Consider the following 64,698-nt stretch of genomic DNA (forward strand, 5'->3'; position numbering starts at 1 on the left):
TGCTCTCCCCGAGAGGCCCTCCTGGAAAAGGGCCTCCTCAGAAGAGCAGGATGTCAGGGAATGGGGCCTCACATTTATTCTCCGGCTCCAGCTCCTGCAACTCCTTACAGGACTCAAGTTCAGACTGGAGCACCGTGGACTTCTCCACCGACAGCTCACACCTGAGGATGCACAGGGCAGGGGAGGGGATGATGTCTACTCGGGGCGCCAGTTGTCCCCAGTATCTAGTGTAAGACCATCTGCCCAAGCCCAGCTTCCCACCCCAGGTGCCCAGAGTCCAGAGCCCCTCTCCTGGTCCGGGTGCTTCCCTGCCATCACCTGAAGAGCTGCTCATCAGTGGCTGAGTCCCGGCACCAGCCCTCCTGGCGGCCTGCGAACAAGAATGGGTAGTAGAAGGGGACCATCATGAGGGCAGGAGAGGGATGAAAGTGCTGCCTCGAGGGGGAGAGGTAGAGGCTGTGTCACCTTTTAAAAGCACACACTCCTTTTGGGCATCGCCTGCTGTCCAAATGACACGAAATGTATGCTGGGGCAACTGGTCATTGAGGGAGGCAGCGGGCAAGTCACAGAGCTGGAAGCACCGGGTTAAGGAAACGCTTGAGCCTCACCACTTCTCTGTCCCACTCCATCCCCGCCCCAGCCCCCTACTCTGTCCCACTGGTCCTGGGATACCCAGACGTGGCTGGGCCGGGTCCTGCCATCTGGGGTCCTCCACTCCACAGCCAGGGGTGACTCGTCCACCATGAGCAGCAAGGTCTCTGTCCCAGACCCCACCTGGCCCAGGGGACAAAGACAGACCCGTCAGCCCCAATGGCACGAGGCCCACATCCATGATGCTCTCCGGCAAAAGCTGCAGGACTCACTAGGATGGGCCGAGAGAAGGAGACAGTCAGACAGGCCTCATCTCGGCTCACATGCAGGCAGCGCAGGGCATCCTGAGGGTCAGCTGGGGGGAGACACACCCTCAGGTCTCCTTAAATCCTCTTCCATTCCTTCCAAGCCCAAAATGCCCAGCCTCTTTCCGCCCTGCTCACCTCGTCCCAGGAGCCAGCGGTGATAGAACCAGGCGCTCTGATCATTTGGGTCAGTGAAGAAGGCATTCTGTACCAGCTCCAGTTCTGCAAGGGGCCAAGGAGGCATGGGCTATGGCCAGGACCCTGGGGGGGCCCCTGGCCATCCCAGCATCCCACCTTCGCCCTGGAGTACCGCCACCTCTTGGTTCCATTCATCTGTTGGCCCTACACAATGGCTGCATCTTTCCCACTGGACACTCGAGTCCGCTGTAGCCAGGGGTTGACTCTTAGGTGCCCCCAAAGCCAGGCACAAAGTAAGGGCTCAATGAGCCCAAGGAGCAGGTTCAGGAACAGGGTTCGGTAACAGGGCTGGAAAGGCAACACCACAGAGTCTTGCCCAGCACCTCTGACCCTGCTGACCTTTGAGGAGCACATCCTCGGGGAGGCGTCCCTGGGATCCAGAGTCTGGCTGGGGGTGCAGCTGGGGCAAGAGACAGGAGCGGTAATGCCAGGAGGAGTAGTTGGAGAAGTTTCGGGTGATGAGGCTGTCGGTGAAGGCTAGCTCCTCTGCAGGGGGCACAGCTGCCTGTGTGGCCACAAAGCGCCGGTAGTCCCAGCAGTGAACTAAGGGAGGAGAGACAGCACATCTCAGAAGTAGGGCAAGGGGAGCCGCACAGCTAGAACCCCTGGAGTTTCCGTGGAAGCCCTCAGAAACACATATGTGTGCTGTATGGGGGATGCGTTTGGCTCCTTTACCCCTTTTGCCATCAGCTCTGTGGGCCTGTCCTAGCCATCCCTCCCAACCCTGGGCCTTACTGAGGCCCCAGGGACCCAGGGCGTGGGGCACAATCGGCAGGCAGGCACGTACAGTTCCGCTCATCGACCTCGAGGAAGCGGGCACATAACTCCAGTTCCCGGGCCCAGTTGGGCTCTGGCAGGCGGCTGAGCAGCCAGCAGCGGTGATGCCAGGTACCATAGGACTTGGGGTTCACCCGCAGGCAGCTTTCCAGGAAGCCCAGTTCTGTCTTCACCAGAGCTGCCAACTCCTCAGGGGACCTGTACTCAGAGGGAAATGGGACTCAGGGCCCTCCAACACGAAACCTCAGCTCAGCTCGCCCTTCACTTTCTACACCCAGCCCTCAGCTCCCCTCTACCTATGTCCCTGGCTGCCCCATTCTTCCTTTGCGCCTGGACTCAGGCAGGACAAGGCCAGGGCCAGCTTCCTGGGGCCCTGAACTCCTACGCACTTTTGGGCCTCCAGCTGCTGAAGCACCTCGCGACGACAGTTCCAGAGGGTGGCAAAGTCGGGGTTGGCTCCCAGAATCTGGCTTGTCAGTTCCAGCACTGATTCATCCAGCTCACCAGCCTGGCGCTTAGAAGATAGGTAGCAGGGTCAGATATCATTATCAGTCTCCCACTGCAAGGCTAAATAAGATAAGCAGAGCTACTGAAAATTCTGTAAACCCCACGCTACACAATAGGTACCATGCAGAGAGCTTCAGGGTTTACGGGTATCCTCTGGTTGAACGTTCACAACAACCTTATGCAGTAAGGCCCATTTTATGGAAGAGCAAACTGAAACTTAAAGGGATTCAGTAACTTGCCCAAGGTCACACAGCTTGTTAAGCGATGGAATGCAAATATGGATCCAAGCAATCTGACACTAAGGCCCAGCTGTTGGTCTCTGTGATATAGTAAGAGGGCCACCTGGAGAAGGGGCTACCTCTGAGGGCCCCACCTTCTGGAAGACCGTCTGGGTGGCTGACTGGTATAGCTTCAGCTTCTGCTCCCGCTCTAGCCTTTTGGCCTCCGCCTGCTCTTCTGATGTCTTCACCTTCAGGCGCCCGTGCTACAGGGATGGGGGAGTTGGAAGGGTGCAGGCTGCCTTGCAGGAGCAAACCCACCGAACTCCCCCAACTGCGGAGCCCCAGGTTTATAGATGGCAACGGAGGTAAAGCCACGAGGGCCAGGGGCATGCGGAGGTGAGGGGTCTCACCATGGTGCCAGCTCAGGGCTCAGGACAGGGGAGGGGGTCCAGTGGAAGACCGAGAAACCTGGGGAAAGAAGCGTCAATCACGGGAGCCCCGCCCCCAGTAGCCCCGCCCCCAGCGCGTCCCCGGAAGCCGCACGGGAGTCTTGGCGGAGACCCCCGGGACGTGAAAGGGTCTTGAGACAAGCGGCGCTAGTCCTAGAGAAGGCGCCCACCCAGACCGGGACTCGTACCCGTGTCGCCTCGCCCACAGCCGATCCTCTCCGGGGCCGGACCCAAGCCGGGGCACGTGAGAATGGAGACCACTCCGCGCCTGGAGACTACCGCTACCCGCCCACCCCACGGATCCCAGACACTCCCGCCCCCCCGCGGGCGGACCCACCTGCGCTGAGGGGAGGCGTGGGCACTGTGAGCTGCGGCTCCCGCCACCGAGCCCGGGCGCAGGGTAGAGCGGCGCCACGCTCCGTCTCGCCGAGACGCAGCGCCCTCTGCAGGCCTGGGGAGGGGCCGGCGGCGGAGTAGGCGGGCTCGGGAGGCGCGTGCGCCGATCCTCTCCCGAAAGGCCAAATCACTGTAATTATCCCTCTGGTGCCTATGAGTGCGCATGCGCGACGGTGTGCTGCGCGTGAAAGCCGTGGGGGGTTGCAATTTCAGTCCCCTGCTCAAACTGCAGTGTTTTCAACAGCCGGGGACTCACGCAGTCACCATCCCACTGACCTCACTCACTCTGCTTGCGAGGGACGCCTCCTAGTTGCCACATCTTACGGGTGGAGTCTCCTGTCGTTATCTCCACTGACCGTAGTAGCTTTGATGCACCGACTTCCTTCCGCTTGATAACCTTTCCTGGCTTCTGCGCCTTTGCCCCTCTCCTCTCATCTGTTCACCTTCTTCTCCCCTAAATGTTAGTGATCTACAGGGCCCTTTCCTCACCCCCTTTCACATCACACACTATTCCTGGAAGAAGATTCACAAATCCAAGGCTTCTCCTGCTTGGAGTTGGAACTCCCCACAACTCTCTCCTGGACCCACAGATTTCTGGCCCCACACTTTCTCTAGGTGATTTCATCCACATTCATGGTTTTAATTACTACTTGTGAGCTGGTAACACTCAAACTCGTGTCTCCAGCCCAGATGTCTTGTGAGCTGTAAAAATGAACTGAAAAACACATATATTTGAGCTGGGGGGTGGGGGGACCGGGAAATACATGTATACACACACACACACACACACACACACACATACACACACATATTCAAAAGTCTATTGGATATGACCTGGGTGTTCCAGAGACATCTGAAGCCCCAAAACTAAAAAGATACCACATCCCATCCATTCTTAAACCTTCGGCTTTATGCATCCTATTGTAGAGAATGGCACTATTCTCATCTCACTTTTCCTTAGTAGCTCTTAAATACTCTCTCCATTCCCATTGCACTAAAAATTAAATTCCTTTCTTCCTTGATTGTTGAAAGTCCTTTCAATGTTCCCTCATCTCCACTCTGTCCTGTGCATTATGAGTTCATCGTCTGTGCTTCTGGATCAACTTTACTAAAAATTCAGTTTTGATCATGTCACGTCTCTGCCTAAAAGCCTTCTATGGCTCCTGGACCATCTCAGGAAGGTTTCTTGGTGAGCCTTCTTGGGGTTCAAGATGGCCAGTGAGTGTGTATGCGTGAGTGAGCATAAATGATGTATTTGTGAGAAGTGTGTGTCCCTGTGGCATGTGTTTATAGCTCACATTTAAGAAAGTATTTCTTTATATTTTTTTAAATTCTTTATATTCCTTCCACATCTTTCTCAGGTCCTGGAAATGTATATAAAGTGCCCACTATCGGGGCACCTGGGTGGCTCAGTGGGTTAAAGCCTCTGCCTTCGGCTCAGGTCACGATCCCAGAGTCCTGGGATGGAGCCCTGAGTCGGGCTCTCTGCTCAGCAGGGAGCCCGCTTCCCCCTCTCTCTGCCTGTCTCTCTGCCTACTTGTGATCTCACTCTCTGTCAAATAAATAAATAAAATATTTAAAAAAAAAAGTGCCCACTATCTAGTCTGTCTTTCCTAGGCCTTGCAACAAATTACAGAGGAAAAGAGACACTTTTCCTGGCATTGTATACTTGTGGTCCTAGTGAGGAAAGATAACCACTTATTGGTTATCTTTGTGTCAGGCACTGTGACGGGAGTTTTGTGTGCACATAGGATTATCTGTGGAGGCAGTAAGAGTATGTGTGAATATGGACTCTTGGGCACCTGGGCGCAGATCCTGGTTTTGCCACTTAATAGCTGTGAGATCTGCGGAAAGGGACTTAACCTCGGTGTTGTTTCCTTTGTGTCTCAGTTTCTTCAACAGTAACATAGAATAAGTATTACCTACCTGGGAGAGTTGAAGTGGGGATTAAATGAAAGAATCTTTGTGAAGTGCTTAGTTGAGAACAGTGCCTATACCAAGTAAGGGCTCAATAAATAGTAATGGTAGTGATAGTATTATTGTTTCTCATCTTCATGAAAAATATACAGGACATTGAGGCTTGGAAAAATTAAGTAACTTGCTAAGGGCCATCCATGTAGTAAGTGGCCAAATGGGACCTCCGTCTGGTCTGGTCCAGCTCTCCCACCTCACCAACTTCCTTTTTTTTCTTCCTTCCTTCCTTTCTTTTTTGTTTTGTTTTGTTTTGGTCACTACCTGCTATTGCTTCCTGCTCTATACACACTCACATATACAACCAGATACCTGGGAAAACAGATTATATCTTAATCACTAAGGGAGGGGCAAAGGGGCTGGTTGAAGGCCAAAGTAGGCATGAAATGATTTTTAGTGATTAGCAATCTTGAAACTGGAAAGGTAGAATCAAGTAGGCCTAAGAGAGGAAGTGAATCTCAGGAAAGAATCTGCATCTGGGAAGATAGGGCCCAGTTTAGAAAAGAGAGGGCGGGAAGGGCATTTCAGGTATGTACTGGGACACGAATGTGGGGGAGAGAACAGACCTGGCTGGCTGGCAGATACCAGGTAACTTTGTAGGTAAGAACAATGGAATGAATGACAAGTGTCTTGCTTTAAGGCAAAGGGTGCTATCAGGAGTTATATTTGGTTTCCTGTGTGGGAGAAGTGGGAACCACACAGGTGTCTGAGGGCTGTGATCTGAATGATGTTTAAGGAAAAGCTCTTACTGCCCTCTATGTGGACAAAGGAACAAGCAATAATTGAGTACCAACAGAACCCCACACATCTTTTTTTTAAAAAATATTTTATTTTTTTATTTGACAGACAGAGATCACAAGTAGGCAGAGAGGCAGACAGAGAGAGCCTAGGAAGCAGGCTCCCTGCTGAGCAGAGAGCCCTATGCGGGGCTCGATTCCAGGACCCTGGCATCATGACCTGAGCCAAAGGCAGAGGCTTTAACCCACTGAGCCACCCAGGCGCCCCCACACATCTTCTTTAATGTACTTACTACCTATATCAAGTTGTTATTTTTATCCATATTTAAAATGAGGAAACAATGCATATAGTGGCTTCACAGAAGTTAAGTGGCTTCCCAAGGTCATACAGCAGGGAGGAAACACAACCAGAATTCGAACCAAAGTCTGGGTGGCTGCCTACCACATAGGTGGGAGCAGCAATTGCTAGAGGCTCAAATTTGAGCTTCTTGAGGCCTGGAACCCTTGTTCCCTTCATGCTGACCACCCGTTCCCCTGCCAGTTATCTCTCTGCAACCACTCCCCAACACACACACACACACACACACACACACACACACACAAACACACACACACACACACACACACACACACATTCACAATGTTCCAAGAACCCTGAGCCAGTCATGGACCAGAGATGGTTTAGAGGGAGCAAGGAGACCATGAGCCCTGGTTCACAGTCCCAGTCAAACTTGGCTAGAAGCCATGATCTGAAGGTGGGGAGAGTAAGGGGGAGGTGGGTCCCATCACCAGTGCTGGGCCTTGTGCAGAGTGTGGCAGCATATGAAATATGTTGATATTTGTTTAGTACCAGAGCTGGGTTTGAGAGTGTTCTGGGTGCCAGGGATACAGTGCAGGACCAGAAAGACTTGGTCTCTGTCTTCCTGGAGCTAGACTTAATGCAGTGCTATGCTAGACTAGAACTTTTTGCAGTGTGGAAATGTTCAATGTCTGTGCCATCCACTGTAGTCACCACTGGCCTCGTGTGGCTTTTGAGCACCTTAAATGTGCCCAGTGCAATGAATCTAATCTAATCTAATTTTAATTTATTTACGTTTGAACAGCTACATGGGGCTAGTAGCTAGTATTGGACAGAACAGTCTCATGGGTGAGACAGACATGTCAGCATGTAAGCTGGAGCAGGGCAGGGGCCCATGGAGAAGGGGCACTGACCCAGACTGAGGTCAAAAGGAGTTTGTTCTAGATCTAGTGATATATAATAGTTTAGTGTTTCTTTTCTTAAAACTCCTAATGTTTCATGGCACCTGGGTGGCTCAATGGGTTAAGACTCTGCCTTCAGCTCAGGTCATGATCCCAGGATCCTGGGATCAAGCCTCACATCAGGCTCTCTGTTCAGCAGGGAACTGAATAAATAAATAAAATTTATTTTTTAATAAATAAAAAATAAATCTCTGTCGAATAAATAAATAAAATATTAAAGAAAAAAACACTCCTAATGTTTCCTTTTTCTTTCTGTAAAACTTGTCAATGAAGAGCAACATATACACTGAAAGTATACAGCTTTGATCCTCCTACTTTAAACTCCCCAACCACAAGTATGGGGAAGGGGGCTATTGTCTTCTAGAAATACAGGGAGTAGAGAGCAATGTGAGGAGGGGGGCCAGTGAGTGGATATAGACCCACTATGAGGTAAGACTTTCTAATAATTAAAGCTGTCTAAAGATGGAATGAGGGGCGCCTGGGTGGCTCAGTTGGTTGGACGACTGCCTTCGGCTCAGGTCATGATCCTGGAGTCCCAGGATCGAGTCCCACATCAGGCTCCCAGCATCATGGGAAGTCTGCTTCTCCCTCTGACCTTCTCCTCACTCATGTTCTCTCTCACTATCTCTCTCTCAAATAAATAAATAAAATCTTTAAAAAAAAATTAAGATGGAATGAGTGAGTTGTGAGCTTACCATCATGGGAGGTCATCAGGCATGTGTTGTTTAACTGCTTTTTGACAATGTGGTCAAGGACATTGAAGGACCCACCCCAGAGTTCTGAAAGGTTCTGATCCTTGGGTGGACCAGGGGACCAGAATGACTCAAAGTCCAAGAAGATCCTCTATATCACCCATTCCCCCAGCTCCTGGAATTCCTTGGGTGTTTGGTCTGAGTGCTTGGATTTTTTTCTCTTCTCCCTGCTCCCCGGTTTCTTCTGCCAGGCTGGGAAAATCCCTCGATGGCCGTGATGCCACCATATGCCCACAGCACACTTCCTGACTAGGGAAAAGGAAGGAACGGGCTCGATGATGATATGGGGAGGACAGATTCAAAAGACAGGAGGACCCCAAAGGGAAAGTTCCCACAACAGTGCATGGTATTTCACCCAGGGCACAGTGGGTGCTGACTCATGCCAGCATTTCTGGGGGAAGAGATGCAGGAAGAGCATCCAGGAAATGGGACTGAGAAGCTGGAAAAACTCCCTGAGCCAGAAGTGGAGCCTCTGTTATGGGACCAGGCACTGCACGGAGCGAGTGGTGATCTTGACAGCATTGCCTTACAATTGCTCAGAGTAAGGTACAGAAGCTGAAGGGACTCCAGCTTAGAAAGGCTCCACTTCTGCTGTTTCTCTGGTAGGCCTCATTCACACATGCTCTGTATTTCCCCTTGCGTCTGAGTATAAGAAGTCCTCCTTTGCTCCCGCTCTAAGAGGAAGGCAAGAAAGTGAATCATTCTCTGCGTTTCATCCCAGGCCCCCATACACCTGATAACATCTAGAGATCCTGAGCATGTTCTAGAACGTTCGCTTTGAACAAATTGTGGCCGGCATCGGTGTCCATACCCCTTAACTTCAGTGATTTATGGAGTAACACTGACACCTGGCTTGGATCGGACCCTACTCCAGATGCCTGGAGGAATATGTGCGCTGGACCCCTTTCCAGAATAAACCCCCTAGCCCCCAGCAATGGAGAAACTCACTCCTTTTCTGAGTGTCCCCGACCCTCTGTCTCCTACACTCTAGCACTTATGTTATTCAGTAAACTCTGCTCTCACCTCCTCCTGGCTTGAGTTTGAATTCTATCCTATGTGAAGCCAAGGATCCTCTTGGCTGGTCCTGTGGCACCCCCTCTAGGTCTTTGGACCCAGCCTGCCCACATCAAGAGCACTGGTAGAGGTGGGAATGTGGCCAAGAAGCTCACTGCCTGGCAGAGCCTGAGTGGCAAACACCCCTGAACAACTCCAGGGGTGCTTTGGGTTCAGGGCATATGAAATGTGAGTAGTGCCAGGAGGCAGTACCCTCAGGCTCTGCGCCCATGTGAAAAACAGAAGCCTTGGAACAAGGTGAGAATGTGGGTGTCTGGAGCAGAAAGGGGTAGATGCTCTGGTTGGTAGATGAATATGGGGGACAAACAACTAGTCCCAGAAAGGAGGCACTACTTCCTTGCGGGTAGACCCAGCCCTGACCCCTTCCCTGTCCCCTTCATTCATTCAACAGATAGCAACTAGGTGTCCTCTGTGCTGGACACAGTGACAGGCATGGGAGCCATTGTAGTGAGGAAAACACAGATATAGCCCCTGCCCTCATGGAGCTTCTGGCCTAGAGTAGGCCTGTCCAATAGAACTTTCTGGATGAGGGAAATAGTGTAAAGAGGCAGCCAAATAACTGTACACACAAGTGTAAGGTTATGGTCATGCCCTTACAGAGAGGGGTGTCCTGCCGTGCTGGGTGTGTCCTATGGGTCGGGGAGGAGCTGCCCTCTGGGGGAAGGGGGAGATTTCCCAGGGTAGTGAGCTTAGAGCTGCGGCTGTCGACTGGAGGCTGGCTCCACACCTCCTCTGTGCTGCTCCAGTAATGGGGCCTGTGGGGCCTGCATTCTAGCCCATTCGGTGGGGTACAGCATCCCCATTTCCACTCTCACTGTGAACTACCCAAGGAGGTTCATTTGACCACCTCAGTTCCCTCAGCCCCTCACCTAGCCTCACCACTGAGCCACAGTGGTTCCTCAACAAACATTTACACAATTTAGCCAGTCATCAGGCAACAATCAGTGAGCCCCAGAACAGCCCCTACTGTCATTGAGCATATACTTGAGTCGGGGAGACACACCCTGTAGAAACAAATACATACAAAAGTTGATTTTAGCCAGTCATAAGTGCCCCAAGGAAAATTAAAGAAAAGACTGACACGGAGCTGGCAGGGGTGGTAAGAGTCCTGGGGAAGAATGGATGAGTGAAGGAATGAATGGTGAGCAGTTAAGGTCAGAGCATGCGCACTGCACCCCCACTGGGCTGGGGCAGGGATTAGGAGGGGAGCCAAGACTCTCAGATCCCAGGGCAGGGAGCTTGGAGCAAGGTAGGGAGGGGTGGTCAGGGGTGGCTGCACTCCAGGCCTCATGGGCAGGGCTGAGTGCTGGGGGAGGAAATGGACAGGGAGTGCTGTGGAAACTCAAAATTCCGAGTAAGGAAGGAGTACACCGGAAGTGCTGACAGGAACGGAACTGTGTGCTGGTCCCCCTGTGCCTCCATTCATGACTCAGGTTTGAGCTCAGAGGAGAAAGGTGGGGCAGGGAGGGCCTGGCATTGAGGTTCAGGGAACCTGCCTTGGGTTGGCTAGCCTCACCCCCTGCCCCCTGCAGAGGTGGGGGGGAGGGGTCACCCAGCTGGCAGCCTTACTGGTCAGTCTTCTCCTGGGCCCATGGAGGCTGAGATGTATGTGGTGAGACGGACTGAGACTAAGGACTGAGGAATAGCTGAAAGCGGCAGTCTGGGGAGGGTCAGACTGTGGAGGCCAAGAAAAACAAGGCTGTACCCACCTCAAGTCTAGCCCAATTTCCAGAGACAACTCAGTTCCTTAAGCCCTAATGTCACCCTCCCCTCCATAAATAAAACTGAAGGAGGCTGAGGTAGAAGGAAAAGTAAATAAAGTTGAATTTCTTCTAAACCCAAATCTCACTAACAAGCAAGAATGTGACATTCCACCAGGAAACTACCAATTGTCTTCATGCTAGTGCCTCATTAAAGGGAAAAATGGCCTTCAAAATCCTGACAGTCTTCTTTACCCTGATAGCCCTTCTGAACACCCCCTTTGTCCTCACCCACCGCCGAGTCCACCCCTACTCTGCTTTTAAAAACTCTGAGTGTAATCTGGCTCAGGGTCCAAGTCCCTACCTCGCTGTGTCGGGTATACTTGGGCCCAGGCTTAAGCTTGTCAAATAAACCTTCGTGTGATTGCATTGGTGCTTGGCTCCTTGGTGGTCTCTCGGACGCAAAAACTCGGACATAACACAGACCTGGGCACATAAGCTGACCCAGCCCGTCGGACCGTCCGGTAGGGAAGTGGGACCCTTTCCAGGAGCTCCCATTGGGCTTGGGAGCCCAGCCACGCTCTGAGTAGTATGGATACTCCAGGCACTGTGCTCTTCTGTCTGCAGGATTTAAAGTTTCTGTGAATGTGGGGAGTGTGTGTGTGTGTGTGCGCGCGCTCGCTTGTGTGTGTAAGGGGGAAGGTCCAAGGCCTAACCTCTGACCTGGGGGGCTTGTCAACCTTAACTAGGGGATAAGGTGAGGAGGACATCTATGGCTCCCATACTAGTCAAGAGCCAAGCGAATGTCAGAGGTTCCCCAGAAAGGGTACAGGAGCAATGGAAGGAGACAAAAGCTTCTAGGACGTTGAGATGGGTCTTGTGAGAACAATTCTGGCAAGTAGAAATGGGACTGGGGTTGGGAGGGGGTGGCACCTCAGGAAACAGAATAGCTGGAGCAAAGCCACAGAAGGGAGTGTGGTCAAGTTGAGGGAAGAGCAAGTCTGAATTTGGCCAGGGCACCCTTGGGTTGAATGACCTTGGGAACACTTTTCACCATCCTGCCCAATTGCCAACCCCAAGATCCTCCCAAACCAAAACCAAACAACCCCGTTCCTCCAAAACCAATCAGCAGAGGCAGGAGGGTGCTTGGCAAAGAACCCATGCTCTGGAGTCACACATTGTGAAAGGGTCCGTAGACAAAAGGATGAGACTGATACAAAGCGAAAGTTAAGCAGGGCTTTATTTCTCGCCAAGCATCGAGAATCAAACTGACCGGCCAGGGCCGTCTCTTGCAAAGAGGCGACCCCTCCCAGCCTCACAGACTAACTTTTATAGAGTAAAGGCCATGTGGTTGAGCCTGGCCACACACAGGTGGCCAACTGAATTACATTCTACCCCATGATAGTCATCTAATTCAGCCTATGACCTTGGCTAGAATTGGCGCCTTTGTCTGGCATCCAAAAGGCGGGGGCTCACACTTTCTGGCAGGTAATACGTGCGCTTTGATTGGACATCTCCACCTGGCCGAACACATCCTTGGCGGGTAGGGAGGTAATACGTGTGCTTTCACTGATTGGACATTTCCACCTGGCCGGACACATCCCTGTATCTGGACTCCGTTATTTTTGCCCAGCCTGACATGTCCTGGTATCTGTGCTCCGTTATTGGGGCTATTTGGCCGTATTTCTCCAGTTCTGTTTCTAAGCGTTTTCCTCTTGGGGGAAGGGGTAGGTTCAATCTAAGTTCACTGCATAAACAACAAAATGGCTTGCTCTGGCTAAGTAGGCCCTTACAGTTGAAGCTAGACTCTTGCTGTAAAGACTTGCAGCTTGGACAAGGACTTCAACTTTTCTGAGCCTCAGTTTTCAGAGCTGTAAGAGAGTACTTACCTCATGTGGCTGATGTGAAAAGATTAAGTAAGACCTCGGAGGACTGCTCAGGTCATTGCAGGTGCTCGATAGATACTAATTCCCTCAGCTTTTACCATAATACAAGTCTCTGGCTGGCTCAGCTGTGTTCAAGTGAGGTCGTAGTCCAACGCCGAGTCACCTTTGTTCCCTCCTGTACGAGCCCCTCTGGGGATGCCAGGCATTGTCTGTTTGTGGAGTTCAGGCTTTGTTTATTTCTTCTGGAACCACCTCTGCAAGGAGTGGGGAGCCAAGATCTGCTCGCTGGAGAACAGGTGCATATGTGTCTGTACCTGCTAACAGAGATTACACCAAGCTGACCCTTTATCCTTCCTCTGCCTCTTTCCTAGCATATCTCACAGGCTCCTCCATTTCCAAGGGCCTAGAAAGGGGTTCTTTCCCCTCCTAGTTTCTCTTATTACCGAGTTAAGCACCAGCAGCTTCCAGTTCCTCTGGTCTTCCGGCACACAAGCCCAGGCAGGCCCTGGACCCCTTGACCTTGCTGCAAGCAAGCCGGCCCACTTCTAAGCTCCCTGAGGCACCTCAGCACAGAGGGCTGTGGCATCCACCCTGAGAAGGTCCAGCCTGTGTCTGTCCTTCGCTCCTGCTCGGGGCGGGTTCTGTCTCTGCAGCTCAGCGTGAGCTCAGCGTGGGCCAGGTCGGCCTGGTCAAACAGGAAGCCCCAGGGCTCTGTGAATGGTCCCTGGGCAGGGGCACCCATGGTTGAGTGTGGGGTGGGGTGGCCAGCCAAGGCGTGTGTCAGGGAGGGATCAGGACAGACCGAGAAGAGCAAGAACTGGACCAAAGCGTGTAGATTCTAAATTTCAGGACAGGTCACAGAGGAGGATTTCCTATAAGTTCCTGAAGTCCACTTTGGGTGTTGTGAGCGGGGAGATCCAGGCAAAGGTAAAGAAAAGCCCACATGAGGGCCCCACATGAGCCCAAGCCCAGTGAGCAAATCAAGATGAGGTGGTTGAGCCCAGGCCTATCTTTTTTCCTTTCTCATTCTGGTTCCTACCCATCCACAGTCCTCAGAGGTCTTGACTTCCTCTGAGATCTTTTCGGAGGCCCCTCCTACAACTTGATCTTCCCATCCCTGGGCACAGTCCCCATAGTGACCTCAGAAGTCACTTTGCTATCGCCTCCCCCCATCCCATCTGTCCCCTGGTCTTCACCACCTCGGTTGGTCCACCTCTCCACAAAGCCCCTCTTTCTGGACCCTTCTGCCTATGCCCTCTCAGGCCTCTCATCCTTCCTCCTGGCCCCACAGCCCATCCTCCCCTGCCCTTTTCCTGGCCCCGGTGCTGAATATTCCCCCTGCCCTTCTGTCTCCCAGTCAGCTGACATCGGTGGCAGCTTCCTCCGTGCCCAGCCCTGGGCATGGAAAGGTGGATGGGTGAAGAAAGGCCTCAGGAAACAAAGGTCTGGCTCTCGATGTGCTTTCAGTTATCATCATGAGACAATTAGACAACCATGAGGAGACCCAGGGTGGGGACTCAAAGAAGCAGGAGGGGTCAGGGTAGCCAGGCTGCCTCCCGGGTCGCATACAATTCTTGCTCCTTTTGGGTTTCACTTTCCTGGGTGTGTCACAGCATTCTCATCCCTGCCTTTCCCTGCAAAACCTCATCTCCATCTCAGTTTCTACCTCCAGGCATCCAGGGGCACCCTTGCTCATCTTGGTCTGTCCTGATCCCTCCCTGACACACGCCTCGGCTGGCCACCCCACCCCACACTCAACCATGGGTGCCCCTGCCCAGGGACCATTCACAGAGCCCTGGGGCTTCCTGTTTGACCAGGCCGACCTGGCCCACGCTGAGCTCACGCTGAGCTGCAGAGACAGAACCCGCCCCGAGCAGGAGCGAAGGACAGACACAGGCTGGACCTTCTCAGGGTGGATGCCACAGCCCTCTGTGCTGAGGTGCCTCAGGGAGCTTAGAAGTGGGCCGGCTTGCTTGCAGCAAGGTCAAGGGGTCCAGGGCCTGCCTGGGCTTGTGTGCCGGAAGACCAGAGGAATTGGAAGCTGCTTGTGCTTAACTCGGTAATGAGGAAAACTAGGAGGGAAAAGGACCCCTTTTGTGCCTCAGGATGTGCCCTTTATTATTTTTTTAAGATTTTATTTATTTATTTGACAAAGAGTGAGAGATCACAACAAGCAGAGAGGCAGGCAGAGAGAGAGAGAGGGGGAAGCAGGCTCCCCGCTGAGCAGAGAACCCACCACAGGGCTCGATCCCAGGACCCTGGGATCATGACCTGAGCCGAAAGTAGAGGCCTAACCCACTGAGCCACCCAGGTGCCCCTGCCCTTTCTTAATTAGAAATAATTAAACCTTCCCACTCCTCCTCTCTCCCTATTTTTTAAGTCTTTGACCAGTTCTCTAATGAAGCTAGTTGCTCCCACCTGTATTCTCAGAGTACTCTGTGTAAACTTGGCTATGGCACCCATCTCACAAACGTTAACTAGTCTTCCTCGGGCCTGACATGGTGCTGTGTGTAGGCATAAACATACATTTTTTGGGGATGAATTTTGGAATCGATCCCCTGGACCAAAGTCCTGTGACTCTGCTATTGGGCTTCTCAGATCTTGATTCTCTTCCACCTCCAATCAAAACTCACTGTCCATGTTTCATTCCCTCTGAGCTGTTACTCTATTGCTTGTTCTGAAGAGTGACTGACCTTGTTTGAGGGAAGCAACGTGGGGTGCTGGGAAGAACACTGCCCCTCTGGTTTCTTGGGATACCAGTACTGAGGTCTCTCTCCATGTCCTGTGGACCCTGGGGGCCTCAGTTCACACCCTTCCTCATCAGCGGAAAGTCAAGATGGCTTCCAAGTTCTTCCAGGGCTGAAGTGTAAACCCTCTGTGGGCCAGGGCCTGGTTTGTCTTGTGTTTTGTGTTCCAAAAGCCGAGAATGGTGACTGGTACAGGGCATATTCTTAAATATTTGTCAGGAGAAGGAACTGACAGCTTCGAAGGCTGCATATCGCCTGGGGTTTTATACATGTTACTTCATTTCATTCTCAAAGTGTTGGAGCCAAAATTTTTATGTAGATTTGCATGAATCTGAAACCCACATTCTTCCAAATCTTCCTTGTGGCCTTTAGGCAGCAATGCCATCACGCAAGGATTTGTTCTAATGACGGCTGTGGAAGGCTGCAGGTTGAGAGGTCCTTATTGGTATTGTAGCATATAGGCAATGCTTCTGCCCCTCGCCAACCTTAGGAAATAACAGGAACTGAGAGGGGGTGAGTGAGATGGGGCGAGACAGTGCTGAGGACATCTGATCACTGCGATCTACATGGGGCGTTTGGCCAAAAAGTGGATTTAGGTATATGGCTCCAATCACATGCTAAGCCCGCTATAAATAAATAAATAAATAAATAAATAAATAAATAAAAGTCCTGATTAGTAGCTTTTCTTGGTTTTTGTGGCATGCATACCATCGCTGAGGCTAAAGTCAAGCCTCAGATGTTGAAGTCACCATGAACTGCAGAGGTAGAAGAGCACAGTCAGTGCTCATGAGCCAGGGAGCTGCCCTCGCGCACATTGCTGGCACGAAAAGCGGTGGGTAAGCAGTGCTGTCCCCAGAAGCCACAGGAAGCCCAGTTTCTGCTCAGGCTATGGCAGCTTTGAGAAGCCTTAGCTCTCACTCTGCCTTTTGCAAAGAGGAGACATGGTCTTTGTGCCTCTGATGGACAGTGGCCGTCCCATTACGTTGATGGCCATCTAGGCTGTTGCTAGGCAGGCTCCCTCACAGTGGCCCAGGGCTCCCCTTGGCCACACACCCCAGGTGGCCTTGCCTCAGGCTGGGACAGCTCTCAGAGCAGGCCAGGCAGCGCTACAGGCCTCTTGCTGCCAATTCCTCGGGAAGCAATTCGGGTAGTATTATCCCGAGAGGAAAGTGTCTGCAGCTCTTCCTTCGCCTCTCGCTACAATATGGACAGTACTTTCCCCCCAAATACCAGGAAATCATAAAACCAAGGAATCTGCCCTTGGCGCCCTGAGATCAGACCCAGCTAGAAGGCAGCGGGCATCCCTGAGGAGATGGTGGACTGTGGGGGTGGGAAAGGACTGCAAGACAGGGATGTGCCTGCTTCTGGTTGCAAAGGGACCCTGTTCCCCAGGGAGGCGTGGAAACAGGCCTTGTGGCCTGAGATGGGCAGCTCTACAGGAAAGAGCAGGAACACATCTGGAGGAAAGGGGCTTTGTCCTGGCAAAGGACCTTGGAGTTTTTCTCTCAAGCTCTTAACACTTTGCTGAGCACACAATCAATAGTCAAAACTTGCTGAAAGAGAAATGAGACTTTTTTTTTTTTAAGATTTTATTTATTTATTTGACACAGAGAGAGAGAGAGAGATCAATCACAAGTAGGCAGAGAGGCAGGCAGAGAGAGACTGCTGAGCAGAGAGCCCTATGTGGGGCTTGATTCCAGGACCCTGAGATCATGACCTGAGCTGAAGGCAGAGGCTTAACCCATGAGCCATCCAGGCACCCCAAGAAATGAGACTTATTAGTCCCCAGAGTGTTTTCCAATACTAAGGCAAGAAGTAATATGTAGGAGCAGGTAAAATTAAGGCATAAAGGAGGATCCATAAAGTCCCCAGGGTTCACGCAAGACACACAGAGGAGGCCTTCTCTCCCTAGCAAGGGTATGAGGTAGGCAGGAGGGGCTGCCTTGTTACACCAAGAGGCCCTACCGCGTAGCCGAGGGAGAGCAGAGTTATGACGTCAGGCCAGGAGGTTTAGAACTTGCTAGCGTAGAGGGTCATAATCCATTTAGGCATACGGAGGAAGCCCGGCAAGTAGGAGGCCAGCCAGCCCAGGCTGGAGCCATGGGAGAGGACGGACCTCAAAGACAAATAGTCTTGTACGGGGCGGCCTGTGGACCACAGGAAGAAGAGGAGGGTTAGATCCTCATTTCCCACTCCTTAGACACCTCCGCCTTGGCTGAAACCCTGAGTGGGATGTGAGGGAAGAAGGAACTGGAAGAGAGTGTGGGAGGAGGAGTGAGCAGGCAACAGAGGATGGGAGGCCTGAGCTCTTACCATCCACATCCTGAAGGCTGTAGCGTCGTGCAAGGTCACAAGATGGCAGCACCTTCCCACTCAGGCTCAGGATATTCGGATCTGTGAGCACAGATACAGCTGAGGAGGCATGGAAGTGACGCAGTGTGACAAGGTTTGGGCCCAATGGGACAGGGCACCACTGAAACAGGCTGAGGTGCCCAGAATTGTTTCGGTTCCTAGGAAGGTTCTTAGACCTCTGGCTCCTGGCTACACTTCCTGTAAGCCAGTTTCTGAGGTTCCCAAAACCTCAGACTGGGCTGTTTTGGGTCTCCAGAAGCCAGAGAAAAGAAGGGCCTGTTCCTCTACCACCTCCTGAGCCAGGACTCAGGACTGGATACCAGCTCCCTGCAGATTCTCCAGGCCTGCCCTCCTCCCTTCCTTCCTTCCTTTCTTCTAGGTTTATTTGAGAGAGAGAGAAAGAGAGAGAGAGCACACAGAAGGAGAGGGAGAAACAGTTTCCCCCTGAGCAGGGAGCCCGATGCTGGCTCAATCCCAGGACCCTGGGATCACAACCAGAGCTGAAGGCAGGCACTTAACCGACTGAGCCTCATGAGTGTCCCATCTCCAGCCCCCTCCTTGTTACCACCTGCCCCAACCTCTTTACCTGTTGCCAGAGCCACCACACATTTGCCACTCATTTCGGTGGTCTCCGCGGAGGAGAAATTAGATCTGAGCTGAAACACAGGGGCAGAGAAGGAAAGGGCTAATCTCCAAGAGAACTGCCCACATTTCTTCCCCACTTTCAGCTCCTATTCCAGGAGACACAGGCCCTCATCACTGCACCTGCAGGACTCAGAATCCCGGAAGGTGCTGGAGCAACTCTTCCCTACATCCAGGTGAAGCCTGGACCCACTGCCTCTCCTAAGTGAAAGCATCTTGGGATGCCAACTACGTCTGGACCACCTAGGCTAGTTCAGTGCAGGGGTCAAGAGCATGGGCTTCAGGGCACGAAGCCTTTCCACTTATGGTATGCACGACCTTGAGCAAGTTTCTAACATTTTGGTTTTGCCATCTGGAAAATGGAGATAGTATCTCCCTTACAGGATGAAAGGGCATAACGTGTGTCCAGTGCTCAGCCCTGCTCCTGCCACAGTAGGCACCAGGAGATTGGCTGTTGGTGTTACTGTCTTATCACTGGGGATGGAGAGGCTGAGTCCTCTGCCTCCTCTGCCTCCCTCGCCCTCCCCTTGCCTACCTCCTTCAACAGGGGGTCATCAGTATCATCGTTTTTCATCACGACCTCCTTCACTAGTTCTGTCTGCACCAACCCTGGCCACAGAGACACGTAGCTGACCCCATGGCGCCGCAGCTCCCGGGCACAGTCCGTAGCCAGCCTGTCGCACTGTAGGACAGAAGGCAGGGTAAGAGCCAGGGCATGGGGCTACATCCCCTTCCTCCCCTGCCTTCCCTGCTTCTGCTGGGGACGCCCAGCCCCCTTACCCTTCCCAGAGCCCTGTCTCAGCTATCTACCTCCCCAGTGTGCTGCCTATTCTGGCCACGTAGGAGGAGCCCGGGCAGAGGAGCTGTCTATGGAGGGGCATGGGGTGGAGGAGAGGGCCAGTCGGCCTTACTACTCTGACCACTGGGACTTGTAGCTCCTGAGCTAGAGGTACCGTCACAGTCCGAGGCTTCCCTAATCCCCGTGTATTGGATCCTCACCGCAGCTTTGCCCACGCCATAGGGGACATTGAAGAGATACTGTAGCCCCCCAAGGGAGGAGATGACCACGATGAGCCCCCGGCCAGCTGGAACCATGAGCCGCGCTCCGTACACCGAGCACAAGTAGTGGCCTCTGGGGGGGGGGGGCAAGGAAGGAGAAGGAATAAATGATGTCCACCCCTGGCCTGGCTGCAGTAGCCCTGGCAGCTTCCTCTGCCCTCTAGTGGCTATGACAGCTGACAGAAGGCCACATCGGGCAGCCACGGACCTGGGGAATCGGGGGCTAGAGGCCACTTTCTGAGACGAACACTGGTAAAACGAACCACCAATGGATGAGTGTAGAGAAAAAACTTAGTTTTCTACTTTTCTATGTAGGGAAAACCCAGTGCACACATACTTGGTAACCAGAAAAACATTTCATTTGCATGGAAAACAGGTCCCTCCAAGTGGAAACAAAAAGAGAGAATTATAGTTTCAAAAGGAAAGCCCAATGTAAGATAATACAAAGGAAAGGCACGATCAATGTGTACATGAATGTGTGTGTGGGGGTGGTGAGGACATGTTGCTGGGCTTCAAGAAGCTCACCAAATGGCCTTTATTTTGGAAAATTCATCAGGGCTCAGGGGCCAAGGTCTGGACCTCTCTGCCTTATAGGCTCATAACCCTGACTCAAAAAAGATGAGAGTGTGGAGGGCCTTTCCCTTTGGAGGGCTAAGCATGCAGGCATTGCCAGTACCAGTCTTTGGGTTTTCTTTTCTTGCCTCTTAGCTGACCACCCCTCCCTGTCCTCATCATCTTTCTTCTACCTTGGAAATCACAACTGGATTCTAATCCTGCTTCCCTGGGATTGCCACTAGTAGCTGTGAATGTTCCTAAATGCCTTAGTCACAGATTTTCAGATAATCTCTTAGTTACTCCCACAGGTGGCTGATCACGCCCACGGAGAGCAGTTTCCAAAAGGGCACCATCGTTCCAATACTAAAAAAAGAGACACAACTGGTGTATCACGCTAGGGGAACTCTGCTTGCTGTGTTTCATCTTGCTCCCATGCCAGAAGTATGTGTAACTTTGACGTGAGAGTGCCCCTGCCTGTGGATCTGGAGTGAAGATATGGAGGCTAAAACAGCAGGCACTCACTCTCAATGACTGTCTCTTGATCTAAAACAAAAGAACTTCTTCCTATAAGCATTTTTGTCAAGATCAACTACAGGTTGTGTGCCTGACTGAGGAAAGGAGGCTCCCTTCTGGGCCATGCATTTGGATGTGCAGAATAAGGCAGGAGAGAGGCCAAGAGAAGTTCAGATGAAATTACTGACAGAAACAAGGTAAAACTCAATGTTCCCAGGTACAGAGCCACCTGGATGGAAATCCTCCAGGGGTATAAAATGAGTGGGACAAGGAGAAGAGATGGGGAGGTCAGAAGGACAAGGAGAGGGCACATAGGGAGAGGTCCAGGCACACAGCCCTTGTGGCGGGAGAAAGGGAACACTCACCTGAGTCCAACATTGTTGATATCATCCCAGATGGAGGCAGGGGCTTCCCAGAATGGCTTCTTAATGTTCTTCATAAGTGCCTGGAAGGCACAGGAGATGTGGTGAGTTGGACAATCTGAAGGCAGGAAAGCATGAGGGGCTGGATAATGAAAGGGACGGTGAGTGGGAATGAGCATTCCAGGGTCAGAGGGGGAGGTTAGGAATGTGGAGCTGGAATCTAAGTTTAAAGAGTACTGGGACTCCGGCATAGGCGTTGTTGACCAGCACGTCCAGACGCCCTTGCTGTTCCCGATCGACTTGCTCAAACAAGCTTTGCACTTCACTCTCCTGGCTTGAATCACACACCACAGGAACACACTGGCCCCCTCGAGATTGTGCCTGGTGAGGGACAGAGGGGATATGAGTTTATAGTTGCACATGAATGTGTGACATGAGGCAACTCTCTTCAACTCCCAGCTTGGGGGACAGAGAGGGCAAGAGGAGGAATCAAAGCTAGCACTGAGGGAAGACAATGAGCAATATCGCCCTCTGGTGTCTGTTTGAGGAGCTTCAGGAATGCTAGGTCCTTTTCCTACAGACCCCAAAGTACTGGGATTTCAGGTTTAAAATCTACATTTACTGAGGCCTACCACCGGCAAGGCATTGTACTCTGCTAGAGGAAGGCAAGGCACAAATAAGGCAGGGGGGCTGCTCCTGAGAAAGGAGTATTTCTCTCTCTCTTTTTAAAGATTTTATTTATTTATTTATTTGACAGAGAGAGATCACAAGTAGGCAGAGAAGCAGGGGGCGGGAAGCAGGTTCCCTGCTGAGCAGAGAGCCCAATGTGGGGCTCAATCCCAGGACCCTGGGATCACAACCTGAGCCAAAGGCAGAGGCTTAACCCACTGAGCCACTCAGGTGCCCCGGAGTATTTCTCTTTTTCCTTCTTCTCAGTCATTCCCATCTCTCCTGCTCTGAGCTCCCACCCTTCACCACTCACTTGCAACCCCTACTCAGTCCCCCCTCTCTGACAGTCACCTCACCAGTGCTCCCACCTAGCAACTGAAAAACCAAAACTCTCAGCTATGAACTATTTCTACCTTCCGTTCTATCTTACCTTCCATAAATGTGTCCCAATCCTCCAACTTCACAGGAAGAAAAACACCTTATTCAAGATCAATCCTATTCTCCTGATCCATGCTCTGGGTCCCACCCTCTTACCTCTTTGCTTCCTAACTGCTCGCCCAAGCTCCCAGAGCATTCTGTGCCTCTGATTTCCTGCTAAGGCCTTATCTTTTAAAAGTAGAAGTGACATCTCACTAGTCTTGGTTAACCTCAGTGCTTCACGCAATGTCTGGCAAACCAAATATTTACTTAACCGAAATCCAGTAGAAAAGTCAAGTGAAAGTGCACAGCTCAATAAAGTCTTGCCTAAAACAGGGGCGCCTGGGTGGCTCAGTGGGTTAAGCCGCTGCCTTCGGCTCAGGTCATGATCTCAGGGTCCTGGGATCGAGTCCCACATCGGGCTCCCTGCTCAGCAGGGAGCCTGCTTCCTCCTCTCTCTCTCTCTGCCTGCCTCTCTGCCTGCTTGTGATTTCTCTCTGTCAAATAAATAAATAAAATCTTAAAAAAAAAAAAAAAAGTCTTGCCTAAAATAAAGGAAACCACAGGTCCACAACCCTTCAGTTGCAATTCCTAAAGGTCTTAAACAGAAAGTTTCTTCATAAAACTCAGTGGCAAACTTTGACCTGATCTGAAGTTATTTATCAGCTTTATTTATTCTAATTTGAATAAATATTGACACTGTGTTGAGGAATATTATGGCTTCAGGTAAGGGATTAGTGGACAGAGTGATTAATGGGAAGGGCTTCCTCAGTGGTTTCTGCTCCTGTGGTCCCAGGGGAAGCACCCACCTCCTCAGCAGTGGCCCGTAGGGTGTCCATATGGCGGCCAGTGATGTAAACTGTGGCACCTGCTTGGCAGAGTTGCAAGGCGATGCCACGGCCAATACCCCTGGAAGCACCGGTCACCACGCACACTTGGCCTTTCATAGGAGCTGCCATGACTCAGAAGCAAAAGGGGGAAATCTGTGGAAGCGAAGACTTGTTCTAGGGAGGCCTGCAAACTGTGAATGCGCAAGGGTGATCCTGATAGTGGTAGGAGGGAGAGGCAAGGTTAGAATCCTTTGAGCAGAGAGAAGTTTCAGAGCGGGACAACAGTGCAGGCTACAGGGCAAGACTGTTAGTCCTTTCTGGGAGGTGAACGAGTTGGCCTTTGCCGCTGGCTAGGAGCCGTCAAGGCACTATATGACCCCAGGGGCTGAGTAGGACTGTCCAGGGCTAGACACCTACCGGGACTCTGAAAGTAGCTGACAAGGTGAGGTTCTGGCGCAGCTGCCCCTCACTGCGGGTCCACGCAGGCTGCTGGGCTATCAGGAGCTCTGGGCTCTGGCCTGGCCCTGTCAGGCCTAGCATGGAGGCGCGGCTTCCAGGCCCGGGGTAAGCGCAAAGCCCAGGGACCCTGAGTCCTAAGTAGTGGGAGCTCGCACTCCTTACCTGTACTGGTGCGGTCTTGGAGTCTCGGCGCCGTCTGGCTCGCAGAGTCCTTGGTCTTCGAGAACTTCAGTTCCAGCCGCGGAGGTAGGAAGGGGTGACTGAAACCGAGTCACAGTATGAGGCTGGGGAGCCAGTTTGCGTTCCGGTCGAGTATCAGCTGGGGGCGTGGAGGAGAGGGTGGGTCTGGGCTGATTCTCAGGAGGGACAGGGCTGGACGAACGGAGGCGGGGCGACCTGGGAGCACGCCCACTGCCGCCGGGGAAGGGGCTGTCGCGGGACTATGACGTATACGCGGCTCCCTGAGCGCGACCGCGTTTCTAAACTCCGTGCGCTCCAGTGCCTGCACGCGCCTGGCTGCTTGAGGGCCCCTTTTCCGCTGGGAAAGCTTTGGCGGACGGACACTGGCTTTAGCAGCCATGGGGCTGGGTCCGCGCTCCCCCAACAAGGCGGGGCGCCGGTTCCCAGCAGGTGGCAAACGAGGGCGCGGGGCCAAGGGGTCGGGGCGCCCCCGACCAGGCCGCCAGCGGCCATCCTGTTCGCCTCCGGACGGGAGCTCGGAGCCGGCACTCGATGCGCACTCTCACCTGAGTTCCGAAGCTCTCGGGTATTTCCGCCGGGCGCTGTCCGCGCTGAAAGAAGCTCCCGAGACCGGAGAAGAACGAGGTGGGGAGCAACCGCAGGGTGGGACTAGGAGGGATTCGTTGGGCATAAATTCCAGAACTGGAAGGGAAATTTTCATGGGTCCCCAGGGCGAAGGGACTTAGTCTCACCTCCCATACCCTCTTTAGCGCTCCCCCCTCTCTCCCTCACTCGGTTAACTGATGGAACATAAACTCTTTTCCTCTCAGTCTCTAAAATATTTCTTTTCTTGTCTATCCAGAACTGATGGTGCACAATGTTTTGAAGGAAGTGGAGGCTCAGGCCCTAGCCTTGGCCACAAACAGGACTGGCAGTGAGATTATGCAGGAACTGTTGGGATTCAGTCCCCTGAAACCGCTCTGTCGAGTCTGGGCTGCTTTGCGCTCCAGCTTGCGCTCTGTGGCTTGTCATCGATGCGGGGTGCATGTATTGCAGAGTGCTTTGCTGCAGCTGCCTCGATTGCTGGGGAGCCCGGCACAGGAGGAGGAGGAGGACTTGGAGGAGGAGGAGAATGGCAAGGATGGTCCCTTGGAGACCCTGGAGGAGCTGGTTTTGGGACTAGCCTCTGAAGTGTGTGATGATTTTCCTTTTTACTGTGGAGACATACATGCCAGCTTCGTGGTTAGAACTCTGCTGCAGGTGTTGGGAGGGACTCTTCTGGAGTCTGAGAGAACCAGACACCGTGGCTCTCAGTCACCTGGTAAGTATTACAAGAGAGGAGAGTGGACCTAGAGGAGAGTTTAGGAAGTCCAAAAGGAGAGAGTAAGCAGAGGAGTAATTCCTCATGACTTTGAAGAATTAGCAGAGAAATGAGAACAAAGCTTAACAAACCAAAAATTAGTGTGAACAAAGGCCCAGAGGTGAGGCTGCATCTGTGTGTTTGAGGGACAGCTAGTGGAATGGGGTAATTCATTCGGGCAATGGATGTCAATTTCTTTTTAACCACAACTTATGTAATTTTTTTTAAAAACATCACCGAACTGCCTATGTGTATGTATATAGATACTGGACTCAAACCAGAACTTTGAGAAACAATATTATTAATTGATATTTTTCCTCTGGTTTTATTTATTTATTTGATAGAGACGCAGCAAGAGAGGGAACACGAGCAGGGTCAGAGGGAGAGGGAGAAGCAGGCTTCCCGCCAACCAGGGAGCCCATTGCATGGCTCAGTCCTAGGAACCTGGGATCATGACCTGAGTTGAAGGCAGGCAGACACTTAATGACTGAACCACCCAGGCGCCCCTTCTCTGTTTTATTTTATTTTGTTCTGTTCCATTGAAAAAGACCTGGTTAAGATCCACTAAAGTGATTTCATGATGCAGTCATAGGCAGTGCCCTACATTTTAAAAAACTCTGGGAAATAAGGTTAGAGTTTAAAGGAGGCCTGATTTCTGAACAGCTTGAATTCCTGATTGAGAATTTGGCCTATCTTTTGTGGACCACTGGAGAGCTGGTTGAAATTTAGAAAAATTAAAACAGAAACATGGTCTCAGTTCAGTCATCCAGATGAGAAGACAGATTCATACATATGCTGCATCTCCAAGCCGAATCTTTGATCATCTATGGACTCATTCTCCCTCCTGTTGGTCCTTTTTGATCCCAGAACTGCATAGGTTTTTGTTCTTCTTTCAGATGCACAAAGGGCCCCGGCTCGGGAATGTAAGCCAACTGATTTTGAGGTCCCTGAAACTTTCTTGAATTGCCTTCAGGACCTGAGCTCTTGCTTTCTGAAGGACATTGCTGGTAAGGAGGCTAAGAGAAGGAGGGTCTAGGACCCATTTTTCTGGAGGTGATTGTCATCATGCAAAGCCCTAACTTAGATCAGTCATATTTCTCTTCGAATCTGATCTGGTTTATATTGCAGACTTTGTATAGAGCCTTTATGTCCATAGTCCCTGGTACCTTACTGCTTGAGGTTTGAGATTGTACACGTTGTCTGGATTTTGGAAGAGCTGTTTTGATTATTTCTGCTCTCTCCATAGTATTTATCACTGACAAGATCTCCAGCTTCTGCCTTCAAGTGGCCTTACAAGTCTTACACCGCAAACTGCCCCAGTTTTGTGCTCATGTCTGCAGTGCTGTGATCAGCTATCTGAGTAGCCGCAACCCCTCAGCAGATGGCAGGTATGCTCAGACTGTGTGAAGTGAATGGAGTCACGCGGGTATTTTAGGTGAAGTAGAGTAAGGCTGCCTGATCACCTTCTCCTTGTCCCTAGCCCCCTGCTGCTATTTCTGCGGGATCAGACAAGCTCCAGACTCCTGGAGCAGGTCCTGCTGGTATTGGAGCCCCTGAGGCTCCAGAGCCTCTTTGAAGATCACTTCCAAGGGCAGCTACAGGCCCTGGCTGCACACCCAATTGCCAACTTCCCTTTGCAGCGTTTACTGGATGCTGTTACTACCCCTGAGCTGGTGAGTTGAGAATGGGGCTGGATCTCTTTCTGTACCCTGTTGTTTCTGCTAGTTCTTGTTCATTGGGCTTTATTTTATCGTGTGCCTACCTCGGTGTCTCTGACTGTGTGCTGGCCGTTCCCTTGGAAAGTTTATTCCTGGGGTTTTCTCAGAGCTTAGGACAAACGTACCTTCTTCCCAGAAAGGATTTGCGTTAGCTTCTCAGGTGCCTGGCAGGAGACTGGCTTAATCCAGATTTGCAGCTTGAGGTTCCATGGTCCATTCAGACCCTGGCTACTTAGCGACAGATCTGTATGAGTGCTGGAGCTGTGGCCACAGCTTCTTTTTGCTTTTGCTGCTTAACACCAATGCATGCTTGCCTGTGACCTCATGGGTTGGGAGTTGGAATAAGAAGGGCATATTTATTTTTTTTTTATTTTTTTTTTTAAAGATTTTATTTATTTATTTGACAGAGAGAAATCACAAGTAGTCGGAGAGGCAGGCAGAGAGAGAGAGAGGGAAGCAGGCTCCCTGCTGAGCAGAGAGCCCGATGCGGGACTCGATCCCAGGACCCTGAGATCATGACCTGAGCCGAAGGCAGCGGCTTAACCCACTGAGCCACCCAGGCGCCCAGAAGGGCATATTTAATTCCACTATTCTCTTATCTTGAGAGGGTGGCTATTTAAAGTACCCTGCTCCCCCCAAGTGAGGGGGTACCTCGAAGACTGCACCCTGGTCCTGGACTTTGTGTGACCAAACCAAAACGCTGCTATTGGCAATGTTTATCTAATGTTTTTAGTTTTCAATAGGATTTCTCTGAATAACTTAGTCCACTGGTACAAAATGCCAAATATTCTTCTTTCTGTGTCTCTCCTCAGCTGTCACCTGTGTTTGAGGAGCTGAGCCCTGTCCTGGAAGCTGTGCTGGCTCAAGGTCACCCAGGGGTGGTCATTGCCCTTGTGGGGGCCTGCCGCAGAGTTGGGGCCCACCAAGCCCAGGTCCTGCAGCTGTTGCTGGAGGTGATGTTACTCCCCACCTGTTTATGCCCTCCATTCAAATTCTTATCTTTGGTGGTTGTATCGCTGGTCTCAGAAGGTCTCATTCCCGAGGAGTTCACAGATATGGAGCAAAATGAAGCCAAACCCATCTCATAGCCATGGCATGAAAATTGTCTCCTAGGACTAAGCAACTTAAGGACTAAATGTTTGTTCAGCCTTGCCATGTGCATAGAGGCTGGGGATACAGCAAGGCAGATGAGATCCTGCCCTCTCCCACAGTTTACACTCCTACGTCTCTTGAATGCTTTCCCCTGTCTACAGAGTCGGGCCTAGGGATGGAGTTGTTCTCAGATTCATCATGTTTTGTCTTCCCCTCTAGGCCTTCCACTGTGCAGAGCCCTCTTCCCGGCAAGTGGCCTGTGTGCCTCTCTTCGCCACTCTGATGGCTTATGAGGTGTACTATGGACTGCTGGAGGAGGAGGGGGCGGTGCCTGCAGAGCACCAGGTGAGGTAGGAGCGGGGCCAAGCCAGTGACTAACTGGGGGCCAGGGTTTAAAAAGTCCTTCACCCTTGTGGTGAGGGTGGTGAGGTCTCTGGCTTCATCCAGGCAGAGATGGCAGTTCAGTGGCTGTCTCCTAATGCCCTCTCTCTGTCCTTCCAGGTGGACGTGGCCACAGCCAGGGCCCTGGGGGACGTGACAGTCCTGGGGTCCCTCCTGCTCCAGCATCTGTTGCATTTCTCTAGTCCTGGTATCATACTTCAAAGTCTGTGTGCCTTGACGGGACCACAGCTTCTGACTCTAGCCCAGAGCCCTGCTGGCTCACACGTGCTCGATGCTGTCTTGAGCAGCCCCTCTGTGACGCGCAAGCAGCGCCGCCGTGTGCTGAAGACCCTAAAGGTTCTGTGCCCCCACCAGCATCCATTTATGAGAACATGAGCTTGCCCCAGTACTGTCCTTCAGAGTCAGAGAGAGAATATGTAGTTCTCAGATTCTCTTGACTCTACCTGTAGACTTCGGAAACTTCACTTCCCCCTTGCCCTCCCCAGCACACCTTTGTGGACTGCCCTAAGGGGACCTACCTTGCTTGTCTCACTGCAGGGACAATATGTGGCTCTGGCCTGTAGTCGCCATGGCAGCCGTGTACTAGATGCCATCTGGAGTGGAGCAGCTTTGGGAGCCCGGAAGGAAATTGCTACTGAGCTGGGTGAGTACTGGCCCCTTTCTCTGACCCTTCCAAACTTTCTTACTAAAGATAGCTGGGTAGCTAGAGAAGGGACTTAAATTTAGCAAAGACTTTATTTCTAAAGGGTGATGATGGCCATGAGTTCTTAGCAGTTTGCTCTCCTCCCCTTCTCCTCTGTTGATTATGCAGCCCTGTGCACCCATGCCTCCCCTGGCTTCTCTTTAGAGAGTGAGATATTAGTTATCCTGAGACCATCCCAGGGCCTAGGAAACGTGGAGGGGCCTTCACTCAGGGAGAGTCCCTTTGAACATGGTGGGTGATGGCATGACGATACTGAACACGAGTGGTTCCATTTGCAGGTGAGCGGAACCAGGAGCTGATGAGAGACCCTTTTGGCCACCATGTGGCTCGAAATGTAGCCCTGACTACTTTCCTGAAGCGCCGAGAGGCTTGGGAACAGCAGCAGGGGGCAGTGGCCAAGCGGAGGCGGGCTTTGAACTCAATACTTGAAGACTGAGGCCTTTGGATATCGGACTGAGTGGTAATGGGGGAGTGGTAAAGGGCATATCTGTCCTGTCCCCTTTGTAGTTTAAGTTGGAGTCAAAAGCCTTTATAATAAATACTTTTTTATATTTTTATTGGAACTGTTTTGTTATTTGGGAAAGAAGGGTATAAAGAAATCAAGGTCTCAGAGGCAGAGAGAGCTGAATTCAGTGCATTGGGAAGCTGAGGGGCAGGAGGAGGTGCAAAGAATCGAGATGTAGCAATGATCAGGGTGGAATCGAAATGCATGCCGATGGGCCTTTGGTCCTTCAGGGTAAGTGGGAGGCCTGAAAGATGGCTAGGAAGGAAAGAGCATTCTTCAGGACAGGGTATAGGCTAGGACTGGAAGGCCTTAACAATGGTATGCCATAACAATGGGCTTAGAAGACAGCGGGGAAATCAGGTGAGTCATCTCATCTGCACTGTCCTCACATCTCCAAAGCCAATGCTGTCACAGTCCTCACAGTGTGTCTCTTGGAACGAGTCTAGGGGTAGAAAGCTCAGAGCCTCTTCTCAATAGGGATGGAGGCGACCCTGCCGCTGCCAGTGCCACTGCTCTGTCCCTTCTACTACATGGCGGAGGCTGGAGGCAATTCCCAGCAACATATGGCCCAGGCCTTGCAGCAGTGCAGAGGTCCAACGGAGGAGCTCCCTGAAGGGCAGAGACAAGATGGAGTCAGATGGGTGGGAGGAGGCCATTGAGGGGGTTTTCCACGAGGGAGAGCTAATGGGGTAGGTGAGTGCAGAAGGAATTAGGGGGCTGCAACTGTAGGGGGATGGGGAGACTTGACCTGTTGGTCTCTGACCTGAGTACTTTCTTTGGGCCGAGTCCTTGAAAGTCACAGCTCATGGAGTAGAGCCCATAGAATGTGGCTTTGATATTGAGGCTGCCAAAGAGGTCTCGAGGGTTTTGCTTGTATACGTCGAAGGTGATGCGGGCGATGTCCTTGCTGTGCTTGGGCTTCTCCCGGCCCAGGCCATATGACCGCATCCCACTCTGTAGGGCACCTCCATCAGTGCAATGCACCCCCCACACAGGGAGCCACCACTATGCCCCAGCAGCACTGGGTCAGACCCACCCTTGCCTGGACTGTTTGTCCCCTATAAGGGGTCGTTGGCAAACTCCTTGCCTCTCCCAGTGCCTCTGCCCAAGATCATGGTTGGGCTAGAGAAGCTAGGAGAGAGCCAGAAAGGACTGGTGGCCAACAACAGCCCCACTGTGGGCTTCTCACCCTGCTGGGGCTCCAGTTCTGCCCACACTCCAGCACCATCAGGCATGTGTCATCCTCTAAAAGCTGGAAGAAGTCTTCACTCTCCACAGCGGTCCCATCCTCCTCCAGCACCAGTGTTAGCATCCCGCTCAGGAGCAGGGCCTCCAATGCCTGCCCGGCCACCGGAAGCAGGAGGGAAAGGGCAGAGCTTAGTCATGCCCTTCCCCCTCCAGTGACCCTGCATCCATTGGTTGGTCCTAGATACTGGCTGATATGCCAACTCTACTTCCAGGAAAACTGCTATCCCTTCAAATGTCTCCCACGCTCAGTGTTCTCGGTGTTGCTGGTGGGCCCTCACTAAGGGTTGACTTCTTTTCCTAATTGTTCCTATGTCATTCTCCACGCCATTGTCTTCTCCTGCTCCTCCCCTCTGAGCCATTCCTACTGGCTTGGAATTGAGAAAGCTCGCTTGCTTCTGTTGAGGTCCATCCTTCGGTCTTATCTCCAGTGTCCTACCTCACTGTCCCGAACCCCTCAGAGAGCCCTCCAGAGCTGTTTTCAATAATAATGACCTTTAACCTTTTTGAGTCTTAGTGTCACACATCTATGTAGCACTTTACATACATTGTCCTCTTTGACTCCTTTCAGTAACTCTCTAGAAGGAAGGTGTATCCTTATTTCCTTTTTGTAGATGAAGAAACTGAAGTTTTGATAGATTGAACAACTTCCTACAGTTTGACATTAGCAAACCAGCCAGTCCCGGAATCACAAATCAGTGATTTGTCATACAAATCACTCCACACTGATTTCTGAATGCCCTCCCTTTCTACTTCTTCCTCTACCCCCTGGAAAAGAAATGAATTGATCCAAGTACAGCATTGGTCATTGGGCTGACCCTCTCCCCCCACCCCCTTTTAGTCCTCAGAGGGAGGGGCAGCCTTTCTGCTCACTCCAAGTTCTTACTCTTCTCTAGCCCTCTGGCTGCCGCTGCAATAGAAACTTCGGGATTTGGCTCACTTACCTTGTCTAGCAGCTCCTGGCGGGTGGCAGCTGTTAGACCTTTCCGCGTGGTCCGCTTGTGATCACAGACTCGGAAAGGTCGCTGGGGTGGTGAAGCTGAAGTCCAGACTTTCCGGCCGAACTCAGAGCCCATACTGGATACCGACCTGGTAGTTGGGAAGAAAGGTCTAGAACGAGGAGTTCTGCAGTGGGGATGATTGGGGGTGGGAGAGAGCCAGAAAGGACTGGTGGCCAACACCAGTTACGGAGGGATCTAGGTTTGGAGATCAGAGCAGCCTAGGGAGAGAGGGAGAGACCATGGAGTGGGGGTGGTGAGTGGTGGTTCCATAGCTGGACAAGCCCGCTGTGGAAAGTGGTGGGGAGGGGAGACGGGAAGGGGTACATGAGTCTCTGAGTCTCCTAGGGGCTGTATGGAATTTGGTTGCCAAGCACTATCCTCAGAATTGGAGGGTAGAGAGGAGGGTTAGAAATTACCTGAGCAGGCCGCTGGGGTTCAGGGCTGAAAGGTACTCCATGGTGGAGGGAAGGAGCAGGAGTGTTGCCTCTCCCAGTGACTTCTGGGCTCCGTGGTTCTTTGCTGTGCTGGGGCTGAAGTGGTGGTGTTTTCTGTTAGATCTCAGCCCCAGTGAGATGGAGGATGAGTCACCCCGGACTCTGGCCTCCCCTGCTAGGCCAGTAATAAGGGCAAAGTCTAGGGGAGGGAAAGGGGAGGGAGAAAAGAAGGACGTTCCTGGCGTTCCTCGTGGAGGAGGGATTGAGGCCCAGAGTTGCCTGCAAAAGTCACTGAAGCTTGTGTGTGTGTGTGTGTGTGTGTGTGTGTGTGTGTGTGTGTGTGTTGGCAGCGTGTGCTGAGGATAAATGGGAATGATGTAAGAGGACAGGAAATGATCTCTGGTCTTTTTCTTTCTATGGAGAGAATTTCTAGGGATTGTCTGGCTCCCAGCCCTCAGTGGTGTTCTGTGATTTGTGCTGGACTTGCTGCCACCTACTGTGAGAGCCACAAACTGCAGCTTTGTTGGAAAAGGGAGGCCCGGCCGAGGGTGGGATGGTGGGCAGGGCTTGGGCACTGGTGTCCTGGCTCCTTGGGAGCCCCCAGTTCCAGCTGTTGACTGGGCAGGTATCTTCCGCCTTACTTCCATTTTTATCAGTGTACCAGGTCCGCCTGAATTTTCTGCATTTCCAGGCTTTGCCTGACCTCTTCACCCAGAGAAGTTTCTTGTCGGCATGGTTCTACCAATGCACCATTTCTTTTCTTCCTAGCTTGTATCCTGGTGGAACCTGGTAGCAGGGTGTCTTGGAGGTTGTATGTTGTAATTCCTCAAGGAGGTTATAAGCCCCTCCATGAGTCCTCCAGAACTCAGCACCATGACTGGAAGTTGTCACTGATAGCCCAGTGAGAGACCCCGGTGCGGCCTGGGGGAGGACAGGAGCAGGGCCTGAGGTTAGAGATGAGAGGAGTAGGTAGGAAACTGAGGAAAAACGAGGGCTCAGCAGGATCAGAAGTCTGGAAATGGGCCAAGACAGAGCAGCCAGGGGAATGAGTAATCTGGGTCACCTTTTCTGCTAAGTGCAGGCCCGGGAAGGCTGAGAGCATGTAACAGGCGGGCAGCAGGACTGGGAAAACTGGGGCCAGAAGTGGGGGAGGAATGAATGCAGAGGCAGGACCCCAACTCAGGACTCATCAGTGTCCCTACTCACCTACATGATCTGGGAACTTAATCTGTACCCTGCAGCTTATCCTGTTTCCTAGGGAGGCGGACTCTCACACGCCTGGACGTGTTAGTGATGGGAAAGAGGAGAGTGCCGGAGGGGCCCCAGTGAGAGGCCGGAGAAGAGCTCCACCTTGTCCCTCCCCATTCTCATCTCACAGGGCAAACCTGACAGGCGTCGGACAGGAGCAGGCACATCACCCACTGTGGCTGTGCCTTTCAGCTTCCCCAGGCTCCTCATGTGCCCAGGATCCTACTAGCTCCCGACTGGGTAAGTCGATCTGCTCATGCACTTGGGACTTCCCACCACTCACCTTCGCTGAGGTAGAAGGAATGGGGCTGGGCAAAGAAGGGCCCAGCTACAAGGGTGGAGGTGGAGGTAGTGAGAGCCGGGGAATCAGACTGGGAGGTGGGGGGTGGTCAGCAGACTGACAGCAGGGATTTGGGTTCCAAGAAGCAGTGTTTGAGCTGGGCCTAGGGTCCACCAGGAAGTAAAGTCAAGGCTCCTAGACGGAAGACAGGGAGGGCGGGGGAGACACAGTCCCTTCTCCCCTGGCAGAAGGGGCCTTTGCCCCACCCCCTCAATGCCTTCTATGGCCCTTTCCGTGCCCACCCCCCCCAGGCGTGGAACAATGCTGGCCTGCTACCGACCCCCAGGGAATGAGACGCTGCTGAGCTGGAAGGCCTCGAGGGTCACGGGCACGGCCCTCCTGCTGCTGGCGGCGCTGCTGGGGCTGCCCGGCAACGGCTTCGTCGTGTGGAGCTTGGTGGGCTGGCGGCCCGCACGGGGGCGACCGCTGGCGGCCACGCTCGTGCTGCACCTGGCGCTGGCCGACGGCGCGGTGCTGCTGCTCACGCCTCTCTTCGTGGCCTTCCTGGCGGGCCAGGCGTGGCCGCTGGGCCAGGCGGGCTGCAAGGCCGTGTACTACGCGTGCGCGCTCAGCATGTACGCCAGCGTGCTGCTCACCAGCCTGCTCAGCCTGCAACGCTGCCTGGCCGTCACCCGGCCGTTCCTGGCGCCCCGGCTGCGCAGCCCAGCCCTGGCCCGCCGCCTGCTCCTGGCCGTCTGGCTGGCCGCGCTGCTGCTCGCCGCGCCGGCCGCCGTCTACCGCCACCTGTGGGGAGACCGCGTGTGCCAGCTGTGCCACCCGTCGCCGGCCCATGCCGCCGCCCACCTGAGCCTGGAGACGCTCACGGCCTTCGTGCTCCCCTTCGGGCTGGTGCTCGGTTGCTACGGCCTGACGCTGGCGCGGCTGCGGGGCGCCCGCTGGGGCGCTGGGCGGCATGGGACTCGGGTGGGCCGGCTGGTAGGGGCCATAGTGCTCGCCTTCGGCTTGCTGTGGGCCCCCTACCACGCCGTCAACCTCCTGCAGGTGGCGGCCGCGCTGGCTCCGCCCGGAGGGGCCCTTGCGAGACTGGGCGGGGCGGGCCAGGCGGCGCGAGCCGGGACTACCGCTCTGGCCTTCTTCAGTTCCAGCATCAACCCTGTGCTCTACGTCTTCACCGCCGGCGATCTGCTGCCCCGGGCCGGCCCCCGCTTCCTCACGCGGCTCTTTGAGGGCTCGGGAGAGGCTCGAGGGGGCGGCCACTCTAGGGAGGGGACCATGGAGCTCCGAGCTACCCCTCGGCTTAAAGTGGTGGAGCAGGGCCGGGGCGATGGAGACCCCTGGGACAGAGTGGAAAGGGACAGTCAGGGATGGGATCCTTGATACCAAAGCCCATGACCTGGCCTGCCTCTTCCCTGTCCCCTTCCATCACCCCTCCCCCAGAACTCAAGGAACCACTCTGGAGGGTTTGGGGACCCTTCTCTGGCCACAGTTTGGATCTTTCTGGACAGGCCCAGCTCCCTCCAAACAGAGTGACTGCAAGTGGTGATGGTGTTGCCTGCTTGCAGGTTGTCCTGGGCCTCTGTGCCAAAGCTGCTGACTTGCTGCCAAAAGCTACTGTGAAATAAAGGGGGGGGGGCATCACGTGATGGTGTAAGCATGCCCCCACTGGTGGTTCATCATGCCTGACTTGTACCCAAGCCACCTGGTTCTCTGCTGGGTCAGCCCAAGGCTGGGCACTGCCAGCCTTCAGTGGCATCTTGACTTGTCCTCCCCAGCCCAGGTGGTCTAGTTCCCCCAGGCCAACCCATTGAACCACTCTGGAAATAAAGGAAGAAAAAAAGGAAAGCTATGGGTAGTTGAATGACACATGGGGACGGCATCCATTCTCTGGGATCTGAAAGAGTTGAGGGGAGAAAAACCTGGCTCTGGAAGAAGAAAGACCATCCGTGGGGCTTGGAAGGAAAGTTTTCCCGTCTTGTGGCTAATACAGTGGGGAAGGAGCCCTGGGTGTCATATTTGTCTTCCCCTCTGAATCTGATTCTTCCCCCAAAGGTCACCTGACTCAAAAAGGACCCCAGGAGCCTACACATGCTCACCCTGGGGACGTTTGGGGCCTGGGGCTGAGCAGGTATGGGGAATGGTGTGGATGGCTGGAGGACAGGAAGAATTTTTCAAGGAGGCACCCCCCTCCTTTGTCTCCTTTTTCTCTCTGCTAAATCTTGACTCCCCCAAGAACTCAGCACTCTCCAATACTTCTTGGACCCCATCTTTGGGAGTCTTTCCATCTCTAGGTCCTGAAGCTATTTTGGATCCAGACGCTTTGGGGTTTGGGGAGGTAGGATAGGATTCATTTTTAGAGGGTGTCCACGTGCACACACATGTGGTCACTAGATTGACCATCTCATCTGGTTAGCCCAAGACTTTCCCAGTTTTAGTGTTGAAAGCCTCTTGTCCCAGTCCCCTCAGTCCCTGGCAAACATCACTGGCTGGTTACCTAAGTGCTGCCTCGGACCGTCACCCCAGGTTCTGCTTTAGTGACTGTTTACACCACCCAGGCAGAGGCCAAGAAATAGCTAAGGAAATTCAGTCCTCAGGGTCATGCCAGGGCCACTCAAACTGGGGCGGCGTGGAGCTCTGGATTTGGGGGTCAGGAAGTGCGCTTAGAAAAACTAGTCTGGGGTGGAGAAAGAAAGGCCATTGAGAGACATGGAGGTGGGGAGTAATGTGGGACAGGAAGCAAAGACAGCCCAGCTTCTATCAGATGGAGCCTCTGGTTGACCCTGGAGCCCTGAGTCAGAACCTCCCCAGACACAGACAGCAGGGGCTTCTTCTGGCTCTCATGTGCGGAGGCAGAGGCTCCCTAACTTCCTCTCTTCCAAAGTCCCCGTCTCACAACTGTGGTCAGAAGGCCCTTCCTCAACCCTGCCTTCCTGCTGCGGTTTCAGCCCATTTCTTTGCATCACATCCTCTGCCTCACAGCTACTGGGTCGGCTCTGCACCGGGCTTTCCTCAAAGCAGAGAAAGTGGGCATGCTGCGAAGGGTAAGGACCTCCATGACCACCATCACAGGCCGCATCTTTCCTGACAAGTGACAGAGTTGGCAGGGAAGCAGGAAGTCTCACAGTCAGATTGAAGGAAAGATGTTTCGGATATTAGCCCCTGCAGGAGAGGTCAAAGCGGGAGACTGCTTTCCCTCCAGGAAGGGAGAAGAGTTACTATTTGGGGGGGCTTTTCTTCCTTGCACATTCCTGGTTTCCCGTCCTGGCAGGGCAGGTATGAGGCATCACTGCCGCTACCTCCTCTCCTTGTGCTCAGCCTCTACTTTTTCTGTGTGTCTAAGGTGGGACCTGACAGCCAACTATGGGAAGGTAGGAAAGAGGTGCTGCTGACCTCTTTGACCAGTGCCCAGATCTTAAATCCAGATTCATGTGGCAGGGAAGCCACATGGGCAAGTGCAAGGCAAGTGGCTGGGGAAGGAGGCAGAAACTGAAATTCTGTGGGATACTAAGGAGATCCTTTGGACTTCAGCTTTTGCCAAAGGGAAGGGAGAACTGACTGACCTAGAGCTGAAGCAACCGCTTTAAATGAGGGAATAGATGCAGGTGCTGGAGGAGGGCCCTCCCCCTCCAACTTGAACCCAAGCCAAAGACAGGATGCCGTCCTCTTTAAGCCCTGATGTTACCTAAACCCTAACCCATAACTTAGCCACAGGTCTAACCTACACTTCCTATTAATCTAAAAATCTACATTATTTACACAGTGGTATAAAGATACCCATAGGGGCACCTGGGTGGCTCAGTGGGTTAAAACCTCTGCCTTCAGCTCAGGTCATGGTCTCAGGGTCCTGGATCAAGCCCCACATCAGGCTCTCTGCTCAGCGGGGAGCCTGCTTCCTCCTGCCTGCCTCTCTGACTACTTGTAATCTCTACCAAATAAATAAATAAAATCTTTAATAAATAAATAAATAAAGATAACCATATTCTGGCCTCTCAATCTGAGCCCATTTCCCTTCTTTGGCGTCCCTCCCTCCTTCTCCTGTATGACAGTTTAGTACTCTATCCAACTCTCCAGTCTAGACCTGCATCTGAGGCCACACCCCAGCCTACTCACTCCCCTCACTCCTTTCCTCTCACTGCACCTTCCTGGGCTCTTCTCATCTGGTCCCACCCCTGAGGAGTCTTCCTCCCTGCTAGGCTCTTCTGGAACACAAAGACTATTCTCCCCCACCCCAGAGTGAAGGGAGGGCTAGGACTTTCAGCCCCACCCTCAGCATGATGTGTCTTCCCCCTCCTCTGCTTCTTGGTACTTCCTCTCTGGCGGACTTAGACGACAGCAACCAGACCTGGGGCTCGGGACCCTGGAACAGGGGCAGGTCTGGGAATAGACTACACCACTCTGCCCTGGTCTTGAGACTGGCACCAGCTTCCCACCGGTACCCGGCAAAGCCTGGAAGTAAGTATCCTAGGAGTAGGGGAGTTATGAGGCAGGATACAACCGTGAGAGAAGGTGCAAAGGAATTTCCAAAGAAGGCCTGAGCAGTGGTTAAAAGGACGGGGGAGGACTTGTTCTTGTCTTGTAGCCTCAGACTCCTCCCCATCCTTGTTCTTCCTGGTGGGCCCTGGGCAGCTCCGGAGAGAGCTGGTCAGTGACTGGAGGAAGTCAGTGGGACTGAGGGGGCTAAGGGCCTGGCACGTGACAGAGAAATTAGGCTTTTGAGGGGTGCAGCTTTGGTAAGGAAGGTCCCCCTCCCCCATGTGGTTCTGGGTCTCGGAAAGGAAGGAGGCAGAAAGGGTATGAAAGTACTGCTGCTGCTGTTGCTCCATATTTTGCAATTGGGTCTGTGGGCAGGAAGGAGCCCCATGATCCAGTTAGAAAACCAGTCTTTGTGCTCTGCCAGGTCCCCTGAAGACAGGTCCACTGATGAAGTGCTGAAGGCAATATATCGCAGAGGTGCATCTGCCAATGCTGATCTTGGAGATGGACTAGAGTACTCAGGCTAGGCGTCAGGAAACGTTGGTCCCCTACCCTCATGCCTGTGTTCACCCTCACCCTCCAGGTCCTCGCAGTGGCCACAGACCCTACATCTTGGGCAGTACCTCCTCACTAGGGGTCATGTTCATCATTCCGTTGACTATCATCCTACTGTCAGTGGCGCTGGCTGTGGGGCTTCCCGGCAACAGCTTTGTGGTGTGGAGCATCCTGGTAAAGATGCGGAAGCGCTCTGTCACTGCCTTGTTGGTGCTGAACCTGGCCTTGGCAGACTTGGCTGTATTGCTTACCGCCCCCTTTTTCCTCTACTCTGTGGCCCAGGGCGCCTGGGGTTTTGGACTGTTTGGCTGCCGCCTGTTTCACTATACCTGTGGAGTCAGCATGTACGCCAGCGTCCTGCTGATCACGGCTATGAGTCTGGACCGCTCGCTGGCAGTCGCCCTCCCCTTCGTGTCCCAGAAATTTCGTACCAAGGCCGTTGCCTGGTGGGTGCTAGCAAGCATCTGGGTGATGTCCTTTCTGCTGGCCATACCTGTCATCATGTACCGCAACGTGGACTTGAGACAGGACAACCAGACCGGCTGCCTCCTAACGTACTCCAGCAAGCGAGCCAAAGCATTCCATCTGCTCTTTGAGGCCCTCACCGGCTTCCTGCTGCCCTTCCTGGTGGTGGTGGCCAGCTATTCGGACATCAGGCGCCGGCTGCAGGCCCGGCGCTTCCGCCGCAGCCGCCGCACCGGCCGCCTGGTGGTGCTCATCATCCTGGCCTTCGCCGCCTTCTGGCTGCCCTACCACCTGGTGAACCTAGTCGACGCGGGCCGGGTGCTGGCCGGCAGGGGCGCTGCGCCCATGGGAGACCCGCTGTTACTGGCGCGCCACGTGTTCATCGCGTTGGCTTTCCTGAGCAGTAGCGTGAACCCTGTGCTGTACGCGTGCGCCGGCGGCGGCCTTCTGCGCTCGGCCGGCGTGGGCTTCGTCGCCAAGCTGTTGGAGGGCACCGGCTCTGAGGCGTCCAGCACCCGCCGCGGGGGCACCCTCGGCCAGACGGTGAGGGGCGCCCCCGCGCCTTCCGAGGCTGGCCCCTCCGGGAGCCTCGCCGACTCCATCGACGCTCTCCAGTGAAACGAACTGAACTAGCCCTGGGGGTTGCTGGTGGTGGTGGTGCTACTGCTGGTAGAAGGACGCTGGCGGTCCTCGTGGCAGAATGTTCCCCACATTGGCCTGACCCAGTTTACCTCGAGGAGGAGGAGGAATAGAACAGGAGTGGGGTGGAGCGGAAGACGAGGGAGGGGAGGGGCGGGGAGGAGTGGGGCGGGGCAGGGCAAGTAAGGGCAAAGTGATAGCCTGGAGCAGCTTTTAGATTAAAACTGGTATCACGTTGGGTCAGCCCTGTGTGGGGCACGTGCATTAGGGGCAAGAGGGATGCTCCTGGCACTCTTAGCGGAGGGGGTCCTTCTCAACAGGTAAGAGGCACATCCTTTAGTTTCCCGTGATTTTCAGTTTGGAAAGGGACACAAAGGCACAGAAACCAGAATCCCCTCTCCTCCCCCATTCTGAAGCGCTGCAGATCATACTTAGAACAAGACAGGGCTACAGACCCTTGAAGGAGCTGACCAAGGAAGACCACCCATGAGGGCCTATCACTCCAGACTCCTTGAATCAGCGGATGTTCTAAGTACACTTAGCACTGCTGTGGGACTTCTACCCTGAAGCTTGTGATGGGTATCACTGTTACCATGACTCCAACTTCCTGCTACTCATCTTTGTCCTTTCAGTGTGCAATGTTCTAAGGGACTTTCCTCCATTTTCCAAAGAGGTTTCACTTGAAAACAAACTCATCAGATCTCAGTCCGTGGAATTCTGCACATCAGCTTTCTGCCAGTACCCAAAATACACTCTCATGCCCTCTGTAACCCTGGTCATTCTTAGGAAATTAAGATTCCTGTAAGTGAAAGAGTTAAGTCTTTCTTTCTGAGGGATGACTGTTGTTTTAGAGAGCCTGAGACTGGTTCTGGTCCAACTGCATTTTAGGAAGATGGTAGAAGAAGTGGCAGCAGTGTACTTTCGTAATCTCTCCTGTAAAGAAAGAGCAACTAGGAGAAAAACCAAGAATCCACGTGTAACAAACCTAGGGTGTCAAGATATTGCTCACAGACTCCAAATATGAGCAAGGAGCAATGAACCAGGGATGCTTCAGGACCCATCTAAATCAGCACCTGCTGAAGGAAGCAAGAGGGTATCTGAGGGACCTGAGAACAAGAGAAGCCCCAAACTGTCTACAGGTCTTGGCTGGAAAGCATGGGTCAATTTGACAACAGGGAGGGACCCAACAGATCATTTCCCAGGACTCTAGTGCCCATGCTGCCTTGGAAGCACAGAATAGATGCTTATTTAGTGTTTATTGAATGAATAAAGGTCAAATGACATTTTCCTAGCCAATATTTGTGGATGGGAAACAGGAATAGTCAAATCCTTATTTTGAGCCATGTGGCTAAAATTCTTTATGCTTCTGAGGTGTACAAAATGCTGGAATCAGGCTGGGAGGCTGAGGCAGTCCTCTTCCTGAGCTTGCGAAGAATTACTCCTTTCTAATACACTCATGATCATACTTGTGTATGGACACTCAGTTTAGCTTGGGAAGAAGCATCCTGCTGAGAGGCAAGGAGGTGTTCTGTAGCTATACCAGGAGCTGCTGCTGCTTCTGCTTCTTTTTTAATAGATAGAGGAGAGAAAGAAGGGGCAGAGGGAGAGGGAGAGAGAATCTTAAACAGGATCCATACTCAGTGCTGAGCCCAATGTGGGGCTCAGTCTCACCACCTTGAGATAGACCTGAGCCGAGATCAAGAGTCAGGCACTCAACCTACTGAGCCAGCCAGGTGCCCCCGGAGTCTTTTTTTCTTTTTCTTTTTTTCTTTTTTAAGATTTTTATTTATTTATTTAACAGACAGAGATCACAAGTAGGCAGAGAAGTAGGCAGAGAGAGAGGAGGAAGCAGGCTCCCAGCTGAGCAGAGAGCCCGATGCGGGCCTCGATCCCAGGACCCTGGGATCATGACCTGAGCCGAAGGCAGAGGCTTTAACCCACTGAGCCACCCAGGCACCCCCCCGGAGTCTTTTATTGAAGATCTTAGAATAGAGAGGATGGGTGGGGGTCTTAGGCTAGGGTGGCTGAGGGAGGGCCAGTTCGTGTCAAATCTGTGTTCAGGAAGTAGGTGCAGAGCTGCCCTTTGCCTTTGACCTTGATGATGCCCCGGCTGTAGCAGGTATAGCCTAAGGACTGCAACACCCGGGCTGTCTCTTCAGTCACCTGTGATTGAAAGGGTGTGAGCCTGGAATGTGGGGGTGGCCCTATCCCCTTCCCAACCCCGTGCCTCCTCACTTGGATCTTGCCCAGGACTCCTGTACTCTCCATGCGGCTCGCAACGTTCACCGTGTTGCCCCAGATGTCATACTGAGGCTTCTGGGCCCCAATCACTCCAGCAACTACAGGTCCGTGGTTCAACCCTGACAAGAGGTATGGTAAAGAGGGGCCCTGGGAGGTGGTGGGGGGAAGATTTGAGGAGGGAGAGAGGAGGAGGAAGCTCCAGGACTTATGGTGAAGGACCTGGAGATCTTAGAAGAAAGGAGAATGGGTCAGGAGGGGTGTGGCTTAGGGAAGGGGTAGCTGAGCCCCAGAGATCCTGGCCCAGCAGCTTCATGCTCTGCCTCCAGGGATGAGGCTGGAGGGGGTCCAGGGAGGAGCTGGAGAGTAGCTAACAAACGACTTGGGGGAGGAAGAGCCTAAGAAGGTGAAGAGGAAGTTCCAGACTGGCCCAGCAAGAGAGGGCCCTCACCCACACGCAGGCGGAAGTTGTTGAATGAGTGCTTATTGATGACATCCAGCTTTGATCCAAGGGCCACTGCAAACTCCACCATGGTGCCCAGGTGGCTGCAACTTCGCTCAGCATCCTAGCAATGGGCCGGTCCACCAGGATGGGGCAGTGAGGGCCCAGCAGTGCAAGCCCAGAGGGGGGCTGGTAGACGAGGAAGGGAGGTTGTACCTGCTGTGTGTCCTGTCCAGAGGTGGCGTTTAAGCCTGTGGCTGCCATGTAGGTGCTGCCGATGGTTTTGATCTTCTCTACCCCACTAAACTTGGGCTTTGAGAGCAGCTGTACAGAAAGGAGGTTGTGTCCCCAGTCTTTCTTACTCCCTCCCTCCTCCATCTCAGAAGCCCAGCCCCAGGCCTTTAGAGACAAAGGACCAGGTTGTGGGGTCAGGGAGTATGGCAGGAGGGAGAATGAATCATGGGAAGAATTGCTGGAGAGCTGGGGATCAGAGGAGGAGCGGCAGAGCCAGGGAGAGGAGCATGGGCCCCTGGCCGGAGAGAAGTGAGCAGGAGGGACTGGTGGGAAATTCTAGCATCCAGGACAAAGGGCCTGGGGGACCCTTGGAGCTGTCACCTCATCAAAATCTGCAATGATCTCATTGAGCAGCCGCAGACACTCTAGACCCTCGTGGTTGATGTTGGATTCAGAGTAAAATTCCTTAAAGTCTGGAACTGAGGCGAACAGGACACAGACACACTCGTAGGATTGGTGGTAGAGGTCCTGGAGGGTGGGAGGCTGGGATGAGGGAGCAAGCCACGTTCTTTCCCCCGTGGGTCTGCATGGGCCACCTTCCCTGTGTCCATACTCTTACTCCTCTATTTAAGAAGGATTGGAAAGGAGGGAGAGGGTAGGGCCAGGTTACCTGGATGTGTGACTCGGTAGTCAAAGATTGGGTCTCATTATGATTCCAGGAGAGATAGGGGTTTGGAGTCAGGGTCACCTCATAGCAATGTGAGAGGCGTCTCTTTAAGAACTGGGATCATATTAGTGGGAACTGTCTTTCTGTCCTATCTTACTGCTAATGGGTGTTAAGCCAGTTAACTCAGTTTACAAAGATAGCTTCAATATGGAAGATAAAATAATAGGGGAAATATGACAAAGGAAAAATAAAAGTAAGACAGGAAAGATGGAATCCTATTTGAAGTTGGTTCATAAAAGGGGTGACACAAAGTCCTTGTCAGTCCTAGGTTCTGGCTCTGGGCTTTCTAGCAGCCCGTGTGAAGACAGAAACAGGAACAATTACAAGAGTCCCAGTATAAATAAGAGTAGAAACCAGCGGAAGTAGATCTACTGCCAACCTTGAGTGCAGAGAGCAACTGGTGGGGACATAAAGCTGTGAATAGACCCTGACCTGCTTCTTTTAACATTCCTCAAGACAGGCCAACAGTATCTCCATAGCAGACAGGGATAAGTTCAGGCAGTACAGACAAAATGGCACTAATATGTGGGTGACCTTCTCTGATGGTCTGACTAGAGAGCATTTGAGGATGAAGATTAACATCTACCAATGGAAATTCCTGTGGTTGGAAAGTTCTGAGTATGTGATGTCTGATATGGTTGCCACTGGCCATAAGCAGCTCTTAGACACTTGAAATGTGGCCAGTGAGACTGAGACCCTGAATGTTCCATTTTAATTAATTTAAATGTAAATGGCCCCACATGGCTACTGGCTACCATCCTGGATAGTGCAGGTCCAGAGGGCTGGGTGTATGTTCTCCATACATCTCCCATCAACACTCGAAGAAGCTTCTGGAAGGTATGGAGTGGCCATGAGTTGGAGAAGCACCCTTCTAAGTAAGTACTTGGAATGCAGAAGTTATGTGCTCAGCAGACTAAGCCTAAGAGCTTATGAAAACAGAGGCATCTACCTGATAGGGACAGGGACTGAGCGGCCACCCAACCCAATATGGAGGAGTCCAGAGATGATGGGCTGAGGGCCAAGATATTCATCCAAAATTAGTCCCTGTGGCATCTGGGGCTCAGGAGTCAGGGGTGGGAGTCACCTCATTGCGCCGGTTCTGGCCGATGAACTGGGGGGCCACGTGTGCGGGGAGCACATTCTCCAGCAGAAGCCGAGTCAGGTTCTCCATTGTCTCTGTCTCCTCCTGCTCCTGCCGCAGCTTCTTCTTCCACAGAAAGTCCAGGCGGCAGTAATACTCGTTCTGGCAAGGTCACCAGGGGCCCAAGTGGAGACACAGTGCAGGGGGAGCCTCAGCTCCTGAGTGTTCACCCCCAACCCACTCCATGATGCCTCAAACCATACCACTCCCCAGTCTAGAGAGAAGGCCTAAGGGCCAACTACCCTGGGGAGGCTACCTTGGAACTAGATTCAAACCAGACAGACTTGGCAGCAGATTTTTTCTCATGGGTGGTTTTCCTGGACTTGAGGTGGGAGGGACGAGGGAGGGAGAATTTGAGGGCACCTCCCTTGGGGAGTGAAGGAGAAAGAAAGGGAGCAGGAAGGTTCACTTAGAAGCTTCCGGTGGACACACTATTTGGGCTCAACCCTGAAGATGTAAGATTGAGGGAAAGGGTGAGAGAGACCAAGTCACAAATAAGGGGACCCCGCTTCCCCCTTTAAAGGGAAGCTCTGGTGGGTTGAGCTGGGTGACTTACCTGCCGAGCCAGGACAAGGAGGGTGAAGAAGAAGATGAAGAAGGAGATAGCTCCCATGAGTTTGGGCTCCTTCAGCACCCCTGGCCTGAGGAGGCCATGGATCAGGGTTGCCCCTTGCCCTGCCCCTTCCCGATGGCCTCCTCCCTACCCCCAGTGCCCATGTAACCCTTAGCCACCCTCCCCCTTTCAGCTCAGTGAGGTGAGGACAGCTCTGGGCACCTCTGTCCCATGGCGATGCGCACCTGGAGTCCAAGGGATCTGGATAGAGGCGGGCGATAAGGCAGTCAGACAGCCAGGCATGGGAGTGCAGGAAGAGGGAGCAGGAGGCTCCCAGCCACAGCAGGAGCAGCAGCAACTTCAGCTCAAAGCTCATGTGCAGAAAGAGGGAGCAGGACAGGAACCCCAGCACGCAACAGTGCATAGAGTACTGTGGGGTGGGGTGGGGCTGTCAAGGGGCGGGGCATATGCCACATGCCGGGGTGGGACAATATCACAGGGCTCCTGTCCCACCCCTCCCAGGGCCCAGGTCCTATCTGGGGACAAGGAGTGTCATACACACAAACACACACCAAATGTCTTTTATATCCATCCCAATTCACAGGATGGAATGTTTTTCAACTAAAGGGGTAGCAGACGGGCAAAGGCAGGCTCTGGATAAAGTGATTCAGGGCTGTGAGGAACACTCACCGGGACACTGATGAGAGGCAGGGACCCAGGGAGCTCCCAGGAGAGGTTGAAAGCCACGGAGGACACATTGGGAGCCCGGGAAGGGCAGTTTGATGCTGCCGGTAAGAAGAGCTGCAGAAGGAGGTGAAGAGCTGAGGTGGGCAGGCGGCTCCTGGGGCCCCGTGGTGGCTTGTGCTGGGTTTCGGCTGACCTAGGATGAGGGCCAGACTCCTCCAAAGGGGTAGATCCTGCCATGTCTGGCTGGTGAGGGAGCCTTAGCGCTGGGGTCCTTGCTGGGCAGTCAGGGATGGGAGGAGAGGGTGCCCTGAGTGCTAGTCTGCCAGTGGAGCCACTGTGTGATCTCTTGCCAGCCAGTTAACCTCTCTGGGCCTCAGCTTCCTCTTCTGCGACTTGGCTAGGGCATGATTCCTAAGGTGTCTTTCAGGGATAGAATTCTAGGAGTGACTGTAAGTTCTGGAAAATCCGCCAGACTCGGCTACAATATCACAGTGAGTGAGCTAAACAACGAGTATCTGCCTACACAGAAAAGATAGGAAGGATGTCCACCAGAGAGTTATGAACAATTATACAGGTGGCAGATTAATTTTTTTCTTTATACTGCATCCAACATTGCCAGAATCCCCTGGCCTCAGTGCAGCTGCTCTCCCAAATCCAGGGGTCCCCACTCAGCCTCTTATGGGTCCAAAAGGCCCTGATGGGGCTGCCTGGGGCCCCCTCTTGCCCTCACCAGACTGGTAATAGCCATGACAAAAACGAGGAGGATGGTGGCAGTGCCCAGGGCAACTCGCAGTCCGGGCCGTGTGGCCACCAAGCCAGACAGTGTGGGAAGCCAGTGTAGCATCTTGGGGCCTTTCAAGACACACTTCTGTGGAAGGAGCACAAGAACCTTAGCCAGGTGGCTGGGCTACCCCACCTCAGGCCAGGTCATGGTAAGGGCCCAGCTCACCACTTCCACCCCCCAAGCCCACCTCACCGTCAGGTGCTCTGAGAAGCAGACGAAGAGGAGGAGGAGGAAGAGAAGGAAGGTGATGCTATAGGTGATGGCCAGAGCTGGGGGCCTAAAGGGAGACAAGAGTGAGTGAGGCCTTGAAGGGTCAGAAGATGCTCTGTGTGCTGGGAGGGTGCTGTGCACCCTGGCTGGGAGATGTGGGGAGGAACAGTCCTGGGGATCTGAACTGGCCCCCACTGGGGTCTGCGCTGATAAAAGGCATTGCATGCCAATGATCCAGGAAAGCCGAGGGAGTGTAGGGCGGTGGTGGGGTGGGGCAGGAACAGTACTGGAAGGCGGCAGGGGGCTCATGAGGGGCTGAGGCTGCATTAAGCCAGTCTCTGAGCCTTCAGGCCAAAGCTCTTCCACCTGGCTGCGTTTTGGACGAGTCCTTGCAGCCCCTCCCAGCCATGGGGTAAAAATGAGGACCTGCTTCCTAGGCTCATCTGCTATGAGATTTGGGCTTCTCAATGAAACAGAACCTGTTTCATGGAAAAGTGATCAGGACCCAGAGATAAGCATGTGAAAGTGCTCAGATTCCGTAGACAGTCCACAGGATGTGTGATGGTAAAAATGAAGGCTGTGATTATCACTGCTTCCCCAGAACACATACTTCCTCTGTGGCTCAGCGTCTGAAGCCAAGGGGAAGTGGGTAAAGGAAGAAAGTGTGGGTCAAGGATCAGCAGGAGCCTGGTGGTCCGTGTCTGAGACTCAGGGCCACCCTTGCCTGGGGCTCTCACCTGTTGGTCACCAGCATCTGGATGATGAAATTGGAGAGGAAGACCAGGAAGGTGCAGGCTGCATAGTATTTGAAGGCGGGGAGGGCAGAGAGTCGATACTGGAAGGACAGGGGTCAGTGTGGCGGCAGGAGCGACCAGGGCTGCCGGTAACCTTGGCAGTGTCCACTGCAGGCAAGGAGCAGGTATCCCAGCCTCCCATTCAGTCTCAGGTAGTTGCTACAGCTCTCCCAGGAGCCGGCCTCCTCCCTCCCATCCCCACCTAGTAATCCAATCTATAGGGTTACCTCCATTTGGAGAGAGGCACAAGGCCCTCAACCTAGAATCACAAACTGAGCAGAGCTGAGGGGTGAGGTATGACCATGGGGCTTGCCAGCTCTCCAAGGCCAGAAAGGCCTTGGAACTAAGGCTAGAAAATTCTCCCCTGCCACCCCCCACACCTACCTCTTTCTCCAGCTCCTTCTCTCTGAAGTACAGTGTCAGTGGGCTGAAGTCCTTTGACTGCTTCCATTGTCTGGCGGGAGGTGGGGGGCAGTGAGCCCCAGAGAGGAAAGGGCAGGGCAAGGTGGGTGGGGGGCCGTGGTGGCCAAATGTGTGTTTTCCTGGGCTGGAGCAGAGAAGCTGCTCCCTTCCTGCTGGGTCATCAGGGGAACACACCCGTTTGCTACCTGGGGGCCCAGCCCCACACCCCTCCCAGCTGCCTTCTGTTCTCCATACTTCTGAGAGTTGAGCTGTTCGATGACTTGGAAGAACTTGGCATCCCCAGTATCCAGGTCTTCATCTAGTCCTCGGGGGGTACGGCTCCTGCACAGTGAGAGCCCAGTCTGTCACCACAGGAGAACTTCCACAGCATGTGGGCAAAGCAGGAGCAGCCCCCCTAGGGAGGATGGAGGCAGGTCACTCAGACAGAGATGCTGGGGCCTCCTCACCGGTCCAGGCTCCACTGGGGGCTGAAGGAGGCAAGGGCCTTCTCCTGTTGGGAGAACACAGGGAAGCGGGGAGACCAGGCAATGCTGAGCATCCCTGAAGCCTCTCTAGGGTGAGGCATTCCGTATCTATACACGTCCTTGGCCTTGAGCATCTGTTGTGTTTCCCCTGCTTCTGATGACTTCCTCTTTCCATGAAATCCCACCTGCCCTTAAGGGAAGGGTCAAACCACATTTATTCCTTAAAGGTTCTTCCGGACTCTTCAGACACCCAGGGTTCTTATGCTCTTATTTCCCCAGTTTCTACCACTTAATGAGACAACCCTGTAAGTTTGAGGGGTGGTCATCTTTCCTAGGGACAAACCAAATCCCAAAGGCGGAGACTTGCCTATCCCCTCAGCATGCCCAAAGATCCTTGTTGGTTTAAATTGAGGGACAATGCCAAACATTCTGACTCCCTTGTGGTCAGGCTGAGCTGGGGCGTGGTGGGAGCAGAAAACAAAAAAACCTAGAAGGAAGGGAAGGAGGAAGGAAAAACCCAAACCTGGTCACAGTCATTCTTTTCTGCAGTAAAAGGAAGGCATGCTGTGTGCAAAGAATCAAAGGCAAGCAGACAAGTAAAGCCCCAAGAAAGAGAGCGAAGCACAGCGGCCGCTGCACAGGGCCAGGTGTCTGGGGACCATTCTTTCCTGCTCCCCTGGCTTAAGTGAAGGCAGCAGGGTCACAGGGGGCCACATAGTCCCCACAGACCCAAACTTGGCATATAGGAGAGGGAGAGGGGAGGAGAAGGGAGATTAAAAGGGATGTTCTAGGTAGGAGCCCATCTATGCATCTCGGTCTGAGCCTAACTTTTTCCAACTACCCACCTGCCTCTCTACCTTGCTCAATGCCTATATGTTATTCGAAGGCAGGGAAAATGTTTTATTCATTTCTGTCTTCTCAAGAACTAGCTTAGCGCCTGCCATATGGTAAGTGGTTTAAGACTGTGGAAGGATGGATGGATGGATGGATGGATGGATGGATGGATGGTATATACTAGTATCAACCATGCGCCAACACCCCAGAGGTCCCCATTGTAGGGGTAAGCTGATGTGATTCTCAGGTTTTCTAACATCTGACTGAGGGCTTGGCTCTTCAGGGGGTGGGAAGTGAAATTCTGGGCTGGTGAAGCCCTGACTTGGGAGATACCCTTGAATTAGGGGTTCCTAACTCTCTACCCTGACACTTCTTAGCCTGCACACACTAGTGGGGTCTTGGGGAGGTGTGGCGTGGGTTCCTGGGGGCATTTCACCACAGGTATTGCACCCAACACTGTCTCACAGTCCCTGGGCTCCCATCAAAGCCCGCCCTCTACTCTATCTCCCCCTGGGGGGCTTCATCCTGCAGGGGTCAGAAGGGTCTTGGATTCTTTCTTCCTCTCCTTCCTGCCCACTAAGCCCTTCTGGCCCTTCCCCTACTCTATGTATGTTAAGGCTCAGTATTAGGTATTCTCCTGAACCACTGCTGCCAAGGATCCCCCCGCCCCTGCCCCAATCCACAGTGCTCACTGATCTCTGGCCGGCTTTCCTGCTGGGTGGGTGGGGTGGGGAGATAGAACACAGAAAGTGTACTCTGAAGTCATCCCACATACCCAACTGGGTCTACCCAGTAGAGAAGATTCTGAGCAGAAGATCTGCAGAAAGGTGGCTGGGAAAGTTTGGGGAAGATCAGGTGAAGTGGAGGAGAGCAGGCTGAGGAAACTACTCCTGGGGCAAGCCTTTGGGGACACGGCCTCAGTCCCTGCAAGAGAGGGTTCTGGCACTTGTTACCAAGCACCAACCCTGAGAGCCAGCTAGTCGGGGAGATAAAGGCTCCTGCATCAGCTAGTGGGTCACCGATGAGCTGAGGGTCACTGATGAGTTGATCCTGATGACAAGCACAGGATCAACCAGGAATCCACCGTGCTCTGGTGTCCTCTCTTCCCTCTCTCCCTGACCCCTGCCTGCTCAGGATGACTTCCTTCAAGGCCATGTGAGATTTTCACTGTCACCTCATTTTATCCTCACACAATGCTGGAGAGTGGGACAAGAAATGATTTGCCCCCACCTTCCTAGTCCTAGTGGGGATGAAAAGAGAGGGTCCAATCTCAGGAATGGAGTTGGACAGAGACATTTCCCAGTGGGAATGGCTGTAAGCCCTGGCTTCAGACCCAGGATGAGTGTGGGCTATACCTCTGTGGTACTGATGGAAGGGGGTTCCCGAGTGGAGGCTGGGGAACAATGGACATAGATAGTGTCTATAGGATTTTGTATCTCAGGTGAGCTCAGAGGGCAGTGATCTTTGCCCTTTCTTTGGAAGGAAGGGCAAGGAAAGGCCTGAACCAGGGACTGGGGCAACCAGACAGTTCAGGGCCTTGGGATGTCATCAAGTGACTCACTGGTGGTGAGGACAGGGAAGTCGGGAGGGGCGGTGAGGTTGGGGTTATTAAGTATTGGGCTCAGATGGAGGTGCACTTACTGGGAGAGGGGTAGAGGTGGACACAGGGCTCTCTAGGTGGCTCAGGTGGGCAAAAGGCTTGGCCGCGCCCCAGGACTCCAGGTAGCGCGTCATCAGCAGTGATGGACGCATCTTGGGGCCCTCGAGAGAGGACAGCAGCCCTCCTGCAGTGCCCTTCTCATCCTCCTCCTCAGCCTGGGGCATATGAGAGCTGAGAGTCAAGATCACAAATGCATTCTACATTTTCCCCACACCCCTTAGAAGGTTGGCTCTCCACCCCCCTGATGCACACACTGGAATCCAGGAATTCAATGTTTGGCATAGGAGAAGAGATCAGGCCTGTCAGCTGTGGGTGGTTAGTACAGGCCAGCCCATGGGGTCCAGACTGGGCTTTTACCCGGGGATCGATGACGAGGTAGGTGGGCTCCCCTAGCTCCCGAAGGTATGGGTCCCGGTGTTCCATGGATACATCCTCCACAGCGTAGGCCCCTGCTAGCAAGGCCAGGGTAGCCCCTGTAATATGCACTCGTCTGGAAAGAGGGGTCAGTGAGAGTCAGAAGGGAGGGCCTGCAAACCTCTCATTTTTTCCCAGGGTCCTTCCTGGAGGTCTGACTTTAAACAAGGCCCTGTGCTCCCAGAGGTGTCTCCCAGTACCCCTCCCTGCACATCAGGATCTCCCTGAGCCCCAGGTAGGATTGTGCTCATTTTAGGGAACTATGAATAGGGTGGCAGCACGTGTGAGGCCCGGGTGGCTACTTCCCGTGGCCTCCTGCAGCCCCACATCTCACCCTGGCACGCCACCCGCCTCCATGTGGTTGGCCAGCGTGACATCATGGGACCAGACGTCATACTGCCACTTCTGCAGCCCGATGACTCCGCAGAGCACGCTGCCCGAATGCACGCCCACACGCATGTTGATGTCCACGCCAGTGGCTGCGCGGAGTTTCCTGAGCAGGGTATGCAGGGGACAGTCTGAACGCTGCCATACACCTCCCTCTCTCCAAGAGGTCCTCCAGTACCCTGCCTGCTCCTCCCCCACATCCATCCTTGGGTAGCCCTCCTGCCCGCCCACCTGAGCTGACCTGATGGCCCGGCACATGTCCAACCCCATGCGCACGCAGTTGATGGCATGGTCGGGCAGAGAAAGTGGGAGCCCAGAGACACAGTAGTAACAGTCTCCCAGAATCTTGATCCGCATGCATTCATGCTCCTGGAGTGTGTGTGTGTGCAGAGGGAGGGGGGGCACCTGGTTAGAGGTCAGAGGAGGCACGAGGGGGCTGGGACAAGTGGGAGCAAATGGTATTCCTGAACAAATTCTGAGGTTGGAAGTCTCTGGGTCAGATCTAGGGATTCCCTTAACTTGATATGGGGCTGGCTGAGGTTGGTGGCTGTCCCCCAGCTTTGGCACGTGTAGGGTGTATTCAAATTTGAGCATATGAGTGTGGCCTCAAAACTGCAGTTTTCTGGGGGAGACCCAAGATTAGGTTTGTTGGGGGGCATCCCTGGGGTCTGAACAGGAGGCAGTATTGGCCTGGACTGATGTTGCATGAGGCAGAGACTTCCCTTGGAAAATCTAAGATTAAAACATCTGAAAACCTCTCTAGATTTGGTTGTAGTGTCCAGAGACCCCCTACACTGAGGACTTGAGCATGGTTAGGGGTGTTGTCATTGGGGCATTTGTGGGGCATTGTTGAGAAGTCTCTCCAGGTTTGAGGTGTGTGGTGAGCAGCTCCATACCTGGGGTTGTTTGAAAGGATTTCCTAGTTCCATTGGGATATCTTCCATTAGAATACATGGGCTCTGAAATGGGACTGGGATCATAGGTGGCAGGAGTTTCCCTTGTAAAGGGTTCTCCAGGGTGGGCATTTGAAGGTCCCTGGGTAGGGAGGAAGGTCCCCTCTGACCTTCGCAATCTGGTCGAACTTGCCAAAGAGCTCGTTGAGCATGAGCACCAACTCCTTAGGGGAGCATTCACTGGCCAGCCGTGTGAAGCCCACGATGTCAGCATACAGCACGCTGGGGAGGGCAGAAGGTGTCAGTGGGGCCAAGATCTCGGCCCATCCCCCCTTCCCCTCTGGCCATCCTCTCTCATACCTGACTCCCTGGTGCCTCTTGACATAGAGGCTGTGGAAGTTGTTGGTGCTCTCTGGCCGTGACCCCTGTCCAGCCTGAAGCCGTGCCATGATCTCTGCCTTCATCTCTCGGGCCAAGTAGGCAGGAAGGATGGATAAGAGTAGGTGTTCCTAGAGGAGATCACTATGAACAACCAGCTTCTTGCAACCTAAAGCCAGCCTCCCAACAATCTAGGAGCTCACCCACTTCCCCAGCCCCACTAGTGTGCCCCAGAGTACTCCCCCAGGTCCTCCCCATCACATAGAGCTGGGCTTCAGCACCCATCCTGCACTATACACCTTTAGGGACTGAACTCCCAGCACCAATGCCAGAATTAAAGTTCTTCATTTAGTATCATAAAAATGCTTTTACAGGGTGCCTGGATGGCTCAGTGGGTTAAGCCTCTGCCTTCGGCTCTGGTCATGTTCTGAGGGTCCTGGGATCGAGACCCGGCATCCAGCTTTCTGCTCAGAAGGGAACCTGCTTCCCTGTCCCCTGCCTGCTCTCTGCCTACTTGTGATCTTTCTCTCTCTGTCAAATAAATAAAATCTTAAAAAAAAAAAAGGAGTAATGTTAAAAAGAAAAACTGCTTTTACAAGCTTCAGGGTTTTTGAGACTTAACTCCCCAAGGTGGGTGGTAGCCACGTTTTACAAAGGAGGAGAGAAAAGGGCAAGTAGCTTGCCCAAAGTCATTCGCCTTGCAAAGGAGCCCCCTTGTGTGATATAAACAACTCCTTTCTCAAACCCTGGTCCCGCCTAGCCTCCCAGGCCCAGCATACCTGGTGCTTCTTCTCAGTGTCCAGCCTCCGGCGCGAGTGCAGGGACCGAAGGGCCTCCCGGAACGTGGCGCGCAGCGCACGCTCCATCAGTGCCTTGTGATAGGCTCCAGCCACGTTCCCGCACAAGAACAGCACGGCGTTTGCTGCCAGCTGGGGGAGAGGATCAGCCTTAGAGGGTGCTGGCCGCAGGTGGTGGGGCAGTGGTTACGCGTGCAGCTGGAGTTTCTCCAAGAGGATTGAGTAGGACTCCACAGTTAGAGACCTAAGTATTTCCAGGCAATCGGTGCCACACTGCCGTGCCCGTAGGGGACGCTTTCCCGGCCCCAGTATCCCTGCTCTAGACTCAGTTGTGCACCAAAGAGGCCTCCTAGGTCTAGAAACCCTTGCACACACGTTTCCTCTGCCTGGAATACCACCCCACCATCTAAGCCCCTCCGCGGCCCCCGAGCACAAAACCACTCAAGCTCCAATTTTTACATTCTCTGTGAAGGTTCTGTCATTCAAATCTGTCCCCACAACTCTGGTCCCCTGGTGAAGTCCCTTCCCCGTGGGCCCAGAGGCGTCTTCTAGTGTCTGCAGCTTCTGGCTGCAGTGATGTACCAGCTCCCTGAGGGCACCGTCTGGGGCTATGGGTCTGTATCCTGTGCTTAGTGTGGCGCCCTGCCGTGGAGTCGCAGCCCGGCGAGAGATCAGCGCATGCTCAGAGTAACCAATAGCGGCCAGTAGAACCAGTCCTGCGCGCTGCCGGGCCCCTGGGCGCATCCTGTGCTACGCACATTCTCACCTGTGGCAGCAGCGGCGGCCGGGAGTCAGGCTGAGGCCCAAGGTACAGCCCAAGGACCAGCAGGTGGGACAGTGATGAGGCAAGGCCCGCAGCTGCGGCATCCCGCATGCCCAAGGGCAACATGGCATACACAGTGAAGATGATGAAGAGAAAAAAGGACACCTGGGGAAGCAGAGGCACCGGAAGCTGCTGGCTACTCTTGGCCTGGGTGTGCTCCTGCTCCCTGCTCCACCTGCCGCTCCTCTTACCTGGTCCCAGGCGCTCACCAGGCCCCCAGTGAACAGGAAGCCATGGCCTAGCCCAAGTAGCGCTGCCCACACGAGGACCGACAGGGGACGTGTCCAGCGCTGCAGTCGTTGCTCACGGGAAGCCAAGCCCAGGAGAAGCGAGAAGCCACCCAGTGCACACAGCACAGTGGTCAGGAAGCCCGGATCTGAAACTAGATCCTGTGGGGAGGGGGTGCTTGTGGCAAGACTGGAGTGTGGAGGTTGGGGAGCTCCTCCAAGCTAAAGAGCAGGGAGCCCCCCAGGCTGCTTCTGGAAAGTGTCTTTAACTCAAGACAGAAAAGGAGACAGGGCATTTGGGCCGGCCATTCAGATTAGGCTGAACCATAGGAAGTTGCCAAGAATCTGTTTTTAATCTACAGAGCCTGCTGTCTCATATGATTCAACCTAATATCTCACTGGCAGCCGGGATGGGGAAGGCTTGGGCCATCTACCCAGAGTCTACCCCTATGGCGCATTTGTGAATCCGGGACCTTTCTGAGCCTGTTTTCTTATCTGTCAGGTCGGAATTAGAATACCATCCTCGGGTCCCCATGCAAGTGAAAAATCCTACCTCATGGAACACTTAGGAATGAGTGTATCCAAATCTGGCCAATTTGCTTAAGGAGATTTCCTGCCCTGAGCACAGGTCTGGGAGCAGCCCCTCCCAGCCCCAAGAAGTGCTCTAGCAGCAAGGGGCACCTGGAACCTCCCTCTCGGCAAGGTGGGGAGTAGGGGGGGAGCCCTACACTTTCACCACCCACCTCTGGATGTGGACCTCCTGCCCCTGTCCCTCTCCTGTGTCTCCACCTCATTCTGGACTTCCAGGTGGCCCAGCAAGAACTGGTCAGTTTAGTGGCTTCCCCAACTTGCCTCCGAAAAGCGGAAAGAAAACTTGGAGGAAGATATTTCCAGAAATGGAATCGAAGACCCCCTTTCTCAAAAAAAAAAAAAAAAAAAAATAAAAAAAGAAAAATAAAAGAAAGAAGAAATAAAAAGAAAAGAAAAGAAAAAATAAAGAAACTGGAAATGGCTTTATTTGGGGACTAAATGTGAGTGGGATGGAGGATGCCTTCTGAGAGCCTATGGGTACAGCTGCCCCACAGCCCCTCTGAGAGAAAGAAAACCAGGAAACGGATTCCCACGGGGCCCAGTGTAATTTCCCTTCTGGAAAATTGGAAAACCCGGTGTTGAATTCACTCTAGAACCAGTAGATCACAGAAGCTCAAAAGGTCTGTCAGTACCCTGAGAAAAGTTAAAAGCACCCAGGGCTCAGCTTTCTCCCAGCGGCCCAGCAACTATGGACCAGAGAGGTGCAGTGACTTGTCCAGGGTCACTACATTTTCTAGCAAGGCTCGGTCCTTCCCTCCTGGGTTCCAGCAAAGACCCCGCCCAAAGTCCCTACCCAGAAAACGCCCTCTAGGCGGTGACCCTCCCACCACCGTCGGGAGGGAGCCCCGCACCAACAGAAGCAACCCCGCTCACCCTGCCGCTGGCTGACGCGACAGCCAGCATCGCCAGGAGCGCGCAGAGCACGATCACCAGCAGCAGCAGCAGCAGTGGGTACTGCTGGCTCAGGCTGTAGTAGGTCTCGTAGAAGAGATCTTCGCTGGGGGGCGGCCGGGGACTGAAGAGGCGAGCCATGGTCCTCCCTGCCCCGGTGCCTAGCCGTGGTAGAGGGCGGACCCCGGGGCTGAAGAGGACCAGGTGTAGCGTTACTGCCTGTGGCGGGTCCGGACCCCAGCTGTGCCTCTCTCACTAGGTCCAAGCCACTTCCACCCCGTTTCCCCAGCCTCGCGGCAGTCCCATCCGCCAGGCACTCCTGTAGCCTCCCAGCCTTTTCTCAGTTGGCTGTGAGAAGACTGCCCCATCTTTCGCTCCTCCCCCCTCAAACCCAGACCGCAGAGATGCCCTAGCAAAAGCCTCGTCTCCGGGAGAAGCAGGATTTGGGATTGAAGAAAAGGAGCCTCGAGGTCCTCCCTCCGCCCCCCAAACTCACTGCCCGCGATTCTACCGCAGCTTGAATGGGCCAGGCCCGAGGAGGGAGCCCAGGACAGCTGGTGGTGGAGTCCCGATCGACCGCCGAGAAGCTAGTGGCTCAGAGCCCCGGGCAGCAGGCGCTTCCCGCCCGGCGCCGGGAGGGGGGCTCCCCTCCCACTTCCCCGACGGGACTGCCCGGCCCTTTCCCGTGCCGAGGCGGACTCCCCAGGCCTCCTCCCTCCCTCATTGTCTCCCCTAACACCGTCGTAGCCTTCGCCTTTCAGCTCCCTCCAGAAAGGCGAATGCAACCTTGGGAGAGGCGAGGGGTTGGGCCGGGCTGAGCAGCAAGTGTCAAAATGGGCGTGGAGCCCTTGGGCACCGGGAGAATGGAGTGCTAGAGTGAAGGCTAGCCAGAATGTAGGGAAGAATTTTGGGCAGAATGGGGCTAGGATTTAGGTTGGAATGGAGGGTTGGGGTGCGCCTGTTCCCCTCCCCTCCTGACTGGATGCAGCTGCTGTGGAACCTTAGCTTTACATTCCAGACCCCAGCTGAGAGTCAAAGGGCTCCGCCTGGAAAACAAGGAGCCTGGGAGTGTAGGTAGTGAGTGCTTGTGGTAGAGGGAAATAAGTATGCCGGCTGACCTCTGAGAGGCTGGGGGCACTGCGAGGCAAAAGATGTGCCGCTGTCTTCCAATGCCCGGGGAGAGCCCCCTCCCCAGAACCCCACTGTGGCCTCTCTGTAGCCCAGAGGAAAAGCGTGGCAGTGAGGCTATCCCCAGGTTTTGGGTTTAGGGTGGGGTCTCACCCGATCCAGAGGAAGTGCACCGCCCAGAGATTATAGTGGCCCCAGGAGCCAGGCCTCCCAGATTCCTTCCTGCCACCAGCTGGGCCCTGACCTGGTGTGCCACGCCTGCCCACCCCCAGCCCTGAGCATCCCGCTTCCGGCCTCAGCTAGACTGCAGGGCCTCTGCCTCCCTCCGTGTCAGTTCTGCGGTCTCCCATACAGGTCTCCACCGCCCGCCCCTGGCCTAAGCCTTAGCCTCCCAAGAGTGGCGCTTTGGTTAAAAATCCATCAGGTTTGGGGCTCCTGGGTGGCTTAGTCAGTTAAGTGGCTGCCTTCAGCTCAGATCACGATCCCAGGGCCCTAGGATTGAGTCCGACATCAGGCTCCTTGCTCAGAGGGGGCTCTGCTTCTCCCCGGCCTACCATTCCCCCCAATTGTCCTTGCTCTCTCTCTGTGTCAAATAAATAAATAAAAACTTAAAAAAAAATCCATCATGTTTATTGACTTCCGTGTGCACAAATCAGCTGGCCTTCAAAGAAAGTCTCAGCTAATTACCTCACATCCAAGAGGTAGCTCAGAAGTTGCATCATACTGGCCCTGCCACCAGCCTGCTCCAGGCTTCTTGGTTCTTGTGGCTCTCCTTTCCAACCTACTTGTGTGGGGCACGCGGCCAGCCTCGACCCATGCCCCAGGGCGCCAGGCCTTGCCTTGGCAAAGCAGTTCCTTCTTGTATAACCAAGTAGTTGTTGTCTCCCACCTGCACCGCGTGGCTGTCATGTATGGTAACAGGGTTACCTTTAAGAGAAATTGTGGTGTTGGTGGGATGGTTAACTCAAAATTAGGAGGAGCAGCGGGGTGGAGAGGCAGCGGCACCTTGTGTCCATCCTGGGGAAATGCAAGTATTGGGTCTCTAGGGCAGCCTGTGCCTGCGTCAAATGTGCCTTGGGCGTTCACCTTTGTGCTACCCCTTCGAAACCGCATTTGCAGAAGCTCAGGAGTGGCAACTAATACCTGAGACCCTGATATTTGGGTTTTTTCTTCTAGGAGCCTCTCTGGACCAACATAGCAATGGCAGAAATTAGGGATTCACAGAGCTGGTTCTGGGGAAAGTCGGAAGGCCCAGGGCAAATCCAGACTTTGCTGTGTGACCCTAGCAGGACCCAGTCCCAGCGGGTGTCAGTTTCTTCATTTATGATATGAGAAGCTTGAGGTAGGTGGCCACTAGCCCTTTCTCCCTCCTGCTACCTAAGGTACCCCTGATCTATAGATGGTCTTGAGGAAGAAGCCACTGGAAGAATTGAGCAGGAGAAAGGAGGAGTGAGGAGTAGGTACCTGGTATTGGATTGGGCTGTGGTGCCCTGGGAGACCAGTTGGTGCTACGTCTCTCAGCCCCCTGCGAACAACACAGCTCTCTTAGGTTCCCTGTCCTGGGACTAGTTCCCATGCTGCATTCCCCTCAGGCCCAAGTCTTCCCTGGCAAGGGAAACAGGATTCATGGGAGTCCTAGTGCATCCCCTAGTCCTGCCAGTGTCTCACCTGATTCCCTGCAGGTCCGGAACCTGGGGTCCAAGCCAACTTGGCGCTGGGTACCCAATTTCTTAAAGGTGAGGTCTCTGGAGTCTGGGGAGATGGGGCTGTTGAATCGAAAGGCATCCCTGCTATCTTGGCAGGCTGAACCTTGTCTCCCTGTGCCCTGATCCCCTTGGGAAGGTTTGTACATTTTTTAGGAACAGAGCTGGGGAACTCCTTCAGATTTAGTTTGTTTAGCATCTCCGTGGCTATGATGTCATGGCTTCCTGTGGTTCCCCTAGGGCCTTCCGTTTCTGTCCCTTCTGGGCCTGGCTTAGGCGAAGATGACATCCTGTTGCTGCCCTGGTTTTCATGCAGGAATTGCTTCACCTGCAAGGACAATAAGAAGCTTTCTGGGCAGGGAGGTGGGAGAAGCAGCCTAAACCCAAGAGAGGAGTGTCTTGGTCCATAATCTATTACCTGGGAACTCAGTGCTGAGGTGGGGAGAGTGAGGACAAAGAATAAGGCACAAAGAACAGTGGCCAGTGAGGAGGCATCGTGTGGCCAAGGGAGCCATGTCACGCCATCCTTGCCCAGCTCCTGGGTTGGGGGGGGGTGGCATTGGACACTCACTGTGGAGACTGCGGCATCTATCTCCTTGTTTACCAGGTTGAAGGCTTCCTCGGTGTTTGGTCGGCATTCTGGAGACAAGGCAGAGTGGGTGGCAGGCATATGAGCCAGACTTTCCCAAGGAGAAGCCCCCTGCTGACAGATCCAGGCCTACGCTGGCTGCCAGCTAACTGGCAGTTCACCTTGAAGTTCACTTGAACTGCCAGTTCACCTTGGAAGGAGGGCCTGTCCTTGGGCTCCTGGCTCCAACAGTGTTGCATTAGCTCCTTCAGTCCTGCCAAGCCAGGAGTCTCAGCGCTGGGTTGGGGTAGCTTGGTCAGCGGGGGCCGAATCTGCCTCTCACACCCTGCTTCCTGCTCAAGTGATGTCCCAGACACTGCTAGAGTAGGGGTGGGGGATGCAAAGAGAAGACATTCAGGGTAGGGGGGGCCACTCGCTCCACGGTGGAAGCCGGAAAGGAATATAGTCCAAGGGGAGGTGAGGAGAAAGTCAGGCAGTCTGAGTGGGTAAGCTGGAAGAAGAGGGTTTGGGAGAGTTACAGGAGGAGGGCACCCAGAGTTAAGGATCCCAGTGTCTGCCCGGAGTCTTACTTTCAGCTTCTCTTCCAGCTAGCACTGCCCACATTAGGATCCCGAAGCTGCAGGAGACACAAAGCTGAGGCCTGGCCCAACTGCTGGCAGAGATTCCTTTCCAACACACGGCCCCCTAGAAGGGCCCAGAGTAGTACAGAAATGTGGAATGTGTGTTTGGAGTGGATACCTTACCTGTAGACATCACTAGCCATGGAGGCCTTTCGGTTTACATCAGACAACAGTTCAGGGGCCAAGTAGGCTGGCTCTGGGGAGTCAGCCCCTGACCTTGAGCCTCTCTGAAATGTGGACAGGCCAAAATCTGCCAGCTGTAAAAAGAGGAAAGAGGGAGAAGGTAGGGGATGGACAGGGCCAGTCAGCTTCCATAATCCCTTCTCTGACCACAAGGTGCAGGTCCAGCCTTATAAAGGGGGTTTTGAGGGTTAGGGGAATGGTAGGACCAGTGGGACCCTTGGGTTGGACGTCTGGGTCCCCTCTTCAGGGGTTTAGGTCAAGGTCTAAGTCTCCCAGGCAAGGTCAGCCATGGGTCTTTGGATGGAATGGTGGATGGGCCTGTGGAACTGACCATATGGATCAGGGTTGCTCACACCTGGCAGGGTAGGGGCTAAAGCTCCTGGTTGGGCTTTGACCCTCAGCAGCCCTGTGTCCAGAGGGAGATGCTGGGGGTATGGAGTTGAGAAGTTCTGTGCCCAGAGGCTGTTCTGGTATATGGATAGGCTGACCTTGGCGTGCAGGTCTGAGTCCAGCAGGACGTTGGAGGGCTTGAGGTCCCGGTGTAGGAGCACGGGGTTCTGGCTGTGCAGATAACACATCCCCAGTACCAACTCCTGCAGCAGGCGGCAGAGGAAAGGCCAGGGCCGAGGACAGTGGGGCTGCAGCAGCCCTGCCACGGAACCATTTTCCATGAACTGAATCACCAGAGCTGGCCCACAGGTGGATTCCCACTGGAGCTCCTGGGTGACCCCCAGCAGGAGCAGTATGTGCTGGTTACGCAGACTTGCCATGGCTTTCATCTCCCTGGATATCGCCTTCCTACACTCCAGGAAAAGGGTTGGAGTCCCGCCCCTTATGCCTGGAAAATCCTTCCCCTCCCCATGCATGCATGCAGCGCCTCACCCCTCCTCCTTGGGCAGACCCTGGGAGGCCCACGGCTCAGGTCACTTACCCCTTCAAGATCTTGACAGCCACATCTAAACCCCACGTCCTGTGTCGCGCCCGGAACACCACCCCGAACCTGCCTGCACCGATGAACTTTGGGTTCTCCAATTCTTTGACAGACACCAGAGAGGCTGGGGTACTGCTGGGCCTGAAAGAGGAGGCCTGGTCTTCCAGCTGCTCCCTATACTGGCCCCACCTCTGTGACCCCAGTGACTTCACCTGCTCAGTTCTGACATCGGTGACTCCATGTGGTCAGTTAAAGTCTAGCCCCCCCCCCACCTCCTATCTCCCCACGGGGCAGGGTCCCCACTGCGCGTATATCCCCGCCCTCCACTAACCATAACTTGCCGCTAGACATCGGGCTGGAAAGTGCAAGTCCACAGGGAAGGAGTGACTTCTGGGAGCGGGGTTTGTGGCGGAGAGGGGCAGGGGGTCTTCAGAGGGGTCAATCTCTATGTCACTGCAGGGCTTCTGACTTCCGACTGCCTGGTTGCTCTCCTACCCAGTCACTAAACCACTTCCTTCTTGGGCGGGTGCAGCTAGGTGCCGCCCCATCAGGGAGGGAGACAGAAGGGAAGCCTTGGCTCAGCCCAGAGCATCTGACAACACGGTGGACACTGGGGGCAGTCCGGAAGCGAGTGCTTTTCTGAGCACCTGCTACGGATCTCAGTCAGCTTAAATGTCCCTGGACATTTAGAGGGCCACAGAAGGAGTCCTCATCTTTCAGGAGCCCACAGTCCACTCCTGCAGCTGGTGTCTCTCCCTTCTCCCAAGGGATTCCTGGGCTCCACCACCTACCCAGCCTGGGGTGGGGAGGGAATGGTGTTGAGGAGAGTTTTATGTTGCTTTTGCGCTCAGCAATCCCCTAAATGCCCCTACGATCATGGTTAACAATTCTGTAAAGTTCCAATGTGTTAGGTACCTGTATTAGCTTACCAGCTGCTCGCATCAACCCGAAGCGGATTGGTCCTACTTTTATTCTTTATGAATGAGGGAAAAAGTACTGAGGTACTTAAAGTAGCTTAAGTACCGTACTCAAGTCAGTGTGGAGCTGACTTTAAGCCTACCTCAGAACCATCAAGTGTTCCTATTTTCAGACAGGCTTCTGGGCTCTACCTCCCAGCAGGCCCTAAATGTGGCTAAAGAAGGTGTGAATAGTATAGTGAAGGATCCCTGACAGGTGTTCTTGCTGAGGCAAGACCTTGGCCTTGGTAGTAACTTGACTCCTAGGGCATGGTGGTCAGCTAGATGAACTGGCCCAGCCAAGGACACTTGGCATTGTGGTGGACACGGGAGGGGAAATGCATCCCTGCCCTCTCCCCCCATACCAACTCTTCCATGCAAATTCCCTGCTTAACATGTGTTCCCAACAAGCATATACTCTGGACAAGGGGCTTTGGGAACTCAGGAGCTTGGGAATCCTTAAGGATTTAGGGTAGACAAAAAGTGTCTGTGTTTTACCCACTCCCTACTCTCCATCCTTGGGCTGGATATCCAAGCCTGACCGTGGCTGGACGTTGTGGAAACTCTTTGTGGCCAGTCCTAGGCGTTCAGTCCTTCATGGGGAGACCGGACTCTTACGTACTTTCCATTCCATCCAGTAGTCCATGGGCTCTGCTGGAAGGAGCAAGAGGGGCCGGCAGTTAACTGTGGTTTCTAGAGCGGTTGGGAACTCCAGTTTGGGGCATCAGTTTGTCCTATATTGGCACCCAGTAAATATTGGTTGAATTGAATTAACACATAAACAACTGAGACTGGGGGCTTCCATACAACTTTGATCACTCCAGCTGAAGTTCCATACTTATAGGGAGGAAGAAAGGAGGTTGAGCTTCTCTATGGTTTGGGGGCTTTCTCCTGTATCTGCATGGTTGACAGAAGCCACCTGAAGTCAACTTTATTGCAGAGACACGGTGGTATCTTGACGAATCATCAAGGCAAGTGCAGAAGGTCCTCAAGTCTAGTCGGGAGTCAAGAGCCACCAGAGAGGGCAGCCATCTTTTTCAAGATTCTTTTTTGAGAGAAGACCCTGGGCTCCCCTTGAGGGGGAACAGGCAGAAAGGCATGAGAAGGGTGCTTACCAACCTTTTTATTGTTAAATAGCTTCCAATTGGGATAAGGCCCTGAGCAACAGGGGTCAGCAGCTATAAAGCGTGGGGTTGGGGAGAGTGTCAGAGCCTCTACTCCTTTTTGACTCAAAATAAACCAAACCCATTTAAAAGAAAGAGGGGCAGCGAGAGGAGCCTGGAGTGAGTGCCTGAGGAGACCCTCAGCGTCTCGGCTTCTCAGTGGAGGGACCCTAGTGAAACAGAGTTGATCCCTAGGTTTGGGAACCATGGCCTTTCCTGAGGCCTTGTGCCACTGACCCCCTACCAGAGCCTCTGCCCCGTCCCTGTCCCAGGTTTTTGGAATCTTTTTAGGTGTCTCTCATCCCTTCAGTTCTTTGCTCCTGATTGTCTTTGGTTACCTTCGGCCCATCCTTTGTAACTGCTCTGGTTCCCTATCCTTAGTTGTGGGGGTGAGAGGGCAAAGGATGTGTTTCTTTTCTTACATATTCTAGCCCTAACTAATTCTCCTCTGTCATTTGGTTAAGAGATTCCAATTATAGATCAAATGGTATAAACTGAGGTGATGGTAAAAACGATTATGGGGAATTTTCATTTTCCTTAGTGTTTGAATAGTTTCTATTAGCATATATTACTTTTATAAGCTGTTAAGGAAGGAAGAAGATCATATGTATGCAGTAATTTAGTTGTAAGGATATTCACTGAAGTGTTGTTTAGCACAGTGAAAAAAATAGAACCCTAAATATCCAATGATAGGAAAAGATTGTACATAAATAAATATATATAAAGATTATAAATAAATTATGCAGTGGATGACCATGTAGCCTTTAAAATGATGCTCTAAACCTATGTGGTTTTTTTAAAAGATTTTATTTATTTATTGGACAGAGAGATCACAAGTAGGCAGAGAGGCAGGCAGAGAGAGAGGGGGAAGCAGGCTCCCTGATGAGCAGAGAGCCCGATGCGGGGGCTCGATTCCAGGACCCTGAGATCATGACCCGAACTGAAGGCAGAGGCTTAACCCACTGAGCCACCCAGGTGCCCCTAAACCTATGTTTATTAATATGATAGGTGTTTATCATAAATCAAATGGGGAGAAAAAAGCAAGTTATAAAGCAGTATGTATCATATAATCACATTTTTATTTGT

At 53.4% G+C, this 64,698-nt stretch overlaps 8 protein-coding genes across 24 annotated transcripts in view; 3 read left to right on the forward strand and 5 right to left on the reverse strand.

Annotated features, from left to right (window-relative positions):
• The window catches only part of RABGGTA (Rab geranylgeranyltransferase subunit alpha), a 6,380-nt gene extending 2,873 nt beyond the window's left edge, over positions 1–3,507 (reverse strand). Inside the window, exons 1-12 of one of the 5 annotated variants that reach the window (XM_032343933.1) lie at positions 3,386–3,501; positions 3,010–3,067; positions 2,752–2,862; positions 2,261–2,379; positions 1,882–2,069; positions 1,434–1,637; positions 1,035–1,118; positions 864–946; positions 673–774; positions 466–571; positions 319–370; positions 73–161 (exon numbers count right to left, since the gene is read on the reverse strand). In XM_032343933.1, the coding sequence (XP_032199824.1) occupies positions 73–161; positions 319–370; positions 466–571; positions 673–774; positions 864–946; positions 1,035–1,118; positions 1,434–1,637; positions 1,882–2,069; positions 2,261–2,379; positions 2,752–2,862; positions 3,010–3,012 (1,141 nt within the window). In that variant the 5' untranslated portion in view covers positions 3,013–3,067; positions 3,386–3,501. The other 4 variants (XM_032343931.1, XM_032343932.1, XM_032343934.1 and 1 more) reach the window with 4 other exon arrangements.
• Positions 3,508–17,263: 13,756 nt separating this feature from the next.
• Positions 17,264–23,826, reverse strand: DHRS1 (dehydrogenase/reductase 1). Of its 4 annotated transcripts, none has more exons than XM_032343945.1 (9): positions 23,592–23,824; positions 22,950–23,123; positions 21,292–21,435; positions 21,058–21,137; positions 19,565–19,697; positions 19,101–19,247; positions 18,510–18,579; positions 17,885–17,983; positions 17,264–17,718 (listed from the first exon to the last, which is right to left on the reverse strand). In XM_032343945.1, exons 2-9 carry the CDS (start codon positions 23,097–23,099, stop codon positions 17,582–17,584), a joined length of 960 nt encoding a protein of 319 aa, XP_032199836.1. In that variant the 5' UTR covers positions 23,100–23,123; positions 23,592–23,824; the 3' UTR covers positions 17,264–17,581. The 4 variants fall into 4 exon arrangements, with proteins under 4 accessions (XP_032199836.1, XP_032199838.1, XP_032199837.1 ...); XM_032343947.1 differs by having other exon boundaries at positions 17,885–17,965; positions 23,592–23,823; XM_032343946.1 differs by lacking the exon at positions 23,592–23,824 and adding an exon at positions 23,388–23,487.
• Positions 23,827–23,868: 42 nt separating this feature from the next.
• NOP9 (NOP9 nucleolar protein) lies at positions 23,869–29,441 on the forward strand. 2 transcript variants are annotated; one of them, XM_032343936.1, is made up of 10 exons: positions 23,869–24,254; positions 24,472–24,930; positions 25,866–25,976; positions 26,216–26,357; positions 26,450–26,642; positions 27,500–27,640; positions 27,999–28,124; positions 28,281–28,517; positions 28,719–28,824; positions 29,163–29,441. In XM_032343936.1, the coding sequence occupies exons 1-10, from the start codon at positions 24,008–24,010 to the stop codon at positions 29,318–29,320; spliced, it is 1,920 nt and encodes a 639-aa protein (XP_032199827.1). In that variant the 5' UTR covers positions 23,869–24,007; the 3' UTR covers positions 29,321–29,441. The 2 variants fall into 2 exon arrangements, with proteins under 2 accessions (XP_032199827.1, XP_032199829.1); XM_032343938.1 differs by lacking the exon at positions 28,281–28,517.
• CIDEB (cell death inducing DFFA like effector b) lies at positions 29,424–34,546 on the reverse strand. 2 transcript variants are annotated; one of them, XM_032343943.1, is made up of 5 exons: positions 34,462–34,546; positions 31,579–31,723; positions 30,579–30,728; positions 30,153–30,343; positions 29,424–29,998 (listed from the first exon to the last, which is right to left on the reverse strand). In XM_032343943.1, exons 2-5 carry the CDS (start codon positions 31,708–31,710, stop codon positions 29,860–29,862), a joined length of 612 nt encoding a protein of 203 aa, XP_032199834.1. In that variant the 5' UTR covers positions 31,711–31,723; positions 34,462–34,546; the 3' UTR covers positions 29,424–29,859. The 2 variants fall into 2 exon arrangements, with proteins under 2 accessions (XP_032199834.1, XP_032199832.1); XM_032343941.1 differs by lacking the exon at positions 34,462–34,546 and adding an exon at positions 32,052–33,889.
• Positions 33,449–35,007, forward strand: LTB4R2 (leukotriene B4 receptor 2). The gene is made up of 2 exons (XM_032343944.1): positions 33,449–33,557; positions 33,909–35,007. The coding sequence occupies exon 2, from the start codon at positions 33,919–33,921 to the stop codon at positions 34,993–34,995; it is 1,077 nt and encodes a 358-aa protein (XP_032199835.1). The 5' UTR covers positions 33,449–33,557; positions 33,909–33,918; the 3' UTR covers positions 34,996–35,007.
• A 1,233-nt stretch (positions 35,008–36,240) lies between these two features.
• LTB4R (leukotriene B4 receptor) lies at positions 36,241–41,030 on the forward strand. Of its 2 annotated transcripts, XM_032343939.1 has the most exons (3): positions 36,241–36,656; positions 37,942–38,067; positions 38,672–41,030. In XM_032343939.1, the coding sequence occupies exons 1-3, from the start codon at positions 36,338–36,340 to the stop codon at positions 39,724–39,726; spliced, it is 1,500 nt and encodes a 499-aa protein (XP_032199830.1). In that variant the 5' UTR covers positions 36,241–36,337; the 3' UTR covers positions 39,727–41,030. The 2 variants fall into 2 exon arrangements, with proteins under 2 accessions (XP_032199830.1, XP_032199831.1); XM_032343940.1 differs by lacking the exon at positions 36,241–36,656 and having other exon boundaries at positions 37,745–38,067.
• Positions 41,031–41,429: 399 nt separating this feature from the next.
• On the reverse strand, positions 41,430–57,098 carry ADCY4 (adenylate cyclase 4). 5 transcript variants are annotated; one of them, XM_032343950.1, is made up of 26 exons: positions 56,322–57,093; positions 54,822–55,019; positions 54,574–54,735; positions 53,790–53,939; positions 52,993–53,141; positions 52,803–52,914; positions 51,981–52,108; positions 51,687–51,845; positions 51,296–51,428; positions 50,920–51,093; positions 48,427–48,470; positions 48,215–48,301; positions 47,942–48,011; positions 47,501–47,598; positions 46,746–46,830; positions 46,500–46,637; positions 45,773–45,883; positions 45,328–45,512; positions 45,086–45,170; positions 44,473–44,631; positions 43,043–43,189; positions 42,644–42,751; positions 42,437–42,551; positions 41,983–42,107; positions 41,721–41,910; positions 41,430–41,499 (listed from the first exon to the last, which is right to left on the reverse strand). In XM_032343950.1, the coding sequence occupies exons 1-25, from the start codon at positions 56,478–56,480 to the stop codon at positions 41,758–41,760; spliced, it is 3,234 nt and encodes a 1,077-aa protein (XP_032199841.1). In that variant the 5' UTR covers positions 56,481–57,093; the 3' UTR covers positions 41,430–41,499; positions 41,721–41,757. The 5 variants fall into 5 exon arrangements, with proteins under 5 accessions (XP_032199841.1, XP_032199840.1, XP_032199845.1 ...); XM_032343949.1 differs by having other exon boundaries at positions 41,721–42,107; positions 56,322–57,094; XM_032343954.1 differs by lacking the exons at positions 54,574–54,735; positions 54,822–55,019; positions 56,322–57,093 and having other exon boundaries at positions 41,721–42,107; positions 52,993–53,154; positions 53,790–53,877.
• A 977-nt stretch (positions 57,099–58,075) lies between these two features.
• On the reverse strand, positions 58,076–61,989 carry RIPK3 (receptor interacting serine/threonine kinase 3). Of its 3 annotated transcripts, none has more exons than XM_032343956.1 (10): positions 61,825–61,989; positions 61,494–61,634; positions 61,051–61,360; positions 60,503–60,636; positions 60,329–60,375; positions 59,950–60,117; positions 59,742–59,809; positions 59,136–59,498; positions 58,932–58,992; positions 58,076–58,394 (listed from the first exon to the last, which is right to left on the reverse strand). In XM_032343956.1, the coding sequence occupies exons 1-10, from the start codon at positions 61,842–61,844 to the stop codon at positions 58,249–58,251; spliced, it is 1,458 nt and encodes a 485-aa protein (XP_032199847.1). In that variant the 5' UTR covers positions 61,845–61,989; the 3' UTR covers positions 58,076–58,248. The 3 variants fall into 3 exon arrangements, 2 of the variants coding, with proteins under 2 accessions (XP_032199847.1, XP_032199846.1); XR_004285866.1 differs by having other exon boundaries at positions 58,352–58,394; positions 59,136–59,219; positions 59,318–59,809; XM_032343955.1 differs by having other exon boundaries at positions 59,136–59,809.
• Positions 61,990–64,698: the final 2,709 nt, after the last annotated feature.

Source organism: Mustela erminea, chromosome 5, assembly GCF_009829155.1.
Source record: "Mustela erminea isolate mMusErm1 chromosome 5, mMusErm1.Pri, whole genome shotgun sequence".
NCBI lineage: Eukaryota > Metazoa > Chordata > Mammalia > Carnivora > Mustelidae > Mustela > Mustela erminea.

Bases quoted from the DNA above. Each gene is read 5' to 3' on its own strand.
- DHRS1 (XM_032343945.1), bottom strand. From the start codon at position 23,099: ATGGCAGCTCCTATGAAAGGCCAAGTGTGCGTGGTGACCGGTGCTTCC. The intron at 18,580-19,100 runs GTAGGCAAGGGG...CCTGTGTTTCAG, and splicing joins ATGACCCCCTGTTGAAGGAG to CTCAGATCTAATTTCTCCTC. The intron at 17,984-18,509 runs GTAAAGAGGTTG...ATGCCTCCTCAG, and splicing joins TGTGGTGGCTCTGGCAACAG to CTGTATCTGTGCTCACAGAT.
- NOP9 (XM_032343936.1), top strand. From the start codon at position 24,008: ATGGGGCTGGGTCCGCGCTCCCCCAACAAGGCGGGGCGCCGGTTCCCA. The intron at 24,931-25,865 runs GTAAGTATTACA...TTCTTCTTTCAG, and splicing joins CCGTGGCTCTCAGTCACCTG to ATGCACAAAGGGCCCCGGCT. The intron at 26,358-26,449 runs GTATGCTCAGAC...CCTTGTCCCTAG, and splicing joins AACCCCTCAGCAGATGGCAG to CCCCCTGCTGCTATTTCTGC.
- CIDEB (XM_032343941.1), bottom strand. From the start codon at position 32,716: ATGGAAGTAAGGCGGAAGATACCTGCCCAGTCAACAGCTGGAACTGGG. The intron at 30,344-30,578 runs GTGAGAAGCCCA...GGTGCCCTACAG, and splicing joins AGAACTGGAGCCCCAGCAGG to AGTGGGATGCGGTCATATGG. The intron at 29,999-30,152 runs GTCAGAGACCAA...TCTGCCCTTCAG, and splicing joins GGCCCAAAGAAAGTACTCAG to GGAGCTCCTCCGTTGGACCT.
- LTB4R2 (XM_032343944.1), top strand. From the start codon at position 33,919: ATGCTGGCCTGCTACCGACCCCCAGGGAATGAGACGCTGCTGAGCTGG.
- LTB4R (XM_032343939.1), top strand. From the start codon at position 36,338: ATGTGGGACAGGAAGCAAAGACAGCCCAGCTTCTATCAGATGGAGCCT. The intron at 36,657-37,941 runs GTAAGGACCTCC...TGGCGGACTTAG, and splicing joins AAGTGGGCATGCTGCGAAGG to ACGACAGCAACCAGACCTGG. The intron at 38,068-38,671 runs GTAAGTATCCTA...CTCACCCTCCAG, and splicing joins GTACCCGGCAAAGCCTGGAA to GTCCTCGCAGTGGCCACAGA.
- ADCY4 (XM_032343949.1), bottom strand. From the start codon at position 56,480: ATGGCTCGCCTCTTCAGTCCCCGGCCGCCCCCCAGCGAAGATCTCTTC. The intron at 46,638-46,745 runs GTGAGGTGGGCT...CTCCTTCCACAG, and splicing joins GCTTCTCAGAGCACCTGACG to AAGTGTGTCTTGAAAGGCCC. The intron at 45,513-45,772 runs GTGAGTGTTCCT...CCCACCCCACAG, and splicing joins TGCCTCTCATCAGTGTCCCG to TACTCTATGCACTGTTGCGT.
- RIPK3 (XM_032343955.1), bottom strand. From the start codon at position 61,844: ATGTCTAGCGGCAAGTTATG. The intron at 60,637-61,050 runs GTCAGCCTATCC...CTCTTTTTACAG, and splicing joins ACTCAGACCTGCACGCCAAG to CTGGCAGATTTTGGCCTGTC. The intron at 60,118-60,328 runs GTAAGACTCCGG...CCCCTACTCTAG, and splicing joins AGCTGGAAGAGAAGCTGAAA to CAGTGTCTGGGACATCACTT.